Below are 72,089 nucleotides of genomic sequence, written 5' to 3' on the forward strand. Positions count from 1 at the left end.
CACAAATGACTTCATCCTTCCAAAAAAATCCAAATTGGAATGCCTGAGGCCTATGGCAGATATTAACCTAAACCACAGCCTTCCTGGAGAAATGTGTTTCAAAACAGGTGAAATTAGATTAGGCAAAAGTAGGCCCAGGCAGAAGACAAACTCAGAGGAATTAGGGTGACTAAAGCAGCGACTGACAGAAGTCAAACAAATGCATTAAATCAGGGAAATAACCAAAGTGTGTGTAAGAGTAGGATTTGGAGACAAAATCATGACTTTCAAAAGCATAAGATCTGTCCCAGTCTTCTTCTCAATAAAATTGTGATATTGAGTTTAAGAAGTATGAAATCATTCTAGTTGGTATAGGTTAATTTGATACACAGTTGTATTAATATTGGGTATTTGGTTTAAAACTATGTGCTCACTTAGCTTCTATATTGTGTTCTTGATAATTGCAGCTATCAAAGCACCTATAAAGTGAATGAGATTTTCTCTCAGCCCTATTTACATTTTGATTGGAGAATAATAATTCTTTCCAGGATACTTTTTCCTGTGGCCTTTCAATGTATGTATGTGAGGTGGTAGGAGGGCATCGAACATAGTAATCGTTATTCAAAGATGATTTAAAACCACTCTAAATTGATTAACTTTAAGAAGAGCAAGGAGAAAACCACACAAGAACGACTGACACTTCTGTTCTTTTTTCACCTGACCAATGTTTCCTTCATTTTCCCCAAATTAAACTAATTGATAAAGAGCAGCAGGATTTGTTTGGAGATATGGTTCGCTAACATTTATTCAGCTATATGGCATATAATTTCTTAATTCCAGATAAATGAAGTCTGTGCTCTTTCAATATTGTATTTGATGTGTATGTGCAAGTCTTCTTAAATGACATATTTCAAAATTATCAAGCAATATTCTCCAAACTGTTGCACCTATAAAAACTAAGATATAAAGCATAACCATAGTTTATTGTGTAGTTTTTCTTCACATGGAACATATACACAACATAACCATCACCCTAGAGGATCTGTGTAGCATCGTCAGCAGACTCAATTTTTGACCTATTTTCTTATTTGAATCCTTTAAAATGGCTCACCTGAAAGTGCTTAAGATCGGAAATGCCATACATGTATATATTAGTTTGGTTTAGATATAGTAGAACATTTTAACATTTCAAGAGTTAAAGGACCTGGGCCTTCTCTGTCATGCCATGCCACAAATATCTCTACATACATTCTAACATAAAAAGATTACATTAATGCAAACTCCCTAGAGTACTCATTATGTGGTCCAGAAGGTAGAAAAGCATCACTGTCAAATTTTACATTAAAAACATATAAAACAATCTAGTAGAATGTTTATATTTCCTACCCATTTGCCTTCCCAAGTCAATGCCTATTTGCTGGATCTCATGGCAGAAAGAAAACTTTCTATTGGTTGTAATCAATTCATAAGGAAAATAAAGCTTTTGTATTAGTTTTCCACTGCTGTAAAACATGCCTCAGATAGTCAACTTCTAAGAAGGAAAGAAAGATTTATTTTGGCTCATAGTTCCTTGTTTTTAGTTTATGGTTATGTGGTTCCATTGCTTCAGGGTCTAAATTTCAGGAGATAGTTAAGGTCCTAACCTTAATAGTTTTCTTCTGCTCCTATTTGCTGATGAAAAGTTTTAACCACCTGAAACAAATCAGGCCCTCAACTCAATTTACTATTCAGGAAATCAGCATGATGAAGACTGATGCTACAGTAGGTAAGAAGCAGACAGGAGAATACTTCTGAGTAGGTAGAAGCTGTCTTGCTAGTAGCCTAAGGGAAGCATAGCGGAGAAGCTGTGGTTCCAGAACGTAGCCCCGTGTGAAACAGAAGCAGATTTCTTTGGGTTATTTCTTTGGTCTAATGAGGAAAAATAGACCTTGTCAGCAGTACTTCAGAATGGGAGGCTTCCTTTATTCTTCACTGATTTATGTTCCCACTTAGAACCTATCAAAGGAATTCAATTCTTTAATATTTGGGTAAAAGATAGATTTAGCAATATAGCTATTTTTTGTCTCACCTTTTTCAAGGTGATTTATTAAATTTACAGAATGAATGATATTTTGTAGAAATTCCTAATATGACAGGTCCCTGAGTTGTGTGAGGGAAACTAAGACTAATGGCTATTTTTTTGCCAGGACACAGAAAAGCATAAATTAGGATGGAGTGGTCAGAGAAAGGCTATCTTCGAAAGGAATCAGGGTTTCTCTTGCTACCTAGGTCACCCAAGGACAGCATAATTTATGGCTAGCAGGAAAATAAAGAGTCACACAGTTTCACTTCTACTCCTGAGTATATAGATGGCCAATTATATGACACATGATTAGTTAATTTTTATCCACATAGTTATCTTCTTCTTCTCTAAAGAAGACAAACATTTGGACAGTTTTTGAACAGACATTAACTTACAGTATCTTCAATATAATTACCCAAAAGAGAGATAACATCTTTATCAAGACCATCGTTGAAAAAGCATGTAAGTAGACACCACATTAAAATTTAATGTAGAGCTGCACTACAGAATAAAAATACAGATTTTGCAGGGTGTAAAGATTATCCAGTTGTGATGAAGTTTTAGAAAAGTTAAAATAAAAAATACAAATCAAGTATAAGTATATATTTAAAAAAGAAGAAAACTTTTTAAAAGCAGACAAATATATCATCTTAAATTCTTGAAAATAGCAATAATTTTATTAATATTTTTTTGATTTTATGCTATAACAATTTTTCTAGCCCACAGTCTGGCTGAATACTTTGGATCCCTTCATATTACAATGATACTGTAATATTTTCTCCTAGAAAAAAAATGGATAATTCAGCTGTTCCTAAGGTAGCTCTCATTTGTTTTTAATTAGTGATGATTTAGAAAGTTAATATGCAATTATAGCATACATGGGAGAAATTCAAAATCATCTTATATTTTTGCTGCTTTTGTATTGAATTACATAACATAATGGATTTACTCTGATACTGTGTATATTGATTTATTGATGTGTTCATGGAGTTTTATTCCCAGAACTTTTGCTGCCTCTGATAATTTGAACATATTCATAGCGAATTTGTATACATACTTCAACTTAATCAGGGAAAAATGTGTCAGATGTACAAAGATGCAACTCTACTGTTATGATAGACCAAATAGGCAGGTTCACACAAAGGTATGCAAGATATCAATAAGATGGCTGCAAGTCTGTGTCCTACATACACAGTTCAAGTAATTTCCCTGAAAAAAATTAAAAAGTATGCAACATTAATTATTATAAACACTTCTGTATCAAATACATTACTAAACAAATTTTTCCATTATGATAAGTTGTCAGTTGAATTAAATCCTTCAAATGTTTAAAAAGCTGATAACTGAAAAAATTTCCATAAGTCAGATTCTGGCACACAAGTTTTTAAAGCTACTTTCTCTTGTACTGCTTGTAAACTTCTAGGGCTGTCATGATGGGTTACATTCATGCACAGATATAGCATCTAACCCTCCATTTACTTTCATGAATCCAACAGTGATATCAATGTGGAAGCTATCCTTACAGCAGGAAACTATGATAGCTTACTGATGGGTCTACCATTTCTTTGTTTAGGTTCAAATTTCAATCTGATGCCATTTTCCTTATTCTGATGTCTTTTTCCCCTTAACATTTCCCATGGTGCAAGTTTGCTAGTATTTTCACTTTTGGAGATCTGTGTTCCTATTTTACTGCTTTTTTTTTTCAGCTATGATCTATGGGAGAGAAAGTCTGGGGTTTAATATTTTACATTTCTTTTTTCCCCTATCTGTGCATTTCTCCACTGTCTTGGGCTTCAGATTGCTAACACTCAATTTAAACTTTATTCATCTGATGATTGGAGAAACTGCCCATAAACCAGCTTCTTAAACATCAAAAATAGATATTTAATGGCTTTGTAATCTGTTACTTAACTCTATTATCTGTGTCACTTCTTGATTTCATTATTAATATATTTTTTTCTCTTCCTATATGTCTCATAATTCTTTACTGGGTGCCAGATATTATTTTTCTTATCTAACCTTTGTATTTCTTTAAGTATCCTTCAGCTTTGTTTTGAAACAAAATTAGTGGAAATCCACTTTGAGTTTTCACGAATTTTTCAAGACGTTAGGCAAAGCCACAGTAACCTTTTATTTCAGAACTGATTTTACTCCACTGTTGATGCAATGCCTTTTATTTACTCTGTTACATGGCCTGTGTGTTATTAAGTGTTTTTTCTTTCCAGATAATAGGAGCATAAACTACTCCTGACCCTGAATGGGCTCCAGGGATGGTCTACCCATTTTTCCTGGGTAATCCAAACCCATTTCAACTGTTGGGTAATCAGAGCTTATTATTCACTCATTGCTGTTAGTTCTCAGCTGAAAACCTACAGATGTGCAATCTCCCCACTCGGTGCAGTTTCTCCATAACTGTATTCTGAGTTCCCCTTCAGTTTTTTACTCAGGAAGACTGTGTCTTGTGTTTGACTTTCCCTTCCATGAACAGAATTCTGGAAACTTTTTTCCAGGCACTAAGATTTGTAACTGCCATGCTCTCCTTGTTTAATTTCCTTCTACCAAGGATCACTGTCCTGCTTGTTGTCCAAGTACTAAAACATTACTGCTTGATGTGTTCTATTTTATTATTTGCTTAAGTCAAAAGGATAAATCTGGTCCTTTTTACTCTACTGTAGCCAGCACCACCATTTTAATCAGGGGAAACTTGATTATTGACTGAAAACTTTATTAAAATACCTTCAATAACCCCCATCTGAATATAATCCCAATTCATCTTCCAAAGCTACTCCAAAATCACCTGATAATAAGGCAAGAGCATGTGAAACTATATTTCAGCATTTCCCTGACATCTTCAAAGGGGTTCTAATTTCCTTTCTAACCAATACCTTTTATTTTTGTAAGATATATATCATATATATATAATATATATATATATAAATGTATATATATATATCATATTTATACGATATATATATATATATATAAACACAGTGTTGTTGCTAAAATCTTTAATGGATTGAAAAAACAGAATTTTTGCACACAAGCTATAAAATATATTTTATCCAAAGGCAAGGAAAGAGCTTCCCACCCTTACTCTCCATTATGATCCATTCTGCTAGCATCCTAGCCACTGTTTTCCTTTTGCAGCTCTATATCATCTGTGAATATATCTGTCCCTATGACATGTCTTCTATGAATGCTACTACAACTAAGTCCATTCCAAAGGAAGTATTAGCTTTTTTGTTGCTGATATACAATATCCAAGTCCCGCAAACTGAGGAGACGTTTAATTTGGCTCACACACAGTTTCAGGGGAATCAGCCCATGGTTGGCTGGTTCTAAGGCAGAAACAACATGGCAGGGCAGTGTGGTGGAACAGAAGATAAGTAGTTCAAAGCAGCAGGAAGCAGAGCAGGGGAGGAAGAGTACAAATTAGGAAGGGGCCAGGAGCCATGTATAGTATCAAAGCTATGCCTCCCTAACCCAACCAGAGAACCCAAGTGTGCTTCACTGACCTCTGGGCAGCTTCCAAGATAGTCAAATTGCTTAACCACCACAGTAGTCCATACGGGTTAAATTGCTTAATATTTTTCATTAAAAATGTTTTGCATTATATTTTAGTTTCCATTAGCACTTTGAAATTTACAGCCACATTGTTTAGTCAAAAGTAAGTAATCATTTGGAAATTTCTCTAATAATAACCTCTATTGAAAAGGAAAATATATGTCTAACTCTTTCCCCAAGTGTCCATGAGTTCTTCCAATGTAAGAGTAAACAATACTATTGTATTTGCAGCATGTGAAAAAAGAACTATGTGACTTCTTTGTATTCCTCAGGAGGAGAGGAATACAACATATCCAGCCTTCCAGGTAACTGATACAGCCAGGAGTTACATAAGCTTTGCAAGTGAAGCAAGGAACACATTTGGACACACTGCTATAAGACACACTGCTATAACAGCTCATCTACCCGGAAGAGCCACTGAAGCTTAGGAAGAAACTTAGCCAGCGGGGTAGCCATGCAGCAGCATTTTTCAGTCTGAAACATCAGTCTTCAACAGCTCACATCTGCTCCAACGAGGAGCAAATAAAACGGGAAAGTAGGGCAGACCCTGTCTATATATTTGCCCTGAAGAAAGTGAAGTCCCTCAAAAGAAGGTGTTCTTTATGTCCTGCTGCCAGAAAATGAAAACCATGTCTGGCAATGTCAAAATGAGCTGGCATCTATTAAAAATTTAGCTGTACACTCTGTTACCATTTTAAAATTAAAGTTGTCAATTCACACAAAATATCTCAATAAATTAAGTTGACACAAAGCATTTTCACAAAAATGTCAATAAATTCTTAATTTGAAATGAATACACACAAAATATTTTTATTCTAAAATTCATATATAGAGAAAAAAGCAATGTGCTATTTTCTATACAGGTAAGTTATCCCTAAGAAGAATTATAGGGGATATAGCTCAGCATTCAGTACTTGCCTGGAAAGAATGAAGTTGGGAGTTTACTTCCTAGTACAAAAAAGAGAAGAATTACATATATATTATAGACCATATCTAAGAATATTACTCATAATATTCTAATAACATTATACCATTCTTTCTTACTAAAGCTCTGGTGAGGACCTTCAGGCAGCATAAATCAAACTTTAATCTAGCCTGGATTATTCTATAGTTTCATTTAAGAACATTTATGAAGTGCTTACTAGGTATTAAATACTCTACTCAATGACTTAATTACAAAGTTGGGTTACATTAGTCTCTCTCCTCTCGTTTATAGCCTCTTCCTCTTTTTAAACAATTAATGCATGTAAAATGTTTAGATATGGATAGCTCATAAGTGCTTAAGTATCTGTCTGTAGCACCAGCAGTGGTAATAATCATGATCATTATAATAATGTTAGCATTTTTACTATGTGATCAAGTTTGACAGATCTTTCTTTCCTTCTAATTTTGGCCAACTTGACCTCACTAGGGTTGGCCTTGCTTATTAGTTAGGGTTTAAAGAAATATCTGCAGATTTTTCTCAGTTTCTAACTAGAATAAATCAAAATTGTTTTTGTTTTGTTTTGTTTTGTGGTACTGGAGTTCGAACTCATGATCTTGAACTTGCCAGGCAGGTGTTTGTGCCACAGAGCTAAATCCCCAGGACTTAAAGCACCTTTTAACTTTGATTACTTAGTAATTTCTTCTCTAAAATGTGTTCTTTCGAAAAGTCCTGCAAAATATCTGCTTCTAATCACTCATTATTCTAGAAATGCTTCTTTTTATGCACTCATTTTAATTATTCAGTTTCATGATCTTATCCAAGTTTTTCTTATATGATGGGCAATTATTTTTCTGTCTCTTTTGGTAAAAGGGACAACTTTTTAAATTTTGTCTAACTTGAAAGCAAATTCCAGAATTTTCTCCTAAGGCAAATAATTAGATGAAATATAATTAAGCATTTTTCAATACACTGGACCTGCTCAAACATAGTACTTGGTATTAATACATTTTCTTCCTTTTCTCCCAGACTTCAAAACTCAGGGCTGAAGGGCTACCCTGCTAATTACATCAGGAATGTTTTTAATTACCTTGCTTTTCCTCATCCTAGTGATTTATTTTCTACTACATCCACTGACATTTTTGGAACTAAAGGAGATTGCAATGCTTTTTTACTGTTTTGTTTGTTCGTTTTTGTTTTTGAAACAGTCTTGCTTTGTGGTGCAAGCTGACCTTGAGCTTCCTTTGTAGACAAACTGGCCTCAAATTCAAGATGATCCTCCTGCCTCAGCCTCCTGAGTGCTGGGATTGCAGGCGTTCATCACAATACTCAGCTGTAAATCTTTCTCAAAAAGACTTTTCTTGTAATTCTTCACATATATCCTGAGGGGTAAAACAACACAGGCTAACCGGATTCCAGTAGGAAGTTTCTACTTCCAGTTTCAATGTGTGAAAGCTCCAGTGCAAGTGGAGGTCTGGTCTGATGGAATCAGTGGCACCTCTGCTGTTCTCTATAGCTTCTGTGAGCTCATGCAGTGCTTGCACCATGAATTTCATGAAACTGTGTGTGTATGTCTTGTCTCCTCAGCCCATTAGTTGCTTGAAATCAACTACCACATTCTAGCAAGCGTGGAGGTGGAGCAGCAGCTGTTTGTGTATAGGAGTCTTAATGTACCCAAAAGAGTTCTTGCAGGCAGTCATTACACATTTGTGGCAAATAAATTAGTGGTTTCACTTTTTTTTTAACACTTTCTATCCTTACTAAACTTGCTGAAATATTTTTTGACTAAAGATAATACAATTTTTATGTAAATATACTGAAGAGACTTACAATTATCCTTAACAAAATACTGTCAAATCAACCTGAAAATTTTCATAACCAGCTCCTAAAAAAGGTACTGGTAATCTGAGATGCAAATGATCACTACTTTTTTTTTTTTTTTTTTTTTTTTTTTGGCACTGAGGATTAAACTCACAACCTCACAAGTGCTAGAATCGCTGAGCTAAATCCCCAGCATGTGACCACTAAATTTTGATCATGCCTGGTTACTAGGAATTTTTTGGTCAAGTCTGTGCCTGAAGCTGCTACACAGCTAGATTTGGCTACTCTGTATTAATTCACATGATAAATATCTTTCATAAGGAGATAACAGATCTATTATTATGGAATCAAACAAATATAGGAAATATGTCTTAAATATTTTAAGATTACATGATATAACCTGAGAATAATAACTACCCTTACTATGGTATAAATCTTACATTGTTAATGCACAGATTATTTGCATGACTAACAAGTCACTTGTTAATCATGCAAAGTCTTCAAGACAGGGGCACGTAATATACTGGATAGCAGTTATTTTCTAGATGAGTTTCTAAGATTATTAAACTGTATTTGAAAAGTTCTTTTACTTAGTATATACAATGTACCAAATAAGATAAAGAGGAAGGTTTTCTGGTATATATGATGCAGACTTACCGCTTCTCCTCATCCGTAGTTCCTTGTATGTCCATTTTACTCAAGATAAAGCACAAAAAGCCAATCAAAAAATTCACTTTTAAGTAGAAAAAGCATTCAAACAATGGAATTCCAACGTTTTTTCCCCACATTGCAACTCATTCTACTTTGACTATAATAAACATAAATAATGGTACCTCAAAAATCTGTTCTTATATCCTTGAAGTTTAACATAAATTCTTCTAACAATTGAGAAGAAAAGTATTCCTTTATAACAATTGCACAAAATAATTTTCAATTCACAGAACATCTGTCTTCTAGGAAAACCAGAAACCCTCAAAGAGGGCATGTGCGTTAAAAGCTGGCCCCTCTGAGGTGTAAATACAGCTATATTTGCGCTGAGTAGATAGTGTATAAGCTACACCAAACCATCCGCATGTTTGCATAAAAGTGGGAGTAATATTATCCTGAAAACTTAACTTTATATTTTTTTAAAATAATGAGGATTAACTAAGAAAAAGATACTTTATCCCAGTAATATAGCCAAGATTCTGAATTGCTAAGTAGTACAAATGGTTATCACATTTAAAAAAACATTTAACATTGCATATGGATTTTTTTAAAAAGCTGAACAAGGAAAACATATAAATATTTAAATCCAACAGGACACCACAAAAACCATACTATAGATATGTGTAAAGTCAGTCAAGCTTTTGCAAGACAGAAAATCTGTTTAATCCTTCAGCAAGCCCCTGTGGGAAATAAAATGCATACAATAAAAGTGAGAAGGGAGAACCTAGGATACCCCCAAGGGGCTTGCGACATCATGAGTCATTACTGTCCCATCTCCTGTATGCAAGGATGCACAGTATGCAACAGATGACAAGAAGTCCATTTGACAGTGGTTCAGTAATTTCCTTTCACCACTGATGCCAGCTGAAATCATCATTGCTTCCAAAGACCAAGGAAAAGCCTGGTATCTTGCGAAGATAACGGTGTCTCCCGCGAAAACAAGCGCTCAAGCTCCCCATCAGATGCGCTCTGGCATCTACAGTGGGGAGTCCGAGGCTGAGACAGCAATGCCTGCTGTGAGGAATGTGGCAAACTCCTCACAAGCCTTACTCATAGCATCTGCATTGTCCACTAATCTGCTTCCTATGCAGTAAGGAATAGGTGAAAGAACATTAAAAAAACAAAACCAGCACAAAGAGGGGCCAGGACTGGTTCTTTTTTTTTATTTCTAGGAAAGTCTCTTTTTTTTTTTTTTTTTTTTTTTTATTTAAGAGGAAAAAGAGAAAAACACAAAACAAACCAAAGCGGCGTAAGGGTACACGCAATACAGAACTACAAAACAAAACAAAACAAAACAAAACATCAGAAAGACACATCCAAGCATCAGGAACGTCAGGCCGATTGCTCCTCCAAAGGACACACTAATCAAAGCTTTGATGTCGGCCACCACAGTGTCAGTGACTCTGTTTCTGGCTCCACAGGTGGCAGGAGAGGCGGTGGCCGGGAAACCCTTAACTATTTCTTGAATAACTGAGTTCAATCCTTGGAATTATTTATAACCAATGAATTGCACATCACGAGTCCAGGTTTTCCTTTTACTTTTGAGATTTGTCATTGACTTAATTTCATGAAGCTCCACTGTTCTAAAACAGTTTCCTACTAATCTGTATTTCTCATGTGGAAGAACTGTCAGGAAAAAAAGCAGGAAAGATAAGAAGAAAGAGATATAATGAAATAAAATAAACTGAATAATATAAAACTTTGGCCTTCAGTTTTCTCCAAGAGATGAGACAAATAACATGGTATAAAAAAGATGTGAATTTCCTTTAAACTCAGAGTTATCAAATCTTCAAAAGTGAACTACTTAGGGTGGCATATGCAAAAATCACCTAAAATTTCTTGGACTTAAAATGCTCTTTAAACTTTATCTGCAAATTCCTAGACACAACAGCAAAGAGACCTCAATCAGACTAATTTAGGTTACCGAATGACTGCAGCATCTATAGAAAGTAATTGCCCAGCGTCTCTGGTATCTCCACCCAGGATTGATTTATGTAAATGGATAAGTCCATACCGTCAGTCACAGAGAATTTTTTGTTTTCCCACAAGGAAGTGTTAAAACACAGAATTCAATATTGTTCACAGAAACCAGAGAAAAAAATTAATCAAATTTCTTAATTCCCTGGAATATCTACAAAACAGCTGCGATAACCAGATGCTTATGGTGACAGGACAATAATTTACATTTAGTGAAACTGAGGATTTTATGAAGACACAATATCCAGTTCTGTCACATCGGCCATAGCTGGTGACCTAGACAAAGCAAAAAACAAAACAAAATAAAACTATCAAAATCATCAATATACCATATTTCCCAGTCTCATCTGTACTAGCAAACTCCAGGGCCCAATAAGTATTCTTTGCCAGATTTGGCAAAAAATGACAAAACTACACATTCAGGCTATAGTCATCTCAGAAGCTGATGTAAATCCAAATTTGTAATCCAGCTAGCCTGATGCATATATCTCAGAGGACTGACACTGAGAACAGAAATGGAGCTATGACTTACTATTTTACTGGACAGGAGCACATACCTTCTAGAAAAAAAGTTGTATTCAATTTAGGATATTCAAATTGTCATACATATGTGCAAGTGACCTCTAATTTAAACCAGGAGTAAAAACAGACTTTTGACCATGATAATAGTTTCTATCAGAAGTCAAGCAGCTGAATTTCACACCTAAAGTAAGCATGAAGCATTTTTATATCTTGATGTTTGAAAGGTCACTAGGCATTTCTGTTTAGAGCCTTGTGAAAGAGGGGTGTGAATGTGTGTATGTGTCTGCTTTTGTGTGTGTACACAGCACATGTGTCTTAGAACAGTAGATTACTTTGGCATCTGCTCTGACAGCAGTAAGCAGTCTATGAAGACTTAAAGAATAGGATTTCTGGGTTGATTTGACTTAAGTGCAAAGCATTTGCCCAGAGTTCTGCAAGCTTTGATCAAAACTTTTCACATTTGCCTGATTGTTCTCAACGGCATTTATTGCCAGTGGCAGGGTTCACCCAGATCATTTCTGCTGGCAAGTCACAGAGGGAAATTCTTACTTCAATATTTATAGGGCACTCATTGCCTTTCCCCTCACATGCTATTCTGATAACTGGATTTTCTCCTTGTTTGTTAGTTTCCTTGTTTTCCCACCATCTAGAATAGTGAAAATATACGAAAGTTGATATTTTTATAGAGCAATCATCATGTCAGAGAATAGGGTATTGACTCAAATTTCATCTAACTTCCAGACTCTTTGCCAAATGGGCAAAAAAGGAGCCCATGCATACTGTTCTGCTCAAGCATATGGCCTGAACAGTTCTAGGGCAAAGTGATGGGCAGGTACATAAGGACATAAAATACCTTGATAAAGGATAGTGAGTGTGCATTTCTCTTGTCCTCAGTTTGTACTGTCATTGATTTTTATTTACCTGGTTCCATATTTCATCTTGATCTTTTCAGTAATACCAGTGCCTCATTGTCAGAGCTAGTTCTTTTATTGTGTCCAGAAGAATTAGCTAAACATTTCTAATTATTTTTAAAACCTTAGAAGAGATAATGTAGGGAACTAACTTTTTATTCAGAAGTTTGAAACTAATAAGATCTGTGTGCAGAAGAGAACTCAGAGCAACAAAGTAGTTTTAGCATTCCATAGCAGACCACATATCCTTCCCAGAGAGGTAAGTATTGCATTTAAAACATAGCCTCTTCTTTTTTTATGTTTTTGCATTACTTATTTATTTTTATTGTTTAATGGTACAATCTGGATATACATAATGATCACATTTGTCATAAGGATTTTGTACCTAAATATGATAAATCTTGACTCATTTTTTTAAATCCTCTCGTAGACTCTTTTTAAATATTAGAATATATTTTAAAATATTTCCTGGAAAGTTTTCTTGAAAAGTACATCCAGTGGCAGGTAGCCAGTGCAGGGAGGGAGAAGCAGGCAGCCAAGCCCCCCAATCCAGGGAGGCCACCATCAGAACTCTCCCACATAGCCAGTGCAAGCCAGAAGAACCAGCAAGCCATGCTTTGAAGAAACCTCAAGTGTCTGGAAAAGCCCACCCTATAACCCATTGCCTCCTGGGGAACCTGGGTTAGGAGAAATCTATATACCTGACCCATCCTCATACACCATGGAAGGGGAGCCAACATGGAAAGTGCCTGGGACCCCACAACCCACTCATCCAGAGGATGAACCTTGGAAAATGTCAAGATGAAGGAGCAAAAGGCAATCTCTGGCCTCCAATCCAAACAGAACAAGCCCAGGAGACATGGGCATGGGAGAGAGCAGAACTTCACACCTGAAATTTCTTGGGTAATGGCAACTGAAGTAAAGAATCTACTTTATGATGCTATAAAAGAAATCAGATCAGAAGTAATATCTCAGGTAAAAGAAGATATGCAAACATAATAAAAGGGTTGCTCAGTGTATCTAAAGAAGACATAGCTTTAAAAAAAAGTGCATAGCAGAACAAGGGAAACCATAAATGAACAACACAGAGAAGAAATGGAATGTGTGAGACAGACTCAGAGATATCCAAGAAATTAAAAACTCCATTGAAAGATTGCAAAACTACTTGAAATAAACTGAAGATAGACTTTCAGACTTTGATGACATGTTGGCAGCTAGTGATTGTGAAAAGAAAGATCTCTTAAATAACAGAAAAATCTCTTAAAAATAACAATTCAATGGCTGCAAGACAACACAAAGAAAAATAATTTAAGAATGATAGGTGAATGAAAAAGCAGGAGTCAACACAAATGGCATAAAGAGCTTATTAACAGAAGTAAGAGTGGAGAAATTCCCAACCATGAAAAAAGGACCTGACGTACAGATAAGTGAAGCATCCAACTAGCCATAACCAAAATAAATCTGCACCCAGACATATAATATTCAAGATCCCAGAAATTCAGCAAGACGGACTACGAAATGCAGTTATAGATAAGAAACAGATCACCTATAAAGGAAAACTCATCAGAATCACAACAGACTTCTCAACACAAACCACTAAGTCAAGAAGAGCTTGGAGTGAAGTATTTCAAGCCCTAAATGAAAACAACTTCCAACCCAGATTGATGTACCATGAAAAACTGACTTTTTATTAAAGGAGAAATAAGATACCTCCGTGAAAAACAACAGCTGAAGGACTTCATGACCACTAAACCAACCCTATAAAGAGTACTAAAGGATATTCTACAGAGAGATAGAAATGACCTCATCCCAGGAACAGCAGCAGTGTAGGACTGCCAAGGGGGGCATGCAGTTGAATAAAGAGGAAAAATAGGGAACCAATGGCAGGAAAAAAGCATGGCAAAGATGAACCACTACAAGTTGGTTATTACCATTAATTTAGATGACCTCAGTTCACTAATAAAAAGAAACAGATGGAATGGATCAAGAAACAAGATCCACTAATGTACTGTATACAAGAAATACATTACTTGAAAGAAAACTCATAGACTGAAAGTGAAAGGAGAGAAAACAATGTCCATGTGATAATGAACCAGAAAACAGCAGGGGTAACTTCCCCATCAACTGCAGAATGGATAAAAAAGATATGGCATTTTTATACAATAGAAAGCTACTCAGCTACAAAGATAATCTCAAGACCCTTATAGGTAAATGGATGCAACTTATGAGCATGTTTTTGGGTGAAATGCTTTGGAGTCACATAGGTAAACATCACATTGTCTCCCTAGTATAAAAAAAACTACAGGAGTTAGTGGGATCTAAAATATACAATAGATATTCGTTTGATTTTATTATGTCTAATAGCATGGGCAGCAGTATTAAAGATGATAAAGTATATTATGATAATTGTGGATTTCTTTTTATCTTGTTTTAAAGTCCTGTACCACTTTAACTGTATTGTTTTTATTGGTTTCTGTTGTGGTTTATTTTATTTTAGTAGATCTGATGATATGAGCATCTTTGCACGATAATTTTGTGCCTTCTTTTTGAAGATCATAGAAGGCATTATGGACACGGTTGATTTCCTATTACCTTGTTTTGAATTCTGTGTCACTTGTACTATTTTGTTTTGATTAGTTTTCCTCTGTTTTGTTTGATTTAATTTTATTAGATGGCATGGACAGTTATTTTGAAGATAATAAGAGTTATTATGGCAGCCATTGTTTATTTTCTATTGTCTTGCTTTTATGTCCTGTGTTGCTTTCACTGTTTTGTTTTGATTGTCTTTATTGTTTTTTGTTTGGTTTTATTTTCTCAAAACTAAAAATATCACAAAAGAAAAGTATGTCTGCTGGTGAAATTTGTTGCAAAACTAATTAGTAATATAAAAAGAATATTATTAAAATTTATTGCTAATTGGCTAGTTAGTGTATAGGAGAAAAGAATAAATCAAAATTTCACTATCTTTTTTTGTAAGTGGAAAGAACACTATCAGTATTAAATAAACATTTTCAGAGCAGATTCCTTAGGTGAGATCTGAATAGATCAGCAAACAGGACTAGAATTTGAAACTCTACATTTAGTCACCAAAATCCTATTAGGATAGTAAACAACATAAGACTAATTTCCATATTTGATCATTTAAGGAAAAAGAAAAGTCACTGTGACTCACTTTTAAACATCCAGTACTTTAAGAAAGCCGTGCCAATCTGACTTTGTCTAGTTGAAAAGTTTTCTAACTAAACTAAGCTCTCCAAAATATAGCTAGTGCTCCAGAAAAACAAGTGACCAAGTGGTATAAAAACTTTCTATTCCTGTCTTTTATTAATAATAGCATATCATGTACACTCAACTTAATCATGGCCTGGATATAAATCTAGGCAAATGATGAATTATTAGAGTAATTGGTATGATCCAATACAGAATTAATACCTAGGCAGTTATTCCACAGACTAAAGAGATGCTGAGTGACCCCAATGAGAATAGTATCAGTTTGCTCTGTCTTTGAGAGAGACATGAATTATAGTGCAAGTATACCACAAGCATCACTTATTTAATCACAGATTGAGCCTTCATTTCAAGAATGGGAATATCTTTGAGAAAACCTTCCTGGCCAAGGCTAATATTCATAATTTTATTAATGAATAAAACATGAGTGTGAAGACTTTTATCTTTTTTAAACTACTAAATTAACTTAAGTATGGAGGTGTGTCTGGTAAAGTTCCCTACGTATGTTGGTTTTGAAGTAGACACAATATAACCTTAAACCTACTGACAGTTTCCTAACTGATGTCTTTGCTTTTATGCTCCTTCCACATACTTCCATTAGTATGATTATGACTTTTTTCAAAAGCAAAAACAAAAATCAAAAACACCTTCCAGGGGGAGAGGAGCAAGATGGCAGATAGATAACAACTGGCTACAGAGGCTCTCTGAGATAGTCAATTTAGAATTCAACATAATAAAGAGTGGGGAAACCCAAACAGAGGGAGATGAATTCTCTCATTCCAAGAAGAAATTAAGGCGACTTGCTGACTATCCAAGGTCCCTATGTGGTCCTGCCGCAGCTTGCCAAGGTCGCATGATGGCTTGCCAAGGTCCTGCTGTGGCTTGCCAAGGTCCCACTGTGGCTTGCCGAGCTGAAGTCCCGCTGCTTCAACATTGAATTTGGGGGCGGGAGAGCCAAAGGGAGAGCTGAGTTGGCATGGTGCCTACATCGACCTCTGGTGAGTGATGGGAGTGGAGCTATTCTATAAATAAGGGGGCTCCAGTGGACAACATTCTGGGACTGGGCAGGACTGGCAAGTACAAGGGGCAGCAGTAACTTCAGTCAATTACTCCCTTTCTGAATGGGATTGGTGGAGTGAGCTAGGCATGAGTCACGTGACCTGGCTGAAACCATATAGGTTATCCGAAATCAAGTCTCTACAGTGGTGGTGCATACTAACCACACTAACCCATTGAAATCTCAGAAGTTTGACTGACAGTGTAGGCCACAGCAGCTTGACTGACCTGGAGGGGAGGCAGTGCAAAGAAATGCAGTGCATGTCACAGCGACTTGACTGATCCCCACACTGCTGCACTACAGCCTCTGCCTGTGGCACTTCCTGGCTGCGGCAAGCCTGTGGCTGTGGGCCTGGGAGTGACTGAGTGCCCACCTGCAGCCCCCGCCCTGACCGTGGCCACCGACCCAAGAAGGGAGGTGGCACAAAGCCCACTGCCACCACCACCAATGCCGCTGTTCCCATCGCCATGCTCCAGCCGCTGCCACCCAGAGGGGAGGTGACACAAAGTAATACAGTGCAGGACACAATGCTTGACTGATCCGGAAGGGAGGGGCCAGCATAAGCTGTCCCTGTCTGCAACTCACTAACATACTGCAGTGGGAAGGGTCATCTAGCCAGCACTCTTCAGAAGAATTGTAACCAACAAAGAAAGAAACTGGGGACTCCTGGAAGAAGCAAAAAAGATGGGAAGAGGAAGCAACAACAAAAAGTCCCCAGGTCCCAACCCTGAGAACACTGACCCAAGACAGGTAAATACAAAGGAGAACGAGAACAGCAAACATGCAATATCAGACACAGTGCCAATGGACATAAAGAGATATATTTGAGTAGACGAGTTCAAAAGTGAAATATTTAACCAAATAAAGCAAGATATAAGAAAATTAATTAAAGAGATACTAAGCACCTGTCAAGCAGACACAGATGGAAAAAGGGAGGAACTCAAACAAAGGAGAGAACCATTTGAAGAAGAATATAAAAAAATATAGAATACATGAAGCAGATTCAAAGAGATCACCAGGAAATTAAAAACTCTATGGAAAGATGGCAAATCAGCTTGAAAGAAACTAATGATAGATTATCCAAACTGGAGGATGACTTTGCAATGTGGGAGTATTAAAGGGAAATTTTTTTAAAAAATAACAAGGAAACAAGTAGTAACAATACAAAGGCTAGAAGATGACAAAAGTGTCTATAACTTGAGAATAAAGAATGTGAATGAAGATTTGGGTTACAAACAAAGGAACTACAAAGGTTATTCACAGACATAATTAAGGAAAACTTCCCAAATGTAGGAAAAGGAAATAATATTCTGATATATGAGGCATACAGAACTCCAGTCACCTACAAACAAAACAGAGCTATATCCAGGCATATAATAATCAAGATCCCAGAAATTCAATATAAGAACAAAGTATTAAAAGCTGTTAGAGACCAGAAACAGATAACCTATAGAGGAATGCCCATCAGAATAATGGCAGACTTCTCGACAAAAACCATCAAGTCAAGAAGAGTCTGGAGTGAAATATTCCAAGCACTAAAAGAAAATAACCTCCATCCCAGATTGACATACCCTGCTAAACTGTCTCTAGAAATTAATGGAGAAACAAGATGCTTCCAAGACCAAGAAGAACTTGGGAAATTCACAACCACCAATCCAACTCTACAGAGAATACTGCAGGGCATTCTAGAGAGAGAGAAAAGTACTAGGATGCCAGGAACAGTGGCAGAGAGGCCTCAATGAATGGAACAGAAAACAGAATGAAGAAGATAAGCAAACAACTGATGGAAACAAGAGCATAACAAAATTGAGGCAGATAAGATATTATTCAAAACTGATATGAGTGATAGTATCAAGTCTGAGAGTACAGGCAACTACACTGAAGATGACAAGACTCTATGATACACATTTTGGTTTGATAACTGGCAGTTTTTGAAGTTATATGCTATATACAAAATTGTGTTTTTATTAATACCATTATGTACTGATATATTCAATTATACTATGTCTGATGATATAGCCAGTTCTGTTGGAGATAACAAAAGACAACACAGGAACTATGGTAGAACTCTTTGTACAATAGTCTTATATGTTTATTTCATTTCATGTGTTTATAGGAATGTGTTTTGTTTTGCCATGCTTTGTTTTGTTTTTCCCTCTAATATAGAAAGGATAGAAATACATGTTAAGACTCATGCATGTGTAGAATCTATAAACAGTTTATGAGAACAGATCTTATGACACATGATGAAATGAACAGACACTTTGAAGAAAAAGAGACACTAAAATACACAATGCTAATCCTGGAGTGTCATAATATGAAACCCAGCAATAGTATTGTTCCTTGTTCAGATATTAGCCTTCTTGGGTTTATTCAATGTCAACCTAATTGAAGATATGGATAACTGCATGTATGTTTAAGTGTATAGGATTGATAACCATGTTTCTAAGTTTTTGTTGGATAGTTGAACAGAACTGTTTGAAGTCTCGCTGTTTGAATCCCCATTTTATATGTTCCACTTTAGTATCCTGAATAACTTTTTGTAAGAAGACAATCTGTAATCATCAACTAGTGATTTCTTACTGTTTTTTTTCTTTGAAATTATGTATTATTTCTACCCATTTTCTGTTTTGTTTAGTCTTTCTTTAAATTAAATTTTAAAAAAGGCACTACAGTACCCAGTGCTGATCAAAGACGGTCATGATGTGAAATCAAGCAATATTATTATTCTTTGTTCACAATGATTTTAACCTGCTTTAATTTGTTTAATCTAAACATAAATGAAGATATGGATAACTTCATGTATGTTTAAGTGTATAGGATTGACAGCCATGTTACTAAGTTTTTGTTGGACAGTTGAACAGAACTGTTTGCAGTCTCACTGTTTAAATTTCCACTTTACATATTCCACTCTTGTACCTTGAACAACTATTAGTAAAACGACAATATATAAACATCAACATAAAACACATTGTGATTTCTTACTGTTTATTTTTTTCTCTGAACGTATGTATTATTTCTTCCTATTTTCTTTTTTGCTTAGACTTTCTTTAAATAATTTTTTTTTAAAAAGGTGTAGTATTTTTATACAATGGAATATTACTCAGCTATAAACAGATGATCTTGAGGCCTTCATAGGTAAATGGAGGCAACATGAGACTACTCTAATAAGTGAAATAAATAAAAATTATATTTATAAATATCACATTGTATCTCTAGTGTAAAAAGTAATAAGAAATGCAGGAGTAAATAAAGCCAAAATGTGTAATTGCTATTGTAAAAAAGAGGGGAAAAGAAAGTTCTCTAAAGGATATAACTGCATGTATGTTTAAGTGTATAAGATAGATAACCATATTACTGAGTTTATGTTGGATCATTAAACAGAAATGTTTGCAGTCTCACTGCTTGAATGTCCACTTTGTATGCTTTAATTTTGTAACTTGAACACTAAAATGACAATATGTAATCTATGAGCTAGTGATTTCTTACTTTCTTTTGAAATTCTGTACTATTTCTACTATTTTATCTGTATTGCTTTTTTCTCTTTAAATAACCTTTTTTAAAAAATTCTTTAAAAAAAAAAAAAAACACCTCCCATTAGTCAAAAGTGCTTTAAATCCCAGTCCTGCTTGCTGCATAACTTGTCTCCTGACCATCCTCTGCTCTCTACTGGACTCCAGCCACACCAAGTCAGGCCTCCTTCTAGTCCTTCACAAGAGCAAGTTCATCTTTGACCTTCCCTCTTCCATCATTTCCCTCTGCTTGGAATTTTCTGTCTTATTCACATGGTTGGCTTTCTGCTCATTCAAGCAAAGAAAATGTCTTAAGTAAATCTAGAAACAATAATGGCAACCAACATTTTTACAATATTTAACACGGGCCTATCACCATTCTAAATGAATTGCATGCACAGACTCTCTAAATATTATCAGTAAATCTAAAAGTAGATTCTGGTCTTATAAACTTCACTCTATAGATGAAAAAGGTAAAGGGCAGAGAGGCTAAGAAACCTGCCCACAGTCAGACACTTGTAAGTAATGGAAATAGATTTGACCTCACACTTATTTTTTGAACTACTTCTCTATTCTGCTTCTCAAAAAATTACCAGACAGTCTCTATTATATAGTTTCTTTTTAGTTTCCTTGATAACACCAATACCCCCTGATTCTTATCTATTTATTTATGCATCTACTTATCTATTTCAAATTACTGTGTCTTTTCTCCAAAAACTGTACCTTCTCTCAAGGCAAGGAGCACTTCCTCTTTTCTTACTGCAAAACATCTGTTGTCCAGACAGTGGCTGGAATGCAGGAAGCATCTACCAAATACTAAGAGAGAAACTGATTAGTTACCTAATGCACATGTACTTGTCTGGATGTCAGCTGGTTATTTACCTCAGGGAGTTCAGGGTCTTTAGCCATCAGTTCATGTGGAGGGGTCAAGTCTTTTAATTCTCCCTGAACCAGCTGAGGAGAGACTGATTTATATGTTACAATGACAATTTATTAATTCAGTATGAAGAATGTTACTATAAGGCAGAATGAACCTTCATTGCCTATTAGAGAAGCCTCCATAGAAAAGCAAATTTGGATCAGAAGGTGGCTTAGCAAGCTTATAATCAAAGCTGAAGAAATTTGCAGACTTTAGAAAATATTTTTAATCAGGTGACACCTCAATGAATCATCCTTTTCAAATTCAGGGCAGTTTTAACCAACAAGCCAGATTATCCACTCATTTGGCATTTATTCTTTCACAAGGACAATACATTCTTACTCCAAATTTCTAGGACTCTAAATTCCCCAGATGATGAAAAGAAACTTTGTGTTTTTCCTTTCCATTTCTTTAGAGTCTGAGAGAAATTTATTTATAGTACTATTTCTAGGAAGTACCACTTTAACCCTGTCTGGACCCTAGCACTAGATCCTGCATCAGGTTAATTTTGTGTGACTCAGTTCCCAAATCGCTCATTGAGAATCTCAAAATATAGTCTATTTGCCCCAAGGTGACTTTTTCCTTCTATTTATTTATGTGGGGTCAGAGTGTAGAGAGAAAGAGTTAGACTAACAAGACTGCTTGCCTTGGGAATGACACATTTTCTGTTGGAAATAGGTATGTGCAGAGACATAACGACTACCATACCTAGTGCACGTGCAGACATGTGTACTATACTCTTAGACTGTACACTTAGTTTCTATTGTTCATTTCCAAATAAGATACTCCCTTTAAATATATTGCAACACTATGCCTCAAATTTATAATTTTTAAAGTAATAATACAGACCAGGAAATAAGAAGACAAATTGTGAAATGAAACACTCTATATTTGATTACTAAACTCAATATATACTATAATGACTTTGTTAAGTCTCATGTTATTCATAATTATAGATTCATAAGTATTATCATTGGGATTTAATAAAAATACTCGCAAAGTCCTTTGCACTTTGTCTGACACAAATTCACATAAGACACCAACTATGAACAGTTACTATAATTTAACCTATGGGAGAAGGCTGCTTCTAAATATACAGTCACATGTTTATTTTTGAAAGGAAAGTAAGTTTTAAAAATATCTTAAATATAAGACAGCACTGAAATATGATCAAAATAGGGACTTCTTTGCCTCATAAAGACAGCCTAGGAGAAACTGCTCTCTGATGGTCAAGTGCATTACAAACACACCATGTGCCTAGACCATCATTTGCCAAAGTCCAGTCAGAATTTTTAAATCAATAAATAAAAATAAAATTCCTATATTCAAATACAATTAGGAAACAGCATCCTTCCCTTTTCGGTAACCACAATACACATGCACATATAATGTGTAGTAAATTGTATCAGATTGAATTTGCATTATTATCAGTCTTACGTGCAAACATGAGCTCTTTTATACCCAAATTTTAGAAAAGACTTTCATGTCTGTTATCATACAAATAATATTTGAAGGGAACATTTCATAAATATTTCTCTCAGAAAAGATCTTAATTATTGGTCACTTCTTTTCCATTTTGAAATATACACAGACATTGAAAATTCACTCCACAGAATATTTGACTAATGAAATGATTTCTGACTCAAATCTTGTCCTGAATAGCAAAGCTATCACAATTGTGGCAAAAATAATAATGAACCCCCTCCAAAAAATGTCCATTGAATACTCACCAGAACCTGTGGATATGTTACTTTACGTGGGAGAAGAATCTTGCAGCTCAGAATAAAGATTCTGAGAAGGGACAGTTAGCTAGATAAGACCAACCTAATCATCAAGTCTTAAAAATGAAGACCTTTCAGGGCTGGAATATGTGGCTATGAAAGTAGGATCCCAAGAATGCCATGTGATAAGGATTTGGCTTCCTTTGTTGACTTTGATCATGGGCTAGATGGGCTAAGAGCCAAGGAATTCAGCAGCTCTTAGAGGCTGGAAGCAACAGCCTTTAGCTTACAGTCAAGAAGAACACAGAGACCTATATTTCAAACAGTAGAACTGAGTTTTGGCAACAAATCAAGTAATGCAAGAAACAGGTCTTTCCCCCCAGAGATTGTAGAAAGCAACACAGCTTGAGGATATCATTTTTTTTTTTTTTTACTTTTTCCTTTTTATCGGTTCTGTGGATCGAACTCACAACTGTCTGCTTGCAAGGCAGGTGCTTATGCCGCTGAGCTAAATCCCCAGGCCCCTAGGATACCATAATTTTAGCTTAGTGAACTCTGTATCAAAATCCTAAAAATCTGTAAGATAATAGTCATATTTTAAGCATCTCAGTCTGTAACAATTTGTCAAAGGAGCAACAGGAAATGAGTGCAATTATTTTTATAAATAACTGTTTGAGCACTACATCCATGCCAGACTCTTCCATGTCCTTGGCATATGTTTGTAACAAGCCATGCATTTTTTGCAAGTACCCCAAGAGACAGGTCTTATTGATACTCCCATTGTAGATTGGAAACTAAGGTACAAAAAGGTTTGGACACTTGCTCACTTTCATATGATCATCAAGAGACAGCTGAAACTCAAAGCAGATCATGTGCTTCTCCATTGCAGTCTGGTTCAGAAGGAGTAGCTCAGTGAGGATCACGTTCTAAGAAATAAGTAATCGTTTAGGCTTTCTCAAATATTATTGATTACTTTATTAAATTTAAGTTAAAATTACATTAGATTAAAGTACTTAAATGTGAACTTATTGTGTTCTCAGTAATTTTTAAATAAAGGGAGATATAAAAATATGTAAGGGTGGAGCCTTTAAATATTCACCAGAACCTGTGAATATGTTACTTTACCTGGGAGAAGAATCTTGCAGCTTTCACAATATGGTAAGGGTAAAAAACATAAAATGTTCACATGAGTAAAAAGTATTAAAATGTGGTACATGTGCCAGTGCCCAATGATGAAGGTAATCACTTATCTGCTTGTACTGTATTTAGTAATAAAAGCAAAATTATAAAAAAATTATATCAAAATCAATCTTTATAAAAAGCTCAGCTTACAGAAATCCATCTCACTGAACAAAATCAGCTGAATATTTTGTATTTGAGAACTGAAGTAGGATACGTCCAACTTATTGTATTTAAATCTGTCCCTCATTTATTTTCAGAACTTCTGAAGTAAATGAACCAAATGATATGTTAATTGTGCTAGAAAGACAGAGATACATAGCTGAGAATCCATGTACATATGTTCATTCATAAATACACACTTGAACAAGTATACCCAAATATACTCAGGCCCATAATACAAGCCATCTCCAAATCTCCCTTCACGCAGTTCCCTCACTCCCTTCCATCCAGTGATTACTGGATGTATGCACCAAAACTTGTCTCATATGCTTACCATGCACATATACAAATACTCAAAACATAAATTCTTCCAAATGCCTACCTAGGATGGCAAGACCTGAAAGACTAGCCCTTTTAAGATTAGCCCTTTGTAACCATGAAAATAACCCTGAATAAGTCTTGTAAAATGTCACAAAAAAACTTAAAGAATGAAAGTAACACAGATGTTCACTAAGTTCTTTCTCTTTCTCTTTGAGAGGACAGGAGCCAAGTTTCCTGAGCCAACGGACAGGTAGCCTTTCTGCCTCTTACAGATTTCTTTTCTTGAGGTCTGTTTGTCTTTCCCTGGTTTCCTCACTTACAGCTCTTTGCATTATAATTCCAATTCATAATCCACTCAGAGTCCCTTTCCACAGAAAATCCAGACCTAGATGATTGAGTTACTTTGCTTCCTCAAGTCAGGGCTGGTACAGCTAAAACTTATGTTCTGCAGAATTGAGATATGCAGTTAAGGGGAAAAATTAAGGAGCTGACTAAAGTGAACTTTAAAAAGATATTAAACATGTAGATGCTTGAAGACTTGGAACTGTCCCACTTTGTCTACTTGCATTAGATTTGAGGGCACAGACAGCTATCCCAAAAACATCAGGATATAGCATAGTAACCATCTTTAATTTCATATTATCTTAATCTGGAGCTCTCTATGACTTATACTGTTTTATCATGACTGATCTTAGTTAAATCTGGTTTGTTTGATTGATGTTTGGTATTGACAGATTTTATTCAAAACTGATATGATTGATAGTAGCCAGTAGAGTATAGGCAAGCACACTGAACATGATAAGACTCTACGATACACATTCTGGTTTGATAACTGCCTGATTTTGAAGTTTATACTATATACAAAGTTGTGTTTTTATTAATACTGTTTTTTTATATCAGTACTGTTATGTACTGAAATATTCAATTATACTATGTCTGATGATATAGCCAATTCTATTGAAGATAGCAAGAGACAACACAGGAACTATGGTAGAACTCCTTGTACAATGGTCTTATATGTCTTTTTCATTTCATGTGTTTATAGGAATATGTTTTGTTTTGTCTTGCTTTGTTTTGTTTCTCCCTCTAATATAGAAAGGATAGAAATACATGTTAAGACTCATGCATGTGTAGAGTCTATAAACAGTTTATAAAAACTGATCTTATGACACATGATGAAATGAACAGATACTTGGAAAAAAAGAGACACTAAAGTACCCAGTGCTGATCCTAGAGTGTCATAATGTGAAACCCGGCAATAGTATTATTCTTTGTTCAGAGTGATATTAGACTGCTTGGATTTGTTCAATGTCAACCTAATTGAAGATATGGGTAACTGCATGTATGTTTAAGTGTATAGGATTGATAACCGTATTTCTAAGTTTTTGTTGGATAGTTGAACAGAACTGCTTGCAGTCTCACTGTTTGAATCCCCACTTTATATGCTTCACTTTAGTAACTTGAACAACTATTTGTAAGAGGACAACCAGTAATCATCAACTAGTGATTTCTTACTGTTTATTTTTTTCCTTTGAAAGTATGTGTTATTTCTACCTGTTTTCTGTTTTGTTTAGTCTTTCTTTAAATAAAATTTTTAAACAATTATTTGGGACTGTCACAATAAAGGGCACTTCTGACATGTTTATTTGTTTTCGGTACCAGGAATGGAATGGAGTATCTTGAGCTTAACAGGCACACACTATGTTACTCAGCTATATCCCAAACACTGATAATGTTTATTTGCTTTAGCTGTTCTAATTTCAAATTCACATGTCCTGTACTCTTCCATTCAGTTCAGTTCTTCTACTAAATCTTTAGTAGATTAAAGAACTGAAGGGAAACCTCCACTTAGATCATAGAAAAGTATCTTTCCTGTGAAATTTTCCCCTTTCTTCTCACAGATTACCAAAGTTTACATCTTGTAAATTTGAGAAGCACTTTGAGATCTCAAGGAATTTTGCTGCTCAACGTCTGCAGTAAAATAGAACGGTAGGGAAATCGTGGCACAAGATAAGCCCTTTTTGTAATAGTGAAATTTGAAGCACCATCTAAATATTCTCTTTAATGCTCATACAAGTATGAGCAGTGAATCTTCTCATTTCTCTAAACAGTAACCATTTCTGCCCTTTCTCAAAAGTCTACTCAAAAAGACAGAGTAGACTTAAAGCTAGATAACTACAAAAGAAAAGAATTTATTTTCCCTTCCCAAGGCAGCTGCACTTCTCAGATATTTCACTGCGTCCTGCCATGCCCTATGGACTCATTGAGGGGTTTTCAATACTGTTCGGTGAAGGGATCTTGGTCATTCCTGCTCCATCCATATATTTTGGATTAATAAATTGCTCTTGTCACTAAGAAGCAGATAAATTTCTCATTTGGAAAATATTCTATAATTGATGGTACTTGTTCAAATCAAATCTCATTCTTCTAGTATTAAAGAAAGATTTTAGGTTTTATCTGCTACACAGGAATGTATTGTTATCCTTCATCTGTCTTTTCTTCAAGTCCTCTGTAGTGTCCATTTATTGTTCCAACTTGAATTGCTAAGTGGCAACCTGCCCCACTTTTTCCTGAAATTGGAAGACCTCTCAATTGTCAGCTAGCTACACCTTGCTTATTTGTGATTGGAGACAAAATGATAACCCATGTATGCAATAAACAACAAAATCTGTTATCCAGTTGTAATAAACAACACAAACTTGCTTTCCAGTTGTATAAAACTATAAAGTAGAACTAAGCAAAAGCATTTGGAATCTAGGAAATTGGAACCAACTGTCATCATCTCAGGATCATTTTCAGAATACTTTTTCTTACGTACACTGTATTGGCTGAGGAATAGACACAGTGGTTTGAAAGATGGGGGAAGGAGATGGGAGCACCAGTACACAGGGCAGAATTCATAAATGCTGTATTGGCACCACTGTATAACAAAAATGCCTGAGAAGAACAACTTGGAGAGACTCATTTTGGCTCCTGGTTTCACAGTTGTAGGGCAAGTGCAGTTGGTTCCATTGCTTTTAGGCTTGTGATGAGGCAGAAACATCGTAATGGAAGGACATGATGGAGAGAGCTACTCATATCATGGCAGCCAGCAATAGGCAAAGAAAGAAGCAAGCCCAAAGGAAGCTATAGTACCCAGGATCGTATTCACATGATCCACTCCCTTCAAGCAGGCACCACCACCCATTAATGCCATCAAATTAGGATCTCATCGATGGGTTACTCTACCAATGAAGTAACTTATACCTCGGTCTAGTCAATTCCTAAAATATCATGGGGGCCATTTCATATCGAAAACTTAACATCATGTTGTGGTTTTATACAGTATTCATATTTTTAATGTTTATAATTTAATGTAATGTCTCTTCTTTTTAACTGAAATTTAATACTATTGTTTTTTAGTAATAAGCCAATATAAGAACAAAATTTAAATTTTGCGTCTGAAGAAAAATATTCAATTGTCAAATCTATATATTGCCTCATAGAAAAGTCCAGGACCCAAAACTGGTTATGAATTTAAAATGTTCCCTTTTATCCGTGGCTCTCTGATATTCTTTCCTCAGCTGCTTCCTTTCTGAGACCTTCCAATCCCACTTTGCTTGGTGGACACCTATTGGTTTATTCACAAAACTAACTCTAAGTTTACATTGCCCTGTTCAAAGTTACTGTTTTATAGTGTAAAACCTTAGGTAATTGTAGGAAGAATCTTGGAAGAGGTGGCTATTATTTCTTTTTGACATTGCAAACTGTAACTATGTACCTCATGGTTATCACTTAAATTTTGTTCTGTTTACTAAAGAATTTTCATGAATCACTTTGCTGTGCCTAATTCCACATCTGTATTGCTTTCTGAAAACTTTCTTACTACATTGTAATCCTTTAATCTATTTATTTTGAAAAGAGTCCCAAAAAAGAGTAATAATTATAAACACTTCCTACTTCCTTTTATATTTAAAACTTAAGAGACACCTGAATTGTTTTGAATTGTTTCCACTTAACATTGGGAATAAAATTGTATTAAAATTTATTCCGAGATTTTATGCAAAGCCAAGGATTCATTTCTCTTGAGTAAATATACACAAGTGGCATCACTGAATCAAATGGTAAATATATACTTTAGAGGAAAATGTCAAGCTTTTTAAAAAAATTGGCCATTTTGTACTTTTCTCCAGCAAAGGATGAGTATTTAAGTTTCTTCACATTCTTACTGTCACCTGGAATTTTCAAATATATGTTCTACTTTTTTTTACAGTTATCTATTTTAAAAGGTGAATAGTGAATCTCACTGTCATTCTAATTTTTATTTTCCTAGATACTAAAGATGAAGTAACTACTGCTGTAGGTATAACTTTTTTAGTGGACTATTTGGGTTTTTCATTTTTACAGTGTTTGATTTGTTATACAGAATAATTTATATGTTCTAGAAACAAATTCTTTGTTGAAAATACAATCTGTCCTTGCCTATGGCATGTATTTTTCATTCTATTAAATTATTTTCTAAAGCAACTATTCTAAATGTGTGTCAAGTATAACTTATGATTTTTTTTTACCTTCTATGAAACTTAGTTTTGGTACCCTACTTAAAAATGTTCTCTATCCCAAGAGGAACATATTTTGCACTGCTTCCTTTTTAAAATTTTATTGTTTAGTATTTCACATTTAATTGTGTGGTCCAATAAGGGTTAATTTCTTTATGAGGTATGAAGTATAGGTAAAGGATTTTGTGTTTTGCAAACAGACAAATTGCTTCAACACCACTTTTGAAAAATATCCTTATTGTTCTTTGTCGGTGTCACTCCCGGCCGGCAGGAAGGACACACAACAAAGTCTGGCAGTGGACAACCTTTTCTTTTATTTTCCTTCTCTGTACAGCCTGCCCCGGGAATCCTCCCGGCCGAAGCCTCTGTTGGTCCGCTCCCCGCGGCTCCTTGCGTGCTTCTCCCTACAGTCTGTCCCGAAGCCTCTACCGGTCCGCTCTCCGCGGCTCCTTGCGTGCTTCTTCTGCTTCTTTTGCTTCTTCTGCTTCTTTTCTTGGTGGGAGAGGCACTCACTTTTATAGGGTTCAGTTGTTGCTAGGCAGACTATCTTACAGGGCGGGTTGTGAAGCAGGAGATCTTACAGGGCGGGTTGTTTACCAAGCAGGAAGCAGGAGATCTTACAGGGTGGGTTGTTTACCAAGCAGGAAGCAGGAGATCTTACAGGGCGGGTTGTTTACCAAGCAGGAAGCAGGAGATAAGCGCCATCTTAGCACACTCGATGGGAGGGGTAATCTAGCTCAGGCTTTGCTCTTTCCTACAGGCCTCACGTCCGCCAAGTAAGGCGACCGGGCTCGGCCGCGGCTCCCAACAGTTCTTAATAGTCTTGATGATATAATGAAAAACAAAATTACCATATTTAAGAAAGTATATTTCTGGATGTGATGTCCTGTTCCATCCTTCCATGTTTGTCTTTTCACCAGCAATGCTATGTAGAAATTATAGTCCAGTGGGGTTTACCCTGCAAGTTTGCTCTTCGTTCTCATAATTACTTTCACTATTCTACTTTTAGATGTTATCTTTTATATTCATCTTATATTAATAAGAAATCATGCTGGAATTTTTATTGGAATTGAGTTTATATAATTAAAATACTGATATATTGTCAATAAACATTGTATATCTTTTCCTTTTTTGGACCTTTTTAATTTATTTCATCAATGCCTTGTGTATTTCAGTATATAGATTTCACAAATTTTGTTAAAGTTAGACCGGATTATGTTTATTAATTCATTCTACAACATATTTTAAGTTTACAATTCAAATTGTTCATTGTTCTTATATACAGGTAATTCTGTCATATGTCGATTTTGCATTTTGAACTCTTGCTTAACTGTATTGCTAGACTCTGAGAAGCACTGCAAATTTATCTCTATATACTTCTTTAGATGTGTCTTTCAAAATTTGATATGTTGTATTTTCATTTTGTTCAATGATTTTTTTAGACTTTCTATTGGAAGTTACAAAGAATTTTTTGTTTAGTTCTTAAATAATGAAGTTCAAATATAATCTTTATATGGTCCAGTAACGCACTTGCTTTGACATCTGTGCTTTTAAATTTCTTAGGTGTTTTGAAGTGGATAACAAAATGGCCTAAATGTGAATATTTCATGTGAAGAGTAAATTACGTATTTTCTATTGTTGGGTGAAAGTGTTATATAAGTGACAATTAGTTAAAAAGGTTTATATAGCTAGTTATATATTTTCTATGTTCATTGTTCTTTCAAATTCTTGGCATTTCAGGTATTAGAGAAAGAGTGCTGGAGTTTCTGTCTATAAATTTATATTGGTTTCTTCTTTCTTGATCTAACATGTTTTTGCTTCATGTATTTGAAGTTTTGCCATTGTTCACACTTTTGTTCACATTTGACTGTATTGTCTTCTTTAAAAACTAACACTTTTATCTCATTTTATTTTAATTTTTATCACTTCTAATAATATTTCTTGTGCTAAAAGTTGTTTGTCTGATATTAATATACTTTTTTCCAGATTTTATTCGGTTAATAGTTGCATTCTATATGCTTTTTTCATATTTTGTTACTTTTAACCTTGTAGTATGTTTGTATTTAAGGTTAGTTTCTTACAGACAATATATAGTTGGGCCTTGCTATACTTTAATAACAATTTCTGTTTTTATCTGTGGTGATTAGATTATTCACAGGATCAGCTAAGAGATCTTTCACATAATTATTAGATTTATAGCAAAGTATTTCATTTAATTTGGTGTAGATGGTATATTTTTAAATTTTAATTTCTAATTGTGTATATGCCAAGTAAGCTAATGCTCACAGACATTTGTCTTTCCTTAAGGATTTCACCACATTGGCTGGCTGTGGCCTCAGATCTTTAATAGATGCAAGAATGCTCAAGAACTTATGGTTTGTTTTGTTTTTAGCTTATTTTTGCTTTTATATTGGAAAAGCACATGTATTAGTTTTCCATGACTGCCATAACAAAATACTATAGTCCAGCTGACTGAAAATATAGAAACACTAGCTCTAGAAGCTGAAAATCCAAGAACTAGGTGTCAGCAGTTTAATTTTGTCAAAGTTCACAGTCGATGAGTTGCAGATAGCCACGCTCTCACTGCTTCCTCACATGGATTGTTTTCTGTGCTTGTGAACCTTTCTGGTGTTTCTCCAAGCACTGAATTGTCTCTTTGCAAAAGGAAACCAGTATCACTGGATTAGGGCCCATTCACATATCCTGATTTTAACTTAATCACCTCTCAAAAAGCCTTACCTCGAAAAACAGTCATTTTGAGGTAATGGAAGTCAAAATTCAACATATGAAGTTCAGAGGACCAAACTCAGCCAGTTCTACACAAGCCTCTTACCAGTTTCTACATGCATGACTAACAATTGAAGTTAAATTACAAATGTTTTTAATTTCTTAATACAGGAACCTAGAGTTCTGTGTAAAACTCCTACCTGTGTTTTATTGCCACCATCAGCAGAAACTTTCCATTTCTCCTGTTCACTGTCATGAATTATAAGCAGTGTTTGTGAGTTCTCATTTACTAATCTTGGAAGTGAAATGATGCTTTTATAAAAGGTACAAGTAGTATTCACTCAGAACATGGAATACATTAGGGAGGTTAAAATCATTTATACCTTGTTTATGTATGTAAGTAGGGCAGAAAAATAAATATTTTTATTTAATTGCATTTATGAGATTAAACTATTGTTTACTTAGCTTTATTATGCAAATATGCATACTTTTATGACAAGCAGAATGTTTTATGAAGGAAGTTTGAAAACAAATACTAATGAGAAATGAAATACTCTGTGGCTTTTCTTACAGGATTCTAGCTGACTTGATCAAAGATTCCTCACTTAGTAGATATGGATGTAGAGACTGTTTTCATGTTCAAATTTTAAGAATAATTTATCATGTCACATAAAAACCATTTAGGAAGGTCTGGTAACTTGATCAAATCTCATTGTATTCTCATTTATCCTTGTATTTGTACCCCAACAATTCAACATTTATCAGACAGGGGGTTAATCACAGCAACTCATTACAATTCAGGGAAAAATGTCACACAATCACTTGGATTACATATTCTGTAAATTAATTGCTTCTGTAAAGATATATAAAATTTCAGAAACCCATAAAAGGACATTGAAAATGTTTCTATGTTTACACCGATTTGATTCAGCAATGAACACGTGAGAAACAGCCACAGATGCCAAGTATTGTTCATAATAAACATGTGAGCATGAGAAGCAAGAAAGTCCAGAGAGCACTGCATTTTGTGTCAGAGACAGAGTTTATGGTTTGAAAGTGGAAGAAGGTGATTAGAAAGCTTGAAGAAAGGAATTTGTGGGAACCTAAGAAAGGGATGAATAATAAAATACTTTTAGAATTTTCCCTAAAGATTGTTAACTGTATTCCCTCCTATGCTACGAGAGAGTCTTTTAAAGAAAGCTTTGAGGTACTTTTATTTTTTCTGGATTTACAAACAAGTGTTTGCAGTCAAACCTATCATCTGAAAAAATCATGTTGCTTATGTGTTTAAAATAAAATGTAAGTAGTCATTTAAAATTAAAAACCTAATATACAATATTTTTCCTTTAATGTGTATTTTAAATTACTTGAAACAGATTGATAGACTATATTATGTATTAAAATGTTATCCATTTGTCATAACACATACACAATTTTATATAAATCATTTAGGTGGCCTGTTTCATGCTAAAATCTATCCCACCCCTTAGCAAGAAACAAATAAACACCTGTCCATCTATAGTAGGATTAACAAAAACTCATAGTAAAATAAAATGACAAATTTCTGAGATTCTACTCTTTGATGACCAAAGAAATATTTTTGTAAACTTACAGTTTGCCTTTAATTCACTAAAACTAGTGTTTTGCCTAAAATTTTCCCAAAGGAAAAGTGAATACAGCAGTAAGAATCTACGATACAGAAAAAAAAATGACAGACGAAATGGTCAACTAGATGTTTTAAAAGAAAGTTCCGAATTCACCAGCAATAAAGAATGAGTTTATTCTTCAGCAAGGAGATGCTCAGAGTGTCCCACCCTGGGTTCATCTATTCTAAGGTATAAAAGTACTTCTTTTATCCTTGGTTCTCCATTGTCATTCTCTTCCCATGCTCCTTTAACACAACTCTCAGAGTCACAAGAGATTTACCACAAAAAGCCTTCCTTTACTAGATTATTTTTACTATCCTCTTTATCTGAAAGTAAGTCATTTTATATATGGGACAAATAATAGAAATAGTAGTGTCTGCCGAAGTCTATTGGTCAAACATCTCGGTAATCTCATTTTGAAATTGATGCCAGCAAAAATCCCTGGATAAAGTGGAAGAGGAGATATCATCAATTGTAATTTCTAAATCTACATGTTTATAATTTATTGCCTGAATTGACCTCATTAGCTTTCTACATTTAAAAAAGAAGAATAAAAAACAAAAGAGATGAATTGGAAGAGAAGAACATTATATTCTTTAGGAAATGCTTTATGAAAGGAAAAGAGAAATGGAGGTAATTTTTGTTTACAACTATAATCCAATATTTCAGGCCCTATACAAATAGAATTCCTTAACTGATATTGTAACCAACAGGAGCTACAAAAATACACTTTTAATTTTCTCATTGCTCTTTATGAAATTTGTAGTAGCATTTCAGGTAACTCAAAATCACAGCTGGCTTTATTTTCTGCTACATGTTCTGAGCCTAGACTATAAGAATAATTGCTTACCTTCTTCACCGCAGGGTAATATAAGCGATCTATTTTATAAGGTCCTGAAGAGAATCTAGCAAAACGAGAAAGCAATTATACTCTATCCAACTTCGTGTTTCCTAGAAAATAGGTGTCGTTATGAGCCTTCAAGCAGAAAACAGAAAAAATTCACACCACATCTGAACATCCCTAGTGGCAAACCATAGAGCAAGATCATTACACTGGAAATAAATCATTTGCTGCTATTGGGAGCATGGACTTTTCCATCACTTTTAAATGCTAAGAAATCAAGAGTAATCTTCATAAATACTTTGAGTGCCCTAGTGGGAATTTAGTTTGATGAGGATGTTCAGCAGCCACTGCAAGACTCTGTCAGAAACAAGATGTTTCAGAATAAAAGGAAATTTGCAAGTAGAAATTTTCTGTTGTATTTTATTGTGTTTTATATTCAGCCTCTTTAAAGGCAGATTGCTGTCGGATACCCTTCTAGAAGCAAGAGGTATACAGATAAATAAAAATTTAGGAATTTTTCAGTGTGGTTAAAAGTGTCATAAGAGAAACATCCACATGGCAATATGGGGTGATACACACTTTGATACAGCGGCACACAGAGTGTTTTCAAAGCAGCCGAGGAGAATAGCACATAGTCTTTGGGAGAAAGATGAAAGATTTCCAAGTAAAAGTTCACAGCTGAGGGTAAGTCTTAAGGAATAGAAAGGATTCAGTAAATAAGGGACACATAAAGAGATATACAAGACCTAAAGACAACAAAAAACTTCAGATATCTAAAAGAGAATGTGTATTTTTTTATAAAGACCATAATTCCTCTTTTTTCATTTGTTAAAAAAGAAAATAAGAATATTTTTTTCCAGTGGAGCAGCTCATCTGAAACTGAAATTAGCCGAGTCAACATTCTGAGAGAGAAAAAATTGCAACAGAGTACAGGTGAGCAGTAGCAAAGCCCAAATTCTAGTAATAGTAAACACAATTAATAGCTTACACACACTAAATGAGTCCGTATTCTACTCTCCCAGTGCTGTAGAGTTATTAAATAGGTATTTTAAACAAGTTCTAGTATTGCTTGAGCACAGAGACCATGTGCACAGAGTGCTATGGAATGTGACTGAGAGTAATGAGGTACAGTATGGACTGTATTCCTAGAAAAAAATATGAAGCTATGTCAAAATAACATGGATACACTTTTACTTTAGACCTAACTACATATGTGAAGCCTTTTGGGTCATGAGAATGACAACAGCACAGCAAACATTTACTGACTGTTTAATGTGTTGAGAAATAAGGACAATAACTACAATAAGTTAATTTTAGCTACATCTTGGGCACTGTTACAAGCTCGCTATATACATTATTTCATTTAATCCTTTTCAGCCTCCTTAGGAAATACATTATACATATCCAGTTTTTTACAAGAGGAAACACAATCACAGATATGCTCAGAAAATTACCAAGATCATACCAATTGCTTAATTGCAGAGCTGAGATCAAGTGTAGACTTTCTGACTTCCGAGCATATGCTGCTCATCTCCATTCTAGTTATCTTTGTTTTGCTATTTTTAAGACAATTGAGAGTTGGATTGTTCAAATGATAAAGGACAAAGAATTGATGGGGATATTATGGCCATATGGAAAGACAAAATAGTCATTTTTTAAAAATGTCTGGAAATGAGGAAGCATGGTTCACAACTGGAGACATGTAAGAAGTGAATGTACCTAAGTTCATTACGGAGTTCATACTTGCTAGCTACTGTGTTTTGGAAAAAAGTATCAGCTGAGGACTGATCGTAGTTTAGGACTTTCAGTTTTCGTTTTGTTTAGTAGTTTTGGTAAATGTGAAGACTGCTGATTACAGAAATACAGACATATTGTTTGCCAGTGTGAGGGTCTATTTCAGGTTAATGATGGATCCATTCATAGGAGAAAAAGAATAAAACACAAAAACTAACTTAAAGTTTTGGAGGAATAACTGTATGCATAGATCCTAGTTGAAGTTTAAGGGGAAGTTTCATGAACTGGGAAAGTCCGCTCCCCACGCCAAGAGTTAGAAAAATTCCAGGAAAGTGTCCCTTCTCGGTAAAGGAACATTTTTTTTTTCCTAAGCCATCAAAATTCAATATGAAGAGCATGCCCTGTCCAGCTCATGGCCCCTTCCACCTTGGAGATCAGCAGGACTGAGATTCTCTTCTCTGTGTCTCTGTCTCTGTGTGTGTATGTCTGTGCAGTCTGTGTGTGTCTCTCTCTATCCCCCTCCTTCCCTCCTTCTTGCCTCTCTTTCCCTTCTCCCTCTCTCTCTTTCCTTTTTTGATTCCTTCTATTATTATTTTACATTTTCTCCTCTGAGCTTCTTGTCCTCAGCTTTTAAGAACCCTACTTATTACTTTTCTAGGCGCACCCTGAAAATCCAGGATGTCTTTCCACCTAAACACACTTACCAACACTTGCTTTATCAAAAGATCCTTTTTTCCATACAGGACATAGTTGGGGAGGACATATTCAGTTGTTTTCAAAATATTTTAATTTGTAGGTAAAATTTTCATTACCCAGAAATGACAAGTCAGGTGTCCTAAAGCATCATTATATTCCTTTAGTTTGTTAGTGAATACAGAACTCCTCTAAAGATAAAGGCAACATACTACTGGTACATGGTTTTTAAAAATCTATTGCTCTTTTAGTAAGATACAATGTAGACACTGATGGATTTGATATGGGCATATAAACTGTGTTCCACTTATGAGATATGGGGTTAATTCATCTTTTCCAAATACATTATGAAAGTAGATTTTCAACCATCTCTTACAACTTCATGTAATATAAATTCATCACTATCATAAAGAAATAATACATATGGTTACAAGTTATTGTCAAAATACACCAGAGTTTAAACATCCCGGGACATTAAAGTCAAGTGAGTACAAACATTATCAAGCACCAATAGACATTTTACAACATTTTATGGTCCCTAACAATTATTTTTAAAAGAATCAATATGTTTAAGCAAATTCAAATCGCACAGACATAACTTCTGCCCCCTTCTACCTGTCAGGCTTCCTGGCTCTTATTTTGATGATGAGTTGTTGATGAAAAGACCTCTGTAGTGCAGTGGAAATGTTTGGAGATTTAAAATCTGATATCAAGTCCTGACTCTACTGTCATAATGTTCTAAACTGTGAGAATCAGTTTTTCTCATCTCTAGAACAAGATTGATTGTATCTACTTCAGGGAGTTATGAAAATTAAATGGGATATAGATGATTGAGTACCATGTAATCATTGTACTTAATAACATAATAAATGATACCATTTAAATAATGTTATACATTCATCTAGCTTTTCCTTCCATGTGAGTAACACATCACCTATCATTCCATCATCGGAACACCTCTGGGATGTCAGTAAGTAGATGAGACTGCTTTCCTAGCTTAGTGTTAAAGGAACTGAGGTTGAAGATAATGTCTTGTCCAAAAGCTGGCTAATGGTGAAACAGACACTTGAATTAACACCTTCTATGTCCAGATGTCATGATCTCTGAGCCTAGGATACAGCTTTTTTTCTCCAAATAGAAAGAAGGGTAGAAAACCTTTCTAAAGTTGAACATGTTCTGTAATAACACAACTATGTTTATTAGCATAGGTGAGATGTCAGATCTGCCACCAGTGTCCTGAAGAATAGGGATTGTGGGGAGAAGAAAGGAAACAAATATAACATTATTCCTATGACTAGAAGTACCTAGCAGGAACTGTACCACAATAACTTTGCATGATGAAAATATATTGATTTGATAAAGGAAGGATGAAAAAAATACCTGAAAACACATCTGCTATGTTTGAAGTCCCTGTCATGTAAAAAGTCTGCTGTCTTATTTCTACAACAGAAATTTTGCTTTTTTGATACTTCAGTACCTCTAGGCTTTAATTTGAAATAGATTTTAACAGTTAAGCTAGGTAGTAAACACCTAACACTTAAAGTAGTTCTGTTGCATCAGAATAAAAATGCCTACTAAACAATCATTAATTATTTATTGCAGTTTCAAAACTGACTATGTGTTTACATAAATATTTGATAAACTTTCCTTATCTATACAAATATGAATGGAGAGTGAAGAAGTGTTATTTTCCAGCAAGTTGTCCTATGTAATAATGTGACTGGTAAGTAGAATCCATTTGTAGAAACAGTTTTATGCTCTTATGTATAGAATTTCTAGTTTTCACTAATTCGATATCAACCACTTAAACAGAAAGGAATCATATCAACTACTCTTTCTCCTTACTATTCTTACAAATCTCCACTATTTAATTATACAGCTATATCAAAAGATATACTCTTTCAAAACACTTATTAAAGTGAAAATTTACTGCTTTAGGATATGTTCCTATTGATGTTACCATTATCATTGCTATCAGTAATTGTATTTTTCAATTGTAAATTACTTAAATATCTTTGTATGTTGCTTTGGAAATAAGATAAAAATTAAAATACTATCTGGTATGTGTGTCTACAAGCTAATACCCAGACTCCATGATAGTGAAGACCATGACTTTCTCACTTATCTTGTTATTTTCAGAACCTCCTGTTAGACTATATATACATTGGTTAGTTTTTCCAAGAAACATTTGTACACAATTAAAATGTTGATAATAATGATACTCACTAGTTCCTATCATTGTGGTAATAACAACTGCTAATGTCCAGCATGACTTACTGTCTAGTCATGTGTCCCAATGTTGCATTACTAGAGAACAAGATGCAATCTTTTATATGCATAAGATCATGAAGAATTATTTATTTGTTTATTTAAGAGACAAAAACACAGAAAAGAAAAACAAAAAACAAAAGGGACAAACAACAACAACAAACCCAAACCAATAACAGTATAGATTTTTTCAAAACAAGATAGGAATTTAACAATGGTTGTAATATTTCATATTGTTACCTTCAAAAAGGTTGCTTAAATTATCAGATAGACATGCAAAATTGATCTAATCATGTGACTAATTGTCTATTTCCATAAACTATTGGAATTAATAGTGTAGTCATCTTAGCTATCTCATGTATATACAAATTGTGTCTTTTTCCTTTTCCTATCTTCTTGCTTTCTTTCCTCATTCCAGTTACTTTTCTTTTTGAGTAGTTTCTTACCCTTAGATAATATTTATTGTAGATTTTCGATTATATTTGCTCTTTCAGCAAAAGTTATAGATCTTAAGAAGAGATGACCTTAAACATGTGACTACATTAATTTTAAGGAATCCAAATAATTATACAACTAATGAGTATATCAGACATTTTATAAAATCTGCATTAATTGCAGAGAAGCAAAATACCTTTTTGTCATAATCACTCAGTATTTCACTTAGGTAATATCTACACACAAGAGTGAAATCCAATACTATGTTTCACTGTAAAATCTATAACTATATTTTCTGTATAACTATAGATGAAGCTTCACAATTTATTAACTCACATTTTGAATCATGCCATTGTTGCTGTGTGTCAAATATTCAGATTAAACATTTTGTATTTATTCTATCAACCTAATAATTAAACTATTCTATAAAAATGTGTTGTATTGATTAACTTCTATGTACAAAGCACAGTGTGGTACAGCATTTTATATTCACAATCTCATATAATTTCTGTCAGATGTTATTTTCTCAGTTTTACAGATGAGAACACAGACACATAAAGGTTAAATAACTAAGACAAGATCACATAAGCCATAGCTAACATGGCCAGAATTCAAGACAAAGCTTATTCTTTACTCGAACCTACTTTGTATAGGAATAGAAATATGGACACCCCTTTAATCTCAAAGGGTAACTGAACAGATAGGCAAGCAGAGCTGAAGACTGAGTTCAGCTTTTCACAGTGTATCAACAAACCAGTTAATAGAATCATTATGACTTTGAATGAAAAAAAAAAGAAAGTAAATAAACTAAGCAGAGAGCCTCTCACTATGCAACAAAAGTGACTACCAACTGTACCAAATTCATGAGGATAACTTGACTCAAATATTTCTACATAATTAAAAACTAAAACAAGAGAAGTGGGTTTCTGTGTAAGTTGCAGGACACTCTGTAGAGACGCTTCCCAGAGCTGTCTCTGATTCTGGTGTCTTTTCTCAATTTTGTCATCTTGTTTTTAAACTTAACTTTTATTTTCCAATTTTTTGTCTTACCACTTGAATGTTATGTTGTTAGGGGAACTTATTCATTCATATTTTAATTTCATAAGCACAGTTTTATGTCTTAGATATACAAACTATATTATTTAGTGTTCCTATCACTGAGGCAAAATACTCAACACGCATGATATAAAGAAAATGATCACTTTAGCTCACTGTTTCAAAAGGTTTCCTACATGGCTCACAGGTTCCAAGTGAGAAACTTCATGGTGGAAGGGCAAGGTGAGAGGTAGCTGCCAAGTCAGAGTGCCCAGAGCAAGGGACAGTGGCAGAGGGAGTGGGGTGAGACTGCAGGCAGCACCAAAGCCCCGCCTCCAAGCCCCCAGGACTGGCTGGGAGTGTGTCTTACTAATCTACTTGGCGTTTCTCTGTCCAATGAAGTTGACACATCAGGGTTAATTGTCACAATCCACTCCTTACCAAATACACACAAAAATGCATTCCTTACACCATACTTAATATCTAAATAAAGACAAGAACAAGTTTGTAATTCCCTAAAATGATTCCACTAACTTATCAACATATAACTTTGTTTAATATGTATTTCAGCTTTAACACATTTTATTTAGCATTCATTGTTGCTTAACAATATTGATCTCCTAGCCAGGTTTAGTGCTAGAATTTATGTCCAACCAAAGTTTCTGATTGGGTGACTTTAATTTGAGAACACTTTTTGTTTAACTTAGAGAAAAAAGTAAAACAGAAAAGAGGGTAGAAATAGTGCAGAATTTCAAAAAAAAATACGATCACTAGTTGATAAATTACATATTGTTATCATAGAACTAGTTGTTCGAGTTACAAAATCAAAGCATAAAAATAAAGAGTATAATCAAACAATGATACCACAAACTATTCTGTTTGATAAACTAACAAAACTTAGTATGCTTATCTATATTGCACCCTTAAATGTCCATATAGTCATGTGTATATCTACAAGTTATTCTTCCCTTTTGAGCACTTTCTTTCCCTTTCATTATCACAATATCTTTTATATGTTTTGGATCTTATCCATCCAATCCAGCTATTCCTCTCCTGGGTATTTTCCCAGAAAAACTGATATGTTTTTCCCAGAAAAACTAATATGATCTTTTGATCATATTACAGTGATATATGTGTAACCATGTTTATAGCAGCACAATTTATAATAATAGCTAAATCTTGGAAACAACCAAAATGCCCATCAACCACAGAATGGATGAAAAAGGTGTGGTATTTTTATACAATGGAATATACTCAGCTATAAAAAGGATTATCTTGAGGCTTTTATATGACCATGAGGCTTTGCACTTATGACTAACCCCATAAATGAAATAAATCAGACTCACATTTGTAAATACCATATTGTCTCTCTAGAGACTGTCTTGATTAGACTTGACCTATCAGATGAGATCTTCAGAGAAGTAAGAGAGATTTGGAGCAGCCAAAACTCTCTTTGAGGCTTAAATAGCAAACAGACTTGTTGTATGAACTGTCTTCATAGAGTGTCATGCTGCAGAGAAACCTTAAGTGGCCTGTAGAATCTATGAAACTCAGTCCTACAAACACAAGAAATTAAACTGTTCCAAAAAGCTTAATGGATGTGGATTTTTCCATAGTGAAGCCTCCTGATGAGAACACAGGATAGCTGGCAGCTTAATCACAGCCTGTAATATCTGAATATCATTGCCAAGACTTTGATCCACAGAAACTATGAGATAATATCTGTAAAATAATAAAGTTATGGCAGTTTGTTACATGATGCTAGAAATCAGAGTGAGAGCAGTACACAAACATCATGCCATGATGTCCTGAGTAGAAATGAAAGTTTCAATCTTTCTTTAGAAATGAAAGCGTTTACAGAGTTAGAAAGGTCTGATATGAAACCTAGAAGGTCCATGAAATTAAAACAAAAGTAAGGAAATGCTACTCTGATCATTTTCAGTTGCAGGGGAGGGTACTAGCTGGAAGTGTGCCCTCTATAAGATTCTTCAAAGGCTTTGCCTTCATACTTTATTTTCAGTTTGTGTTCTCCACTGTTTCAGATTTGGTATCAGCAGTGCAATGTCTGCCACTCCTGTCTAATTCTTGCTCATCTGCGCCTTTGAGTTCTCCATGATTCCTTGGTCAAAACCTTCATTTTGTGTGAGGTGCAGTCCAGTTTATCTTGGTTAGCACTCAGCCCACATTCTAGGAGTTCATGCCCAGCTCTACCTCCTTAGGCAGGTGGGGCAATATAGCTAAGGTTTCTAAGTAGGTTCTTTAATTCCTTCCATGATAGAATCATCAGTTTCTAAAACACACATTAAAATGAGAGAAAAATAATAGCAGTGATTCATTTCACTAGCAGTCTGTGTGGATGTTCACGCATTTCCCTATGGGACCAAAATTTAATGTTTAAGATGGTAAGGGTCTCTCTAGATCCTGTCCTGCCTTTCATGAAAACTGATTCTGCTTTGTGCTAAATTGGGCAGTTACATTGGCAGTTTATGATGGGTTTCAATGATATTTTGAAAACCTAAGGTTGTGCTCTATTGAGGGCGCTTCCTGGACCTTGTTATGGTCTAGGTCTATTTGTAATTCCATGGAAAAGTTATGACAATTCTAGTGAGGTAGTTCCAATCTACCACTACCAGTGCAACCCATGGCAAGAAAAAAAAGACACTAAGGCATACTTGTAGTTGTAGGAAGCCAAGGGGGTCCTAAGCCCAGCTAGTATAATGACTAACCAGAACAAATGCCTCAACTCAGGGATGAACCCAGTTTTCACTACTTTGTGAAGAAGACAGTGGCTCAAGCAGGAATGGCTATGAGAATGGTGGGAAGAACTTGAATGCTGTGAGCCGGGCTAGGTAAGAGACCTGAAATCTCCTCCACAACATACAGACAGAAAGATATGCAGAAAGAGCAATCTGTATAACATAGTTGGACATAGTAGCTAATGTTTAGGGTCTAATGTTTTATGCCCGAGGGAGTCATAGCTCTTATCTCGAGGTTCAACCCCAGTGGAGAGCATGGAGAATGCCTCTCCCTCCCACTTGGCTCACACATGCTTCTTGAGGGCTTCAGGGTGAGGTAACACAGACTGGCTCCGTTATTTGAAAAACTACACATTAACGCCTTGGCTAGACCACCTGCATTGCTTTTAGGGGTGTTAAATAGCTGACCATATTAATGTTTTTGGTTGGATCATTGAACACAACTGTTTGCAGTCTCTCTGTTTGAATGTTCACTTTGTATGCTTTGATACTGTGACTTGAGCAACTATCGCTAAGACGATAATGTGTAATCTATTAACTGGTGGTTTCTTACTGTTTTTTTTTTTTTTTTGTAGTTCTGTATTACTTGTACCCTTACATCACTTTGTTTTGTTTTGTTTTTCCTTTTAAATAAAATTTTTTAAAAAGCCAGTTGAGGGAATAAGGACAAAACCTATTCAGTTGTGCATATATCAATACATGGAAGTAAGGCCATGTTTAGCCAAACTGGAGATAACTGCTCTTCTTTCGAGGACAGTCATCCAGGTGGCCCTCCACAGCACTGTATTACAAACCAAGCGAAATTGTTTGCATGAATCATGGTAATAGACAAGCTGCCAAGTAGGTTCAAAACCAGTAATAAGAAAAAGGCTGTAAGAAAATTCAGGCTTTGCTTGTCCCTCAAAAGTAGATTGAGTGGGCTGTAGAGAAGCCACAATGACTATTTTGATCCAAATACATCCAGTTGATAATGTCTTGGTAGAAAACACAGGCCTTGAAATATTCCCCTCAAGATAAAAGCATAAGGTCCTATGAGGACAAGAAGCAACCAAGTTATATAATCTAAGTTTCTTAGTTACTTTTTACTCGTTCCTGAGACAAAATACCTGAAGTCCAAGTTGGGAAAGGAAAGGTTTATTTTTACAGTTTTTGGAGGTTTCAGGGCACATTCAGTTGGCTCCAAGGCAGGCGGGCATGGCTGGACTGCAGTTCATGGCAGCCGCCAGCAGCAAACAGGAACCAGCAAAGAGCAAGACACACCTTCTTCCTGCCATTACATCACATCCTGGCTCCACCCATTTGTGGGTAGAGCACTGATACCATCAATTCAAGCACTAGACAATGAACCAATAACAAATGCACAATTCAAACTCCTGAGGCCTGGGGCACTGACATAAACCATGACACTAAGCAAGCACAGAGTGAGTTTCATTGTTCTTTCTCTCAATAAAAGCTGTCTGCTTATGCTGACTGGGTGGCAGGCATTTTGCTGATCCTTGGTATGTGCATCCTTTTATTTTCTTTTAGTTTGCAAAACCCCTACATCTGGCACCCTGAACGGGGACTCGAAATACAGCAGAGATGTCTGCTGTGGAGGGTTACTTGCCTTCGCTGTGCTCCTGGTGTGGAACATGGGCCTGGGTGCATCTACTTTTATTTTCTTTGGAAAACACCTGGGTAAGCCAGGGGAACTGCCTGTCTGAAGTACAACAGAAGCATAAGGCAGGACTTCTCTTTCTCCTTAAGAATACAGACCATGTCACCCAAGTGTAATTTAGTACAACTTCTGTGAGAAATCCATGATTGTTATCCTTGCTGGCCTGGGGAAGGGGAATGCTTCCGTGTTACCCCCAACAGGTACTGTGTGGGTTCCTGCTCATTGTGTTCACCCTGCATGAAATGAGTTGGCACCGTGGGTTGCACAACCCAATTCCACAGTTTTGCTTCTCTCTGAATCAAGCTTAGCTTCTTCAGAAGTGACCCAGGACGAGAACTGCTCAGCCAGTGATTTGGGATGATGTAAAGGTGCTGATCCAATCTGACAAGATTTGTTCTGCTTGTCTGAAGAGCAACCAACTCCTAGAACGCTTCTTGCAACAGTATTCACCAAATTGACAATAAACTCTTCAATGCTTATCTGTATTGTTGTATTTGTATGTGTTTTACAGCCCACCAAGGGGACCTTATAGCCCCATAACCTCAAGGAAAGATTGAAATACAAAACTTGCATTCAATTGGCAAAAATAGCTAATGTTTCTCATTTTTGTATCTCTCGGAAGATAGAAATGAAACATATGCTTGGATCCCATCTGACTGCAGTATGCAAGGACCCTGCGGCTATACATAACTACCCCACTTTCTCCACTATTCCAAACAAAGTCATGACATATGCTGACTTTCCAAATTGGGGTGCTCTAAATTTTAAAAAACCTGATACTGCTGTTAAAATGTTCACTCCATATGTAGCAACTTCAAATGCCTCACGTGCTCATGTCAAAAATTGTACCACTCGATGTTTTTACCTCCCTAATAGTACTTGGAATTGTTCTAATTATGAACCACTATTGTACGTACATGGACATGTTCCTCTCCCTGCTGGATGGTTATTTTCATGTGAGGAGTATACTTTCAATTACATCCCTGTAAACCTATCTCATCACCTTAGCTGCCATATGATCTTATTGTGTTCTCCTGAATCTACACTGTCTCGCACCGAATGGTCTACAACTAGTTTTACTGTTCTATTTGGGGACTTTTCTGATAGCCCTATAGCCAAAGCAGAAATTTATACTTTATTTCTTTGGTTAGTGTACCTGGCCTAGCAGCCAAGGTCAATTACAGTGTTAAGTGCTAACCTGTCTTATGGTAAAACAAATCATACTTCTACAGCTTTGGAATTATTAAACAAAGAACAAACTCAACACTGACAAGCAATTCTAGAAAATTACACTGCAATTGATTATCTACTTCTATTACATCATCTTGAGCGCAATGTAATTGCTTAAATGTGCTGTTTTAATTTGTATCATGAAAGTAAATCCATTAATGAGAAACTTGGTGATCTACAAGAATTTACCAAACAGATACATGTGTCCCAAGGACTTAACGTGGGATTGTGGAATATCCGTATGGAACTGATACCAGGTATCAATTAGCTAAAATAAATGTTTCTTTATAGTGTCACTATACTTATCTGTTTAATCAGTGTGGGATGCTTTGCATGATGCCTCCCATGACTATATAAACTGTTTATACCTAAAACACTAGCTTCCTATGTGGTAAGAAAACCTAAGCTAAAGACAAAAAGGGGGAGATGCTGAGAGGCCTCACTGACTCCATCTTGTCCCAGACACATCCCATTGACAATATCTTGGCATTTCTTGACACACACCTTGAAACATCCCCTCAAGATAAGACCATGAGGTTTGATGAGGACAAGAAGCAAGCAAGTCATATAATCTAAGCATGCTGCTTATGAGTTTTTATTCTTTGTCTCAATAAAAGCTGCCTGGTTACATGGATAAGGCAGCAGCCATTTTGCTAACCCATGGTGTGTATGTCCCTTTATTCACTCTTTGCTTTCAGTGGCCATAGATAAAAGAAATGTGTAACTTTCCTTCTCTCATAAATTGAGAGATTGTCTCTATGTGGAGGAACACATTGGATTTTAAAGAACAAGTAGTCAGTTGGTGTGCTTTAAAGCATATGTATTCTAAAACATTTCTAAACTTTCTAACACATTTCTTTCCCTATAGATCAGAAAAATCCTTGAGGGAAGAACTCAAATCAGAACATAATGTCATGGACAACAGTACTCACATTTTGGTAATAATTATGTAATTTTTACACCTTTATTTATGATAAGATTTTTAATATCTGTTCTCATCTTAAGAAACTACAATTCTATACTCCTTACAAATATACCTGAAATATTCCTGCTCATCTTTGTGGCAGAGATGTGCAATTGGTTAAAAGTAATTCAATTTACCTATTTTATTTAATTACCCAATAGTGCATTAATATATATCTTATGCTTAACCCTCAGGACTACAGTAAGTGTACAACTAGTGGAAAGAAATGAAAATGCTAATGCAGTAAATGCTGTAAGTACTGGCTCTTTTCTTTGCATACCATCTTGGGAGCTTTTAAACAATATTCTTGCTCTGTCTCTACTCCTAAAGAGGCTGTCTGAAATGGGAGGAAGGCATTGGGAATGTTTTAAAGTTCCCTAGATGCTCTTCGTGTTTATCCAGTGTTGAAAGCCACTGCCTCGAAGAATGTATTTGCAGGTGCTGTAATTATAAGCTACTGAGTTTTCCTGTTGGAGAGAAAAGCATCAAAATTCAGGTACAATTTGAACTTAAACTTAAAGATTAAATAAATTTTCCAGAGAAAGAAAGAGCAACAAGAGTTTGGAAAAACTTTTTAAGCAGAGTTAGCCTTGTGGGAAAAATCTTACTGATGCTGACTTCTAACTACCACTAGAAATTTATACAAGTCTGTTCATCTGCATTTACCATCCTAATGTGAAGCACCACCATCTCTTCTTCATTTGAATCTACTGATATCCTAGTTCTTTTCCACATAAGTTCTTTTTTTTCCTTTTTTTAAAATTTTATTTAAGGAGAAAAGAAAAAAAAAGCAGGGAAAGGGTACAAGTTATACAGATTTACAGAAAAAAAATGAACAGTAGGAAATCACTAGTTAATGGATGACATATTGTCATCTTAGAAATAATTGTTCAAGTCACAAAATTAAAGCTTGTAAAGTGGACATTCCATCAATGATACTGCAAACAGTTCTGTTCATTGATCCAATAAAACTCTGTGATATCATTTTCTATCTTATACACTTAAATATACATGCAGTTATATAGTTTGGAGCACTTTCTTTTCCTCTCTTTTGTACCATGACTATTACACATTTTGGGTTTCATTGCTCCCACAGTTCTTATTACTTTTTTGGAAGAGAGTAAAATCAAATGTGACATAACAGAACAGAATCAGTCGAGTCAAAAGGGTGGACATAATAGATAATGTAAAAACATAATACAAGGTGATCAACAATGGTTACCATAATGCCTCCCGATATCTCTAATAGAATTGCCTATATCGTTAGTTATAATACAATTGAACAAAACAGTAAAGAATAAAACCAACAAAACCAAAACATTGGAGACATTGTAGGTCTTCAAAAGTAGATAAAAGTCAACGAGAATGGGCGTTATAATGAATCTCATTATCTTCACAGCTGATGCCTAAACTTTCGAACCTGATACTATCCAGCAAAACAGAATAGGGGAACATCAGTTAAAAACCAGATGGTGAGAGTAATACAGGGCTTTAAATCAAGGTAATGAAAAGTCAAAGTGGGTTACTATAATATATCCTGCTATTTTTTCCCTTTAATTAAACAGATAAAGATAAAAAAGTAAATAATGGAGTGGAGATTGAGATAAAAGAGGGCATAACAACGAAACAGCTCAGATCAAAACATAACCATTTAAGCAGAATAGTGTTTCACCACCAGATAATCCTAACCTAAAAGTAGTTACCATATTGTCTCTTTCTTTGAAATCCTTGAGTACAACTTCGTATACTGTAGCATTAAGTATATCAAAACAATGTAAAACCATTCAAGAGAATGACAGCATTACAGAGTATTTAGAATCAACTAACAGAAAATGAACAATGGTTTCTGTATAATCTCCTTGTCTTTAAAAGGTTTTTGCTTATACTATCATACATAATAAAATCCAATAAGATACAGCCTATTTAGACCATTGGAGACAGAAGGACAAAAGCTAGATGAGACTTCAAAACAAGATGATACCAAATCAGTATTACCTATTTAGATGTCATTTTCTCCAAAATAGCTGTTCCTATCATCCAATCTTCTCTGCCTCATTTCTGTTGAGCTCTTTTTCTGTCAGTAGCTGTCAGTTTGTCTTCTTCATTTTGTTCTCTGCTCCATTCATTGTGGCCTCTCTGCCACTATTTCTGGATTCTTTGTATTTTTCTTTTTTTAGAATATCCTGCAATACTCTCTGTAGAGTTGAATTGGTGGTTGCAAATTCCCCCAGTTCCTCTTTATCCTGGAAGCACCTTGTTTTTCCATCAATTTCCAGGGACAGTTGTGCAGGATATCTCAATCTTGGCTGGAGATTATTATCTTTCAAAGCTTGAATTATTTCCCCCCACGCTCTTCGTGATTTGATGGTTTGTGCAGAGAAATCTGCTGTAATTCTGATGGGTGTTCCCTTGTAAGTGGTCTGTTTCTTGTCTCTGACAGCTTTTAATATTCTGTTCTTGTATTGAATTTCTGGAATTTTTATTATTATATGCCTGGGTGTTTCTCTGTTAGGGTTGTAGGTAGCTGGGGTCCTGTATGCCTCATACATCTGAGTATCTTTACCTTTTGCTAAATTAGGAAAATTCTCCTGGATTATTTCTGTGAGTAGCTTTTGTAGTTCACTTGTTTGTGTCCCTACTTCTTCTTTTATGTTCTTAATCCTTAAGTTATGGCTCCTCTTATCATCTTCTTGTCTTTGTATTATTGCTGTTTGTTTCTTTGTTATTTTTAAGAAGTTTTTCATTTCATTCTCCCATATTACAAGTCTGCCCTCCAGCTCAGATAGTCTGTCCTTAGTTTCTTTCAAGCTGTTATGCCAGTCTTCGATAGACTTCTTGGTATCTTCGTATTCCCTTTGAACCTGCTTCACATATTTTATGCTTTCTCTGTTTTCTCCATCAAACAATTCTCCCCTCTTTTTCTGTTCTTCCATTCCACCATCTGTTTTTTCTTGGGTGGTACTTAGCATTTCTCTAACTATTCTGCATACTTCTAGCTTCAGGTCGTTGATAACTTCATTCCTGAATTGGTCTATGAGGCTCTCTATATGGCGCTTTATGTCTATTGGTGCGGTGTCTGCTATTGCCTGTTTCTCAGAATTGGGGGCCGAGGAGCCTTTCTTGTTGCTGCCTCTTCCCATATTCTCTGTTCCTTATATATGCAAGCTTATATAAGAGGCCCAGCTTCTCTCCCAGTCAGCCACAGCCTGATCGAATTGTGCCGGTTAGGTGTTCCCACTCACCACTGCACACTAGGGAGTTATGGACCAGGCAGCCTACGGGTCTCTCCTCCTGGCCACCGTCAGGCTCTGTGATCTGGGTTGGGACAGCCTACCTGGTCCGCCAGCAGTGTCATGCAGGCCAGGCACTTTTCACCAATCCTGCCCGAGAGGGGGATGTGTGGCTGGAGTCGCCACCACGCCCTGCTCCCGCAGGACTGCTCAGGCCCAGAAAGTCCTCCGCTGGAGTCAAACTGGTAGAGTGTCAGTTTCTCTCACTCACCTCACCACAAGTCAGTGCACGCCTCCCTGCTGTTCGCAGATTGCCGTTCTCAGAGCTTCCACGCGTCTCTCTCCTTGCCGAGCCACTGTAGAGGCAGCCAGCCGCCGCGCGGCAGGAAACCCAAATCACGGCTTCCAATGGCGCGGGGTCCAGCCTCCACACCAAGGCTTTTCTGTTCCTGTTTTAGCACCAGGACTGCATTCCAAGTTGGTTTCTCTCAGCCCAGTTCGTTCCTGAGCCAGCAGAGCATATCTCCACCTGCTTATGTCTCCTTAGTCCGCACCATTGCTGGGTTCTGAGCCGAGTCTTTCAGAGAGCCTCCAGTAGTTGCTGTTATCTGTCTGCCATATTCTCCCGGAAGGATAAGTTCTTTTTTATTATTCCTTCTACCATGAAAAAGATTGTTTTAAAAATCAGTAACTAGCTTAGTCATTTTCCTCAGCACTGAGACTGAATACCCCACACCAGCATCTCAGAGGAAGAGTTTACATTAGCTATATTTTCAGCCCGTAGTTGGCTCCAAGGCAGAATATCATGGTGGAAGGTTTTGGTGGGGGAAAGCTGCTCAACTGCCATCCAAGAAGTAGACAGTCAAAGGAGGAGTCCAGGAAGGAGATACACCCTTCCAGGACAATCCTCAGTAACCTCACCTCCCAACAACATGTCAGCTATCGCACCCCATAAGACAATCACTTTCCAAACACATGAGTTCTGGGGGCATTTTAGATCTAAATAGTAAGTTACATTCCTCTGACTTAGATCATTTCATAGCTTCATAATGACTAAAGTCCAAAATATTTAACTTAGTAGATGAGACCATGTATTCTCCAAGCCTGAATTTCCTCAGCATTCAACTTGTGTGACTTGGTGCCCCTTCGTAGACTAGTTGTGCTTCATGGTAGATTTACTTCAGTTCCCCGGTAAACCACACCCTCTTCTTTCTCAGGTCTTTGTGGTGATGATCCTCAACATAGCATGTTATTCCCACAGTGCTGCTCAACCAGCTACATCATCTAGAAAGTTCTACAGAGCTTGAATATCAACTTCATTATCCTTTCATGCAGATTTCTCTAATGTCTGCTACATTTAGTTTTGGTTACTCTATTTTTCCAATAGCAAGAGTTCCTTTGTGTCATAAATCTTCAGGAAATGTATGTATTTATCTTGCTAAATTGTAAGCCTGTGAGGACAGAGATTATTTTTTTTAAATCCCTTCCTGTATCATTCACTTTTTTCCACAGTGCCTCGTACTTCATAAATGATTGACAAATAACATTTAAGTAAATTGAATAACTATAGTGACATACAAAAGATTATATATATATATATATATATATATATATACTTTATCTCTCTAGCAATTTTTATTTCCATACAAAAAAAATTCTAAGGCATGAGATATGAGTAAATGGGATAAAATTTTAACCTAGCTCTACAGTGGTTGTTTTTCTCTTTGATTCCTAATTTCTGCCTTTCTCACTTTTCTATATTTCTTTAAAATGTTGGCTTCTTTATGGATATCTATCTTTAAACATATTAACCAATAAGTAATTCTTATTAAAAGGATTATTATCACTTTAAAATTATATTTATTGCAGTAATGGAAAGGAATACCTGAGCAGTATTTTAAGAGCAGCTATAATATGCTTAAGATATATATATATATATATATATATATATATATATATATGGTGAATCATTAACTTTCTTCCCTTTGTGTTAATATTCAGATTAAAAAATCAAGACTATGTGAGCTCATTACTTCATCAACACTAACAACTTATAGTACAACCAGTAGGGTAATGAACATTATGTCTATGATTGCAATATCATACTCTTTTCAATACTGCATCAGATCTGCATTAAAAAAATCATTTCAAATTTGCCTTCTAGCCCTCACATGAAAAGCTAACCAAGTTGTCTCAATATACGGTTTTTTTTTTTTTTTTTTTTTTTTTTTTTTTTTTTTTTTTTATCGGTACTGGGAATTGAACTCACGACTGTCTGCTTGCAAAGTATATGGCTTTTTACTTGGTAGATTTCAGTGTATATGTCTCACTTAAATTGTGTCTATGAGGATAAAAAGATTATACATATTATCAATTTCTGTCTCTTGTCTCATAACCTTTTGAAAATTGCATTCAGTCATCCATTCAGTAAGCATCTGGTACTGGGAACATAATTCTGAATTTCTTTCAGAAAATTAATATTATTAATCATAAAGACATTTTGCTAAGATTCTGATTTTGGTTATACTTCATTTCTTTCTGAACTTTGGGATTCTATTATGCAATACACTGAATACAGTTGGTAATTCTTGCATGTTAGTAGAATGAAAAGGACCTCATTGCCATCTAGACTGAGGACAATTCACAAAGTATCCTCTGACTTGCAAAACAGATGAATTTTTCAGATCACTTAATCACAAACTCTGTAAAGTAAGTGAAAACTCCCAATGTCAGGAAAATCAAATGCATATATTCTAAGATATTACAAATTGATATATAAGTAATTCCACACACAAAAATTTAAAGGTCACTGACTATTCCAGTAGCCCTGTAGTTTACAAATTAAAAAATAATCCATGCCAAGACAATCATTAACTAAATCCAGCCCACCTAATTCACTATTTTTCCTTCCCTCTCTACACATACTGAAAGTGAATTTATAATCCCCAAGTTTCACTGTTTAATATGTTTTATCATGACAAGATTGTATTTACAATGGAAGAGCTTCAAAGACAAATATCTTTCAAAGAAAATAACTAACTAGACAATACAAGCATTACTATATACATGTTTTATTACATAAGCCCAACCTAAAGAGTTTCAACTGTGTGTATAAATTGCCCAAGCAATGTATTATTCAGAGTCATTGGCAACATAGCTGGAAGACACATCTGGACTAAAGATAAACAGAAAGTGAAAGTCAAATCTGTGAAACTGCTCTTTTAGGCTTGACAATGAACTGTAAGAAATAGGAAAAGAGAAATAAGAAATGAAAGGGAACAAACCTGCAAGATAAGTTGCAGAAAGTGGTTCAAGATAGGAACTGAACAACTAAACTTTTGTCGGGGGGGGGAGGTGTTGGAGAGTTGCTTATTTAAATGCTTTATTTTTTATTTTATTAGTATACGTTTGAAGTACATGATATTTACATTAATCTTGGGATGTGCATACATGTACATAGCACAATTTGTTTCCATTTTAGTCCTCTTCCCCTTCCCACTGATTTCCCTCCCTCCACTTCTAAATCCTCTTTCCATGTTTTCATTCTTATTATTATCTCATCTTTATGATGCAAAATTTTATATTCACTGAGGTTATATACAGAAATCTAATAACCACAATGAACATTTCATTTTAAAATTTGCTTTTGCACTTCTCCTGTTAGCTATGATGAACTGTCATCAACTACAAACAACAAAATAACTGGACCAATTATATGAAGTAAATCTTTTGAATTGTTTTATAGCCTTCAGTATATAAAGGCAATCCCAGAAAGAAGAATGAAACTAACAAGTCAGTTCCATGGTAAGTCTTGCTTTCTTTGCCTGGAGCTACTTTCCATATTGATGTACAATGTAACATGTTCAAATACAAGATAGTGCTCTCACTAAGTTCAAAATATAGAAGTCAAAGTTTTGGGGTTCTAATGAGACTGAAAGTTACAGGTCAGAGTATGAGAAATCATGATAACTGTATGAAAAAGTGAGTTCCAGATATTATAGAATGTTTATTTATAACACTGTTAGACAAGCACTGACTTACACATTCTAGAAACGTGTAGTGAGGATGAGCATGAAAAACCTTTCAGGAGAAAAATATAAAAATGCAATGTGAGCTAGTATAGGAATTTACACTGGTCAAAAGGATAGTAGACATCCAGATACTCAAAGAGAAGAGACTTCATTTGAATAAACCATTCATGTAGTTAAGATCTCTCTCTCTCTCTCTCTCTCTCTCTCTCTCTCTCTCTCACACACACACACACACACACACACACAAACACACATCCCTTGGTAAAAAGATATTCCAGACATATAACAAGTGTTTCTATAGATTCATGATACCAAAGGTTGAAAGCGGCCTTATAGAAAATCAAGCTCACCTGCAAGTAAATTACTTGCCCATCTGAACACAATTCAATGTCCTGTTTAAAACAAAACAAAATATAAAACGGTACTTCCAAAACAGAATTGAGGTAGTTCAGTGTGATATTGCATGATAAATATATTTGAAATAAGTCACAAAAGTTGAATCTCCATGTAACAATCTCAATTCATATTTTATACCATATAGAATATGTAATCCCAAAGGGATCCTAGACCTAAATATAGAGGCTAACATTATTAAATTCTAGAATGAAATATGATTAATCATTATGATCTGGAATTACACAAAATTTTCTATCTATAACTGCAAATCCATAATCCATATTCCAAACCATAGATAAATTGTAGTTCATTAAATTTAAGAACTTCTATTCTAGGGCAGGGGATATAGCTCAGTGGCATAAGAGTCTATAAGGTTCTAAGTTCAATTACCAGTACAAAAAAAAAAAAATTACTTCGGTTCTTCCAAGGCAAGAAACAAATATAGGAAGAAACTTTCTGATAAAAGGCAAACAATCCTCATCATATGTAGCTAAATTAGCTTAGTACTGAAACCAGACAAAGTTATTATTAACATGAGAAACTACTAATTTTCCTCATGATCATGGATGCAAAAATACTCAACAAAATTTTACTAAAATGAATGGGACAATCTACTAAAATAACTATACATGATAGGCAAGTGGCAATTACTTCACTTTGCAAATTGATTCAATATTCAAATATCTATTATTGTAATCATCATAACAACAGGTGTGAAAAATCATGATTTTATCAATAATGAATTGAATTCATTTGGCATAACCCAGCAACCATTTGTAATTGAAGGAAAAAAAATTTCTGCAAATTAGGAATACCACAACTTGACCAAAAAAAAAAAAAAAAAAAAAAGCTCCACTACAGTTTAAAGTGAGAAATTCTGACCCTTTGAAATAAATTTAGAAATAAGAAAAATATGTCTCTTCATACCACTGTGTGTATTTAGTTAATTGACTAATTGTTATCATGAGTAGGGAATGCCGAGCTGAATTGAGTCATCATAGTTCTGGGTGTGGAAGATTAACTTAATGAGCCTTGTTGTCCAAATGATATAAAGAGAATCGGAGGAAAGGATTTTACCTGATCCCCCGTGGAATAACTTTGACCCCACTGCTTTCCTCTGGAAGGGCTTCAGCCAGTCTCTTTGACTTAGGCCCTGTCTTCATATTCCTCAAGAAGGGCTGTTGTGCTCTTAGGAGGAGCTACGGTCTTAGCCTTTGCCTTGGGCACTATCAGTCTCTCGGGTTCTTTCAGTGCAAGTGCTTCAGTTTCCAGTACCTGCTTTTTGGCCTGTTGCATAGAACCTTGAGCCTCCACCAATGGCCCTTGAGCTGTCAGGCATAGAACCTTCAGTTCCATGCAGTGTTCCATTCAGTTCCTCATGTTTTGATACAGACATACAGGGGACTTTACTTTGGGCTCGAGGTCTTGAGCTATGTTCTTTGGTACTCTAGTGCTTGGACAGATCTCTTGCACACTTGTCTACATTTAACTCTGTGGGCCGATATTGTTAGCTAGTCTTATAAAATTCTGTGTCCTGCATTAAATGCTTCTTGTGCAAATACTAATATATACTACATTTCAAAGTTTTACTGGAGTCCTACCTAATACCAAAAATAAAGGAGATTAAAAAGTATACAGATTAAAAGAAATAAACTAGCTTTATTTCTAGATAGCATAGTCATCCATGCAGAAAATCTAAAAGAACTGACAAAAAATAAAAACCCAAGGAATTAAAATCCTGAAATAATCATTAGATTATATGACATAAAGTTAAAAAACAGGGTTTCCTATAGAAGAGAAATTAATGCATTAGAGTTTGAAATAAACCACAAATTGCCATTAACATTAGCAACTCTCAATATTACATATTTAAATATGTCATAAATCTACCAAAACAAGCAAGATATTTATCAGAAAAATACAGTACTCTAAAGGATCTAAATGAATGCAGAAATATTCTCCACTGTCAAAATTGTACTTCTTTCCAACTACATCTATAGATTCAGTACAATCAAAATCCTAGGGTATTACCAGGAGGATAATGACAAGCTGATTCTAAAGTATATATGGAAACAAAAACTGCAAACTAAACACCACAATTTTGAAGGATAAGAACAATGCTGAAGGATTATCACCATCCTGATTTAGAATTTGCTAAAACACGTAGTAACCCAGACGGTGTGCTGCTGGTGAAAAATGTCAAACTGATAAAAGGAAACAGTGAAAACATAAATACATAGATCCTCTGTTCATGGATTGAATGATTAACATTAAGAACTTGCCCATATTACCCAAAGCAATCTAGAGATTCAAAATAATTCTTACCAAATTTCAAGGTAATTTTTCATACATGGAGAAAATTAAACTTTAAATTCATATAGGACCACAGAAGATTCCAAATAACCAAAATAAATGATCAAAATGAATAAGTCAGAAATGTCATTTGCCCTGGTTTCAAAATATATTATAACATATGTAATCAAAACATGTAATATATGTAAGCAAAACAACATATTACTGGCATAAAAGCATACACACCAAGCAATAAAACAAGATATAGACATCTGAGGAATAATTCTCCATATTTATGGACAATTGATTTTTGACAAAGGTCTCAAAAGCTTACAGTGAGGGAAAAGACAAATAATACACCAAGTGATGATGAGAACACTGGTATCTACTGCCCAAAGATGAAATTGGTTCTTCTCTTACACAGTATAGATAACACATTCAAAAGCTCTTAAATTTTAAATATTAAACCTAAGGCCATATTTATCCTAGAGGAAAACAGGAAAAGAACCAAACATTGGCACTGAGTAGTAATTATCTGAATACAACCCAAAACAGAGCAAAAAAAAAAAAAAAAAAAAAAAAAGAAAGAAAGAAAGAAAAACTGAAAAATGGAATTATAGTAAACTAAAAAGGTTTCTCCCAGCAAAGGAAACAAAAAAGTGAAGAAAACCCTGCAGAATAGGAGAAAATATTTGAAAAACACACACTTAATAACAGTTAACACCAGCAAGAAAGACATAACTTGATTTTAAAGCAGGCAAAGAACTTTAAACAGATATTTCTCTAAAGTACACAAACCAATGATTGAAAAAATCCTCAATGGCACTGTTCATCATGGTAACACAGAAAATGTGTTCTCATGTTCATTGTAGCATTACTCATTGTAAACACTGAAAGAATTTTTCCCCGCGATGAAAGAGAGAATGTAAAATAAAAAATAGCCTTTATTCTGAGGACGTGGAGAGAACTCCATGACCACCAGGGCTTTCTCTGCTGGAAAGGTGGGGCATGGGATATACATATAATTTCTGATTGGGATGGCGCTTACTGCGGGCATTGCTGACGCCTAATTTGTATTTTCTTCAGATGCAAACAGGAGCTGGGAAAGAAGCAGGAAGTGGTAAGCACTCTGGCTTTGGCCTTCCACCTCCTTAGATCACTGTCATAATTTCTACTGAGGCAAGAACCCTTCAACCATGATATTAAATTGATCCAAGTGTTCACTGGATAATGAGTAGATAAAAAAAAACTGGTACATATAAACTGTGATTCAGCCTTAAAATGAACAGGTAAGTGAAATAAACTAAGCACAAAAAGAAGATGCCACATGACTTCACTGATATATGGAAGCTAAAAACATCAATTTGAACAAGAGAGGAGAAAGGTAGTTATCAGAGGCTCTGAGGGTTGAGGGTAAATAGAACATTACAGTCAAATAGTACAGTTTCAAATAGACTAGAAGAATAAATTTTGGAATTTACAGCAGGATGGCTATCCTCAATAGTAATTTATCACATTTTTAAACAACTAAATAAATTTCAAATCACCACACAAGAGCACAAGCAAGGTGATGGAAATGTTAATTAACATGATTTAATAATTTCACATTTTGCACATGTCAAAAAGTACACGATGTCTCCTAAATGTGCACAATTATGTTTTCAATTAAAATAATATTAATTTTTACACATGTTTAATGATTGTTAGCAACTGAGGGAAGGACAGATGAATAAACCTGAGTATATAAGAGTTTAAGAGTTGAAATTTTCTCTATGACACCATAATAGGTGCACACATAATTAAATATTTGTCCATATTTGTCCAAACCATAAAATATACAACATGCAGTGAATTTTATGTAAATTATAGACTTTAGGAGATTTACAAAATTTCATAAATAAATAGCAACGATATACACTCTAGTAGGAGATGTTGATAGTGGGAGAAGCTATGAGTTAAAAACAAAAATTAACCGAATATATGAAAGTATAATTGCAGAAATTAATCAAATAAATTGGATAAAGAATGAAAAAAATAAAAACTGATAAAAGTCCTAGCTAGACTGATTAAGAAATAAGGAAATCCCAAAACTCCAATAGAGAAACATACAATGTGCATGGTTTGCAGTATCCAAAATTGTATCAAAGTTAATACTCAAGGCATCAATATATACAGGTACAGTAATCACAGTAAAAATTTCTTCTTGTTTCTTTGTATGTATCAAAATGGGAAACCAAAGGTCTACCTCTACCAAAAATATGTTGAAAAACAAAAAAACGCTATCTCATTTCAATATTACAAATAACAGTGCAGCATTTATAGAGGCATGATAATAGAAAAAGACATCAGTAAAAAAAAAGTAACATACAATCAACTGTATTTCAAGAAGATTTTGACATAGTTAAATGGAGAAAGGAATGTTTTTGAAATAAACTGAGATAAAATTGTGCATATGCGCGTGTGTGTGTATAAACTTAACCTATATTTCACACCATACACAAATAATTTCCTTAATATATTCAAAATTTAAACATAAAACCTTAAATTGTAAACCTTGTTTCTTAAAATGTAGATTGCCTTCATGACTTTGGGCTTACCTTGGAGAGAGCTAAAAGGTTCACAAATGGGATATAGAAAATAATAATAAAAATTGAAGACATTTATCAAATGTAAGAGATTTTTACATTGTTTATAATGCTAACATATAAACATATGGACAGTAGCTATAACATCATTACAAAGGACATAATTCAAGATTTCTAAAACTGAATGATAAAATGCATACTTCACCAGTGTGTACATGCAAATGAATGGTAATCTCATTTAAAATGTTTTGACCTTCATTAGTCATCAAAGAAATGGAAATCAAAGCACAACATATATGTACATCATAAATGCAACAATAATGAATAAAATCAGGACTAATCACAAGTGATGTCAAGCGTTAGTAGTGGCTAAGATTCCCTGTATTGCTAAAGGAAATGTAAAATGCACGAGCAATTTGGAAATTGATCTGGAAGTTTTGTAGAAACGTAATCATTTACACAGGTGACTTGAAAATATAAACATGAAAAAAACTAGAATATGATACTTCATAGCAGCTTTTTACAAAATTGCTGAAAAACTTTTCATTTCTATAAGTTGTGGCATTTTTATGTTAATATTTCACCCGAATTATATAAATTATAACACGTCTCTTTTTACGCAAAATCTCTCTTTCAGGACATTAAAAATATTAGCATGTACGAGAAATTCCAATATCTCTAGTCCTTGTAAATTTCTATCAATTTTCCTTCTTTTTTCTTATGATTTTTTTCTTATGATTCCTTTGAAAATGAGGTCTTCAGAAAGACAGGCTGTGACTAAAGGTCTCAGGGAATAGTTTTATTTTATTACTGAAAGTCAAGACCAAGAATCATATATTTCTTTAGGATCATCTTTGCAGTTTTATTTTCCCTTCTTCATGTTTACTGCTTGCCTAACACTGAACTCATAACTTTTCTGAAACTACAGATTTATGCAGTTTGTGGCCAGAAAACTCACTTTAATGGGTTCAGACTGTGCCTTGTCACTGCATTAGGGTATTTAACCAAAGCTTGCAGTGTCCAGGTCTTAGGCTATGACATCAGACAGCTTACATCCTTAGGACACTGATTTCATTTTGAATATTTTTGTCTGCAGATTTATTTGCACGTTTTCCAGGTTGGCTAAAATTTAATTTTTAAAAAATATTTTATTCATAATTATAACTATCCTTTTTTTAGATTATCTCAAGCAAATGCTTCCATAGGCAAGAGATTTCAACACTGTATTATAAACTTTTCTACTAAATGTTTTTGGGCCTTTTTTATTATTCATCATAAAAATATGATTTGAAAGGACTGACTCTTCCTTTGACATAACAGAAAAATTCTAATTAGAGAAATTATATGTTTTTTAGGAAAAATAGATCTATTATAGTGACTATTCAAGGTAAATGAATATAGCATAAACAAAATAAAAGCCCATATTGAATGTTATTCAAAAGCTTAAGGACTGACATAGTTGTAAATTCATGGATAACCTTTCTCCCAGTGAGTAATATTAAACGCAATTAGATTTGTCTATGTGAGCCTAAAAGGCAATATAAAGTTTTCTGTTAAGTAATCCCAAAGAGCATTCATTCATCTTTGATACACATCTTTCCATCCATTTATGCCTCCACTATCAATCATTTTCTAAATATTGTACTTTGTAAATTGTGTAAAAAATGAATGAGCTGTAGTTCCTACCTTATACGTTTATTGTATAGCAAAACCATAGTGTCAGACGAATTATTATGTGGGGCTTGGGATATATAGCACCATAGTATAATATATGCTCAGCATTCACAAGGCTCTGGGCAAAAAAAAAAAAAAGAAAGAAAGAAAGAAAGAAAGAAAGAAAGAAAGAAAGAAAGAAAGAAAGAAAGAAAGAAAAAGAAGGAGGAGGAGGAGAAGGAAGGGGAAGGGAAAGGGAAAAAGGGAAAAAAAAAACTCTATCTCTCTCTCTGTCTCTGTCTCTCTGTCTCTGTCTCTCTGTCTCTGTCTCTCTCTCTCTCTCTCTCTCTCTCTCTCTCTCTCTCTCTCTCTCCTTGTCTTGCGTTATACTTGAGCATAAACACATTTAGTGATAGTTAATCCAATAACCAAGTTGACTACAAAGTGACTATCAGATATGCTGGACAGAAATTTTGGCAAACAGAGCATGATGGCATGAAATTTCATCATACTCTTCAGATTAGTGTATAATTTAAAACTTATGAATTATTTATTTCTCACTTTGGAATTTAAAATTATCAGACCAAGTTTAACTAAAAGTAACAAAAAACCCAAAACCACGAAAAATGTAATAACCGCTGATAAAGGAGAAATACTGTGTATCTTTGCCCTAAAAAATTCTTCTTGAATGTTTTAAGAAATAAATTTTAAATCTCATAGACTAAGAAAAAGCGTATTCAAATTATTTTGTGGGAAGTTTCTTTAACCAAAAGGAGAAAAATACATTAATAAATCATCACTAATTGATATTTTACATATTTTCTTAGAAGTTGTTCAAGTTACAAATTCAAACCATAAAATATGAACAGATAACAATACAACAAAATACAATTGAGTACTGAATAGTTAGTTCAATTCTTCTTGTCTGTTAAAGCAAGACTAGTATTAATATTCAAGACTAATATTAATAATCTCATAAAATTTTAACAAAGACGTATACAGATAGTACGTGTAAAGAAACATAAGCAAAAATATTTCTTGCAATACAGTGTAATTATTTTGGTAGATTTAAAGAACATTTTAATGAATAAAATAGTATTTTTAAAGATGCAAGATAAAAGTTTTAAAAACTAAATATGTTAAGTACTCTGAAAAATACTTAAAATAAATAGCTAAGCATCATTTAAGAAGGTATTGGAAAAGTTATATTTGGTTTTCTGATTTCTTTGAAGTATATGCACCTGTTTTCACAAACTTTACTGTAGCTTACTTTGCAGCTGTCCGCATCATCATTTGTCTACTTTAATTCCTTTCTGTTCTGCCAATGAAAAATAAGCAACATTTCTCATCAAGGAAACAAATGAAAAAGTAATCCATCAGTTCACTTCAAATGGCCTCTGTTTCTTCTGCCATGTTCCCTAGTCTTGTCTGATTATCAGAATACTAGCTGTTTTACAAGTAGATCTGAAATAGGGCCATCAAATCCATATTTTTTTTTTAATTTTATTTAAAGAGAAGGCACAAGAGCACACAGATATCACCAAAGAGCTTTCTCTCCTAGAGTTTAAGATACGGTACTCAAATTCAGTCACCCTCTAGCTGATTTATTATGGACATTTCACCCTAGTTCTTCATCTACCAAAGATGTATAACCAAATTGTTACTTGAAAAATAAAATGACCAAACATATACCAAACTCTTTTGCCCTTTTTTTGAAATTCATAACAGAACAAAAAATTATTCAAGTGATCCCAATAAAAAGAAATACATGCACATGTACTACAGTTAATTTAACTAAATGCAAAACCAAGAAACCTCTAAGTCACAATTCACATTGCTTCTGTTGAAACATCCTCCTCCCAAGCAAGAGTGAGGGATGCCCTCTGCAGTGGCAGGGCCCAGAGTATAAAATGTGTCCACTAGCATTTCCCCTAGATTTTTTTCACCTTTTTCTTGTGTGTCTGTCACTTGCAACTGACTATAAGAATACTGATTAGCATAATAAATCATCATTTTAATGGCAAAACTAAAAGCCATTAATACAAATATCCTTTACAGTGAAAGCCAAGGTTTTTAATCAAAATGGAATAACTCTGTTGCTCATGTCTCACGAATATCAATTTCAGAAAAAAAAGTTTTCATTTTAAGTCATAGGTCTGAAATTGCCTGAGAAATGCACTTTTCCTAAGTGGGATTTTTTCCAATATTGCCATATTCCACACATTAGCAACTCCAAATAAATATTTTAAAATTGCTTAGTTGAGGTCATAACCCTGAGAAAATTTCAGATCTTTGATTTACGTTTGATTTCCAATTTTTCTTTTCTCTTAAGCATGACTCCAAAAATATTTTGTATCCAATGTCATTCTTTCTAGCATTTCTTAAAGAGATACATTGTATAAAAAATTTGAACTTAACTCAATTTTTTTCGTATAAATACTCAATGTTTGGAAAGTATTCAGAAGTTTTCAGATTGCTTGCTTTTTTCTAAGTAAAGTTTTCTGTTGATTTGTTAGAAGTTTATTTAAACATAGGAGTTATATATTTCAATTCCTTAATTATACGTACAATGAAGGATATGTATGCAACACAAACATGAATCCATTGTACTAGAACACACACTATTAGAAAATAACAAAATAAAAATTGATACTGACCTCTATCTTCTGTTCTTTATAGTCCGTTAAGCCACATTTTGAGTCTTGCTTAGGATACCATGCTCTGAAATAGTTTTTATGATTCTCATATTTGTGACTGTTGGTTAAAAAAAGTACATAGGATTTTTCCATGTATGGATAGAAATGATGAGTCAACTCAAATAAATATTTTCTAAATATTGTGTGCTCATGAAAACAGAAAGGTGGAGAGAATATACTGACTACTGAAAGTCACCAGTTTTTAAAAAAAAAATATTATGTAGGTAGGCATCAAAGAATCAATAAGGTAGAGACTAATTACTCAACCTGGAGAAAAAGAGACACAATGATAGACCAAGTCTGTCTTTTCTGAAGAAATGATCTAAGCCTCTGAGAGACAGGCCTGAAGCAATAGGGAAAAGACTTAGTGTCCAGGACCGAATAAATGCAGTGAGTATTCATGTACACTATTGATTAGAACACAGAAAGGATGTGTCCACAGAGGAAGGTTAAAGTGAAATAGAGTACTTGATAAAATAAGTACTTAATTGGCAGGCAAAGAGACAAAGCAAATGCAGAACACTGGATTCTACAGGACCAACTGAAGCTCATCGTAAAATCTTCATTTGTATAAAAATTGAAACTTAAGCTTTACCAGTCAAAAATTACCAAATAAACTCAGTTAGATACTTTGCACCAGAATGTTGCAGAGGATGTATTTAAATAATTAAGTTGAGGCCAGTAGTCTAAAAACACTCCAGTAACTTGAGTTCTTATGTAAGCAAATTAAAACTCAATAAAATAAGAGCAGCACAAAACAAACTCACAATGAAGAAAATGTAAGTTTGTCCAGTCACAGACATGCAACTACTTTACTCTTCTTTTTTTTTTTAATTTTAACGAGGGTAAAACAAAACACAACAAAACAGAGCAAAGCAGATCAGAAGAAAACAGTGTAAGTGACACAAGATTTCAAAGCAAGACAACCGGAGATCAACATTGGCCACCATAATGTCTCTTGCTTTCTTCTAAGTAGTTGTCTATATTTTCACACACAATGAATTTATACTGTTATGAAACAAAGCAGTATAAAACTGATCAAAACAGGATAATGAAAGCATTATAGGCTTTCATAACCAGACAATAGAAAAATCAACAATGCCTACTGTAATGTCTCTTCAAAATAGTTGTCCATGCCTTCATCTATGTTGAAATTAGTGACTTTTCATGAAACTATACTCAAAGAAGTGAATCCAAGCTGTGGTCTATCAAGTATTTTTTAAACTATGTTTGTATTAAGACTATAAAAGTTTACTCTTCATAATGCTAAAGCTGAGACTCTGAAGCTTTTCTGTCTTTTTAACAAATTATATATATTCTATGCCCTTCTTTGAGTGGATTTCATAAAAGCATTTTTATTGCAAAACTTCAGCAGAGATCCCAATTACTTGAAGTCCAGTGTCAAATTTATGATTTTCTGTCTGCAGAAATAAATCCTTGAAAATTTTAATGGGCCAAAATTTATCTCTTAACATGTCTATGCAATGAATATAAGCATTGAATCACTTTAATTCAAGAACAGAATTAAGGTTTTGGAGAAGTGATGGACCATTCAGAAGAAAATCCATTTTATATTTCAAATTGCTTCTGACTTACTAAGCATGTCTTACACAATAATAAGAATTCATAATAGAAATCAAGAGAGACAACATTATGAATAAAGCTCAGTTGTACAAGTCTGGACATACTTAGACAAACTAAACCATTTAAGATGGTATGGAATTGTGGGATCCATAAGCAGTCATTTTAAGGGTATTGTCTTTTATATGATCCCAAATTTTAAAATTCATAGATCTGACTGTTGAGATAAGAAGATAACCATAAACTAGGAAAGAACAAAATAATGTGGAACACATAGATAGAAGGAAACACCTGAGGTGCAGCAATGGGCAGATTCAGAGCACAGAAAAATGTCAAGGCAAAGGAGCAAAATACCATCTCAGCCCTCTAGCCCACACAGAACAGGTTCAGGAGACACAGATACAGTGTAATTAGAAGTCAAATACCTGAAATGTATGAAAAGATAACAACTGAAGTAAAGAAGAAACTTAGTTCTTGTATTGTTTAATTTTAAGTGCCTGTGTCTGATGGTGGAGGACAGCTATTTTGAAGACAAAAAGCATTACGGTAGCCACTGTTAATTTCCTATTATCTTTTTAAGAGGTCCTGTAAGGTTTCTATTGTTTTTTCATTTGGTTTTATTTTGTTTTGTTTTATCATATCAGATGGTTGTGGAAGCTATTTTGAATATAACAAGGTATATTATGGTAGCCACTATTAATTTACTATTATCTTTTTCTGAAATCCTGTATTTACTTTCTTTTTTTATTTAAAGAAACATTAAACAAAACAGAAAATAGGTAGAAATAGTACATACATTCAGAGGGAAAAAAAAGAGTAAGAAATCACTAGTTGATGTTGTCGTTTTACAAATAGTTGTTCAAGGTACAAAAATGGAACATGTAAAGTGGGAATTTGAACAGAGAGACTGCAAAATGTTCTAATCAACTGTCCAACAAAAACTTAGTAACATGGTTGTCAATCCTATACATTTAAACATACATGCAGTTATCCATATCTTCATTTATGTTTAGATTAAACAAACTAAAGCAGGTTAAAATCATTTTAAACAAAGAATAATAGTATTGCTGGATTTCACTTCATGACACTCCATGATCAGCACTGGGTACTGTAGCGTCTTCTTTTTAAAACTGAATTTAAAGAAAGACTAAAAAGACAGAAAACAGGTAGAAATAATACATAATTTCAAAGAAAAATAAACAGTAAGAAATCACTAGTTGATGACTACAGATTGTCTTCTTACAAATAGGTATTCAAGATACTAAAATTGGAGCATATAAAGTGGGGATTCAAACACTGAGATTGCAACCAGTACTGCTCAACTATCCAAAAAAAACTTAAAAATATAGTTATCAATCCTCTACACTTAAACATATATGCAGCTACCCATATCCTCAATTATGTTGACTTTCAATAAACCCAAGCAGGCTAGTATCACTCTGAACAAAGAAGAACACTATTGCTGTGTTTCACATTATAACACTCCAGGATCAGCAATGGGTATTTTAGTGTCTCCTTTTCTTCAAAGTATCTGTTCATTTCATCATGTGTCATAAGATCAGTTCTCATAAACTGTTTATAGATTCTACAAATGCATGGGTCTAAACATGTATTTTTTTTTAATTTTGAAAGTAGCAAATATGCAACAGTGCAAGACAGAACAAAGCCAATCAAGACAATGCAGTGAAATTGGTATAGGATTTCACAGTAGGATACTGAGATAGTAATACTCAGTACTATGGTATATCTCTTTAATTTAACAATAGCGATCCAGTCAACTATGTATTGTAAAATCAAACCAAAAATAGAACATTGTAAAACCAATTGAGAATATTGAATAGAGCAAAAGAAATATAACAAAAAGTGGAAACAACCTATGCCTTCAAACAGAAGATAGAAGGAAATCCTCCATATTTGCTATACTGCATATGGTCATCCTCCCAAGAGATGTTGAAATATCTATCCTCAATAGGTAAGCGGGGAGCAGGCAGGTGGAAGAAGGGTGCTTGATTTTCAGCTCAAGTGGAAGTTGGCTCACAGGTAATGGTTCTTTTCCAGGCCCAAGCTGCAGGTGCTTATCAAGAAGGCAGGTGAGGGCTGGGGATTTAGCTCAGCAGCATAAGCACCTGCCTTGTAAGCAGGCGGTCTTGAGTTCGATCCCCGGTACCGATAAAAATGAAAAAGACAAAAAAAAAAAAAAAAAAAAGGCAGGTGAATAAGCTGCCTGAGTCCCTTCATGGCCAGAGCTCTGGAGCTCTGTTCTCCTCTTGGCCCATGTTGCAGACACTTACCAAGAGGGTGGGTGAATTAGCTGCCTGAATCCCTCCATGGCCGGAACTCTGGAGCTCTGTTCTCCTCCTGGCCCGCGTTGCTGAAATCCTGTATTTACTTTCATTGTTTTGTTTTCATTGAGTTTATTCTGTTTTGTTTCTTTTCCTTAAAATTAAAAAAAATTACACTAATAAATTTGATAACTGAAATGAACAAATACCTTGAATAAAAAAGAAAACCTACTAATCTCCCCATGCAGAGGAATTTAGCAGGTCTGTGGGAGCATTGCCAACCTCTCACCATCCAGAGGACCTCAGCAGGCTGCTCAGAGGATAGGTGAGACCTTCTCCCAACTGAAAGAACTTGAGGGGTGGCCAGAGCATGAATGAGCCTTCCATCCACCTGGAGGACCCCAGGCAGGCTGGCAAGAGTGCAGGCAAGCCCTTCACCCATGTGAAGGAATCAGATAGGCCTGCAAGACCCCGGTGCCACTGCAGGGCACCAGCTAGGGCACACACCATGGACAGGTGGGTCTGATAGCCTGGAAATGTCTGAAACAGCAGTAACAATATGAGATAAGGATTGGTTCACATCAGTACACCTAAGCTAGACATCCCAAGAAGAATCCAGGCCTCACCCAACTGGCCCTGCGGAAGAAATTCAGGTGACTGACTCCTGCCCTATATTGTAGGACCTGATAACTTGATGAATGTCAGCCACTCAGTAGGGCATTGACTAAGACATATGACAGGCAAGATTAATGAGATTAAAAAGACCAAAATATAAATCAAGAGGTTAAATGATAAGACAAAATGCAAAATGCAGTCTTAAACATCCAGACAATCTGGAAAGAGTACAGGTGACATCAAAATAGAATACATTGGAAGAAAAACATCTAAAATTTCTGAAAAGATAGCAAGAAATTCATGTGGCTATAGAGGAAGTTAGATCAGAAATAATATCGCAGATTAAAAAATTGAGTGCTTTAATGAAATAATATCGCAGATTAAAAAATTGAGTGCTTTGAGTGCTTTAGTGCTCAGCATAGCTAAAGAAGACGTAGATTAAAATGAACAAGAACATAAGAAAATCATGGAGACCTTGAATAAATAATATAGGAAAGAAATAGAGTGCATGAAACGTATTTAAAGAGATATCCAAGACACTAGAGGTTCCATTGAAAGCTGGCTAAACTTCTTGCATATAACTGAAGATAGACTTTCAGGACTTATGACAGAATCATGTCTAAAGATCATGAAAGGAAAAATCTCTTAAAAGTAACAAGAGACCATAAAATAACAATTTACCAGCTCCAAGATGATCTAAAGAAAAACAATCTAAGTTTTATAGATGTCAATGAAAAAGCAGGGGTCAACAAAAATGACATTAAAAAATACCTATAGAAGTAATAGCAGAGAATATCCCAAGCATGGGAACAGAATCTGACATATAGATAACTAAATCATATTGAACTATGAATAATCATAATCAAAATAAATTTATAACCAGACATTTAATAACCAAGATCCCAAAAATTCAGCATATTGAACTCCAAATAACCAAAACCAAAATAGATTTATAATCAGACATATAATAATCAAGATCCCAGAAGTTCAGCACAAAAAAAATATTAAAAGCTATTAGAGAAAAAAATAGATCACCTCTAAAGCAAAGCTCTTTAGAATCATAGACATCTTCTCAACACAAATCCTCAAGTTAAGATCTTGAAGTGACATATATCAAACATTGAATGAAAACAACTTTCAAACCAGACTGATGTACCTTGCAAAACTCTGTGAAAGTTAATGGAGAAGCAAAACATTTCCATGGCAAAAAACAGCTGAAGAAATTCTTGCTCACCAATCCAACACTACAAAGTGTACTGAAATATATTCTAAATAGAGATAAAGTAATTACAGCTTACAGAACAACAACAGAAACAAATCATCAAACAGGGCCAAAAAAACAGAGGGAAACAGCAGGAAACAAACAGCAGAAAAACAACATGGCAAAGACAATTCAATGCATATTAGTTATAGCTGTCAATGTAAATGGCCTCTAATCACCAATCATTGGTAGAATGGATCAAGAAATAAGATCATGAAGCTAAGCATTTGGCCCAGTGGCATAAGCATCTATCCAGCAAGCATGAGGTCATGAATTCAATCCCTGGTACAAAAAAAAAAGAAAGGAAGGAAGGAAGAAAGGAAGGAAGAAAGGAAGGAAGGAAGGAAGGAAGGAAGGAAGGAAGGAAGGAAGGAAAAAAGAAAGAGAGAAGATCCAATTGATTACTGTATATAAGAAATACAATTAATTCAAAAAAAACTCATGCACTAAAAATCAAAGGATGGAAAACAATATTTCATACAATAAGAACCCAGAAAAAAACAAAAGTGGCCATTCTGTTTGCAGACATTGTGAACTTCCAACCAAAAATGATCAAAAGAGATACAGAAGATCACTACATATTTGTTAAAGGAAACATTTGAGAGGAGGAGAAAACAATCATAGATGTATATGCGCCAAACACCCTAATGAACATGGATACAAAACTTCTGTTAAAGACTAGTAAACAAGGGGCTGGGGATTTAGCTCAGCGGCGTAAGCGCCTGCCTTGCAAGCAAGCAGTCGTGAGTTCGATCCCTGGTACCAATGAAAACGAAAAAGACAAAAAAAAAAAAAAAAAAAAAGACTAGTAAACAGAATGCCGAAAATCATCAAAGAAGATTACATACCTTGTCCAAGTGGGTTTAACCCATCCAAAGAATGGAAGGATGGTTCAACATACACAAATCAATAAATACATTGCACCATATCAACAGAGCCAAAGACAAAAGTCACATGATCAGCTCAATAAATACAGATAAAGCTTTGGATACAGTCCAACACTCATTAATAATAAAATCTTAGAGAAAATTGGAATAGATAATTTTTACCTCAATATGATAAAATCCATGTATGACAAACCAGTAGTCAGCATCATAGTAAATGAACGAAAACTGAAAACTTTCATCATAAAATCATAACAAGATAAGTATGTTCAAAATGACCAACTCTTTTCAATATAATTCTGGAAATGTTAGAGCAAAAAGACAAGACAAAAATAAAAGAAATATGACTAGGAAAAAAAGAAGATAATTATCATTATTTGCAGATGACATGATATTTTATACAGAAAACTCCAAAAACTCCACCAAAAGACTGCTAGAGTTAATAAGCAAATTAAACAGCATAGATGGATACAAAGTCAACATACACAAATCAAATCAATGACATTCCTGTACACCAACAACAAAATTACTGAGGGATAAATTAGGAAAACAACATCTTTCACAGTAACATTCAAATATTAAAACACATAGGAATCAATTAACAAAGAAAGTAAAAGATATGTGTATTGAACATTACAGTACTCTGAAAAAGGAGATTGAAGAGGATAACAAAAAATGAAACGATATCCCTTGTTCATGAATAGGAGAACCAACATTGCGAAAGTGGCCATACTCCCAAAACTGATATACAACTTTAAAACAGTCCAATCAAAATATCATTATCATGTCTCACTGATTTAGAGGAAACATTCCTAAAGTTCATTTGAAAGCAGAAGAATCCTATAACAAATGCAGTTCTGGAAAACAAAGGCAAGGCAGGAGGCTTCACAATCCTTGACTTGAAGTTGTACTGTAAAACTTCTGTGATAAAATCAACATCATACTGGGGGAGAAAAAGACCTGAAGATCAGATTAGAAGATGCAAACACAACTACAAACATAATAAGTCATCTTCTATTTTACAAAGGGACTAAACATATTCATTGGATAAAGGTAACCTCTTTAATAAATGGTGCTGGCTTTACACATCCTGAAGACTAAAAGTAGACCCATGTCTATTCTCATCCACAAAACTAACATCAAAATGGACCAAAGTTCTAAGTATTAAAACAGAAACACTGAATCTACTTAAAGAAAAGGCAGATAGAAGTCTCCAGAGGGGTAGGCATAGAATTCATGAACAAAACCAAAACTGCTTGGGAAGTGCTTCAAAGAATCGACAGCTGGGATCTCATATCATTAAAAAGTTTTGGCACATCAAAATAAATCAACCACAAAGTGAAAAAACAGCCTACAAAATGGGAATAAATATTTAATCAACTATCCCTCAGGCAAAGAACTCCTATCTACAACCCATACAGAACTGAAAAAAATCAGGCCTCCAAAAGAAAGACCCACTCAAATAATGGGCTTCTAAGAAGAATATACATT

The 72,089-nt window shown here is 34.7% G+C and overlaps 1 long non-coding RNA gene across 1 annotated transcript; it reads right to left on the reverse strand.

The window, feature by feature from the left end:
- Positions 1-10,204: 10,204 nt before the first annotated feature.
- On the reverse strand, positions 10,205-23,040 carry LOC134477659 (uncharacterized). Its single transcript, XR_010049761.1, has 3 exons — positions 22,913-23,040; positions 20,987-21,079; positions 10,205-11,309 (listed from the first exon to the last, which is right to left on the reverse strand). It is a non-coding gene; the product is annotated as an uncharacterized LOC134477659 (long non-coding RNA).
- Between the last annotated feature and the right edge of the window lie 49,049 nt (positions 23,041-72,089).

Source organism: Cavia porcellus, unplaced genomic scaffold, assembly GCF_034190915.1.
Source record: "Cavia porcellus strain 051 isolate PalLab524CR breed Dunkin Hartley unplaced genomic scaffold, mCavPor4.1 scaffold_9, whole genome shotgun sequence".
In the NCBI taxonomy this organism is placed as follows: domain Eukaryota; kingdom Metazoa; phylum Chordata; class Mammalia; order Rodentia; family Caviidae; genus Cavia; species Cavia porcellus.